Source organism: Gracilinanus agilis, chromosome 2 (assembly GCF_016433145.1).
Source record: "Gracilinanus agilis isolate LMUSP501 chromosome 2, AgileGrace, whole genome shotgun sequence".
Taxonomy (NCBI): Eukaryota; Metazoa; Chordata; class Mammalia; order Didelphimorphia; family Didelphidae; genus Gracilinanus; species Gracilinanus agilis.
In genome coordinates, this window is record NC_058131.1 from 283,629,685 (window position 1) to 283,701,402 (window position 71,718).

The 71,718-nt window shown below is 41.6% G+C and overlaps 2 protein-coding genes across 3 annotated transcripts; both read right to left on the bottom strand.

Annotated features, from left to right (window-relative positions):
- Positions 1-8,223: 8,223 nt before the first annotated feature.
- DOLPP1 (dolichyldiphosphatase 1) lies at positions 8,224-18,174 on the bottom strand. 2 transcript variants are annotated; one of them, XM_044661339.1, is made up of 8 exons: positions 18,094-18,174; positions 14,198-14,298; positions 13,467-13,551; positions 13,233-13,332; positions 12,625-12,723; positions 11,812-11,940; positions 10,988-11,077; positions 8,224-10,012 (listed from the first exon to the last, which is right to left on the bottom strand). In XM_044661339.1, the coding sequence occupies exons 1-8, from the start codon at positions 18,167-18,169 to the stop codon at positions 9,976-9,978; spliced, it is 717 nt and encodes a 238-aa protein (XP_044517274.1). In that variant the 5' UTR covers positions 18,170-18,174; the 3' UTR covers positions 8,224-9,975. The 2 variants fall into 2 exon arrangements, with proteins under 2 accessions (XP_044517274.1, XP_044517275.1); XM_044661340.1 differs by lacking the exon at positions 11,812-11,940.
- Positions 18,175-27,717: 9,543 nt separating this feature from the next.
- Positions 27,718-51,030, bottom strand: MIGA2 (mitoguardin 2). The gene is made up of 15 exons (XM_044664004.1): positions 50,903-51,030; positions 49,576-49,786; positions 48,679-48,791; positions 47,637-47,754; positions 45,607-45,743; positions 43,743-43,860; positions 42,649-42,749; positions 42,002-42,117; positions 36,703-36,775; positions 36,043-36,129; positions 35,574-35,672; positions 33,834-33,968; positions 33,244-33,297; positions 32,376-32,492; positions 27,718-31,112 (listed from the first exon to the last, which is right to left on the bottom strand). The coding sequence occupies exons 1-15, from the start codon at positions 50,996-50,998 to the stop codon at positions 30,912-30,914; spliced, it is 1,776 nt and encodes a 591-aa protein (XP_044519939.1). The 5' UTR covers positions 50,999-51,030; the 3' UTR covers positions 27,718-30,911.
- Positions 51,031-71,718: the final 20,688 nt, after the last annotated feature.

Here is a 71,718-nt window from a genome sequence, read left to right on the forward strand (position 1 = left end):
CCATGGAAAACAAGGTATGATTGGAGAAGAACTTAAAAATCACTTTCCTACAACCCTGCCTGTAATTCTCATAAAGTAGATGCATTGCAATATCTCTTAAAAGTTATCAGGCAGCTGGGTGGCTCAGTGAATTAAGAACCAGGCCTAGAGATGGAAGGTCCTGGGTTTAAATCTGATATGTCCTAGCTGTGTGATCCTGGGCAAGTTACTTAACCCCATTGCCTAACCCTTACCACTCTTCTGCCTTGGAACCAATACATAAGACTGATTCTAAGACAGAAGATAAAGGTTTTGAAGAAGAAAAAAAAGTTGTTGGGCTTCAAGAAAACCTCCTTAGGCTGTTGTTACTTGCTATAACTTAACTTGGCAGCTGGCCCTATAGGAACAGGACCCAAGACAAGGCCTGGGAGGCAAAGGTAGTCCTGAACCAGACAAGACAAACCTCAGAGGTTTCAGTTTTGCTAAAAGCAAACCCTAAAGGGAATTAAACTTGAACAAATGTATTTAGTGTCCAGCACATACAAAATGTCACTATCACATCCCATTGCTTTTGAGAGGGGCTTTAGTTTCACAACAAAATGACGACGGCGACCAAAAAAAACCTTCCTGATGCATGGATCCCTTGGTATGTTCTGGTGTTTAAGCATAGTAAAGCACATGTATAGCACTTCACATTTACAAAAGTGCTTTCAGAGTCATCATCTCAGTAATAAATCTGTGAAGCTGGCAAAATAGTTACAATATTCCCATTTTGCAGATGAGGAAATGGAGGCATACAGCTTTTAAGTGACTCATCCAAGGTCTCATGGATATAAGCAGCTTAGGACTCCAAGTCCTGTGCCCTTCTAAGGTTAGAACACTAAAGGACATATCAAGGGGTAGCTAGGTAACACAGTGGATAGAGTGCCAGGTCTGGAGTCAGGAAGACCTAGGTATCTATCTGTGTGACCCTGGGCAAGTCACTTAACCCCCATTGCCCTTCTTCTGCCATAGAATCCATACTATGTATCAATTCTAAGACAGATAGCAAGGGTTGTTGTTTTTTTTTTTTAATTAAACAAATAGAGGGCATATCAATGGGGCTTTGGTTTTTCCATCTATAAAATGAGGGTATAGGACTGAAGGGTCTCTAAAATACCTTTCAGCTTTGATTGTCCATGGTTTTATGTGAGAGAAAGCATTCCCCCTATTCTTGAGATGGGAAGGAGAGGAAAGAGGGAGACCCTATATACTCCAGGAACATATCAAAAGACCTAATTTTATTCCAAACTTCTATGCCACACTATTTCTCATGATGTTCTATTGCATGCAAGAAAATCTGCCAAAGTACAGTATTTGATGAGCAGAAATTTAAAAAAAAAAATACCATCCCTAGCCAAGAGATTAAGACTGCTAATGCTTATTGTACAAGATTCCAGTCAGGACAGAACTAGGCCAGTTCTCAACATATGAAGGATTCTGGTTAGGGAGAAGTAGCAATAACTCTGACACTCTAAGATAGAGCTACCCTTCCCCATCCTGACTTGTTATCCCAGAGCAAAGCCCCTTGAGAGTTTGAAGTCCTCCCACTATACCTTACAACCTCAAACCTATCCAGTCTCATCTGATCATGAAGACAAAACAGGGTCCATCCAACATGGCAGACAGTGAGATAAAATGGTACATGGAATTTGCAATCTAAAGGACCTGGGTTCAAATCCCAGTTCTTTCCATGTGGCTTTGACTGAATCACCCTCTGTGCCTCATTTCCCTCATCTATAAAATAAGTGTTGGTCTAGATGGACCTAAAGTCTCTTCCAGTTTTAAATCTATGATCCTGTAAACCTCCACTGTCCCTAGTGAAAACTGGGTAATAGGCTTAGCAATAAAGAAATCACATATGCTTAGTGTTTCCTTTCCATTCACATAGTCCTTTAGTCTAACAGGTGAGAATTTCCAATGCCAAATCAATGAATGTTGACCATCAGCACTTAGTATGTACTCAGTTCTATGCCTGTAGATGACATATAATGGAAAGTTTTCTGCCCAAAATAACTAAAAGAGACAAAATTCAATGTTAGCCAAGTTGTAGAGAAACAAATATGCTCATATTGATGATAGAACTGCAAATTAGTAGAATCTTTATAGAGGACAATCTAACAGTTAATAAGAGTCCAAAAATAATAGTCTTAACTTTAAACTCAGCAATCCATTGAAAATATATCCTAAAAGTATCCTCAGGAACATTTTGTTAGAAATATGTAAAACATGATTATATGTCATTTCATTAGAAGCAAATCAAATTATGTCCAACAGTGAAAATAACTGAATATAAACTAAGGGATAACATTGTCATTAAATACTACAATGCCATTAGGGATAAGAATTAGACCTGTGATTTCAATGGTATAGAAACTCCCGAAAATGCCCTCCCAATGCAGGTTGGCATTCTTCTCAGGAACTTTAGGAGTTATCCATTGTCTGAGTGTCAAACACAAATAAAATTGGAGCCACTAAATCATGCTGAGGGCAACTAGAAAGTATAGTGGAGAGAGTACAGGACCTGTAGTTAGGAAGATGAGTTCAAGTCCAGCCTCAGATACTTACTAGCTATGTGATCATGGGCAAGTCACTTCATTCTGTTTGCCTCAGTTTCTTCATCTGTCAAATGAGCTGGAGAAGGAAATGTCAAACCACTCCAATATCTTTGTCAAGAAAACCCAAGTGTAGGGCACAACTAAACAACAAACAACAACAAACCATCCATAAGGATCCCTTATCGGATATCCCAATATGGGACACATATTGCCTTAGTTTTCAAATGTACTGTATTTTATTGCATCTTTACTTATTTTGTTAAATAGTTCCCAATGACATTTTAACCTAGTTCAGGCAGTCTTTGTGGGTCACATGGGGCCCACAGGCCTTGTATTTGATACCTCTGGCCTAGAGTGCAGTGCAAGATTAGGTGACACACCCAGGGTGTGTCAGAGGTGTAACCCAAACCCATCTTCCAATTTTCAGACCAGCTTTCTATCTGACATACTTGAATGCCATTATAACTGATAAATATGAGGAATATAAAAAAATTTGGAAAGGTCTATAGAAAGTAACATGAAAAGAAATAAGAACCAAAAACAGTATTCATACTATGTATTTACACAAATACAGAGATGAACAAATAAAGGGATTAACTAAACTAGGCTAAATGTACACAGAAATTGGTTTTAAAGTATTGTTAGCACCTGTTTCACTAAACTCTCCCACCGAGACTATATATACTGTTATGGTATCTCTTAAAAGCCAAATGTAATGTTGCAGAAAAGGCATTGGGAACTAGCAGTTTGGAGTTACTATGTTACTGTCTGGCAAGAAGGTACTTTTCCCTGTGAGAGAGAGATAAGAGATGATGAAATATGCAATTTACCACTATTGCCTGACAGAGGTGATAGACTCAGGGATTGAGAAATCCATTTTTTTAGTCATGCCTACAAAGGGATTAGTTTTGCCTGACTTTGCATATTTTCCCAAGGGTTTTATTATTGGTTTGTTTTGTTCTTTCAATGGGTGGGGAGAGATGGGAGGGAGAGAAAATAGATTTTCATTCATTAAAAATTTTAATTTTTTAAAAGGTGAGAAGAAATTTATTTCTCCTTGAGAACTGTTATGTTATGAAGAAGCATTATAAAGGGACAGCTATCTCTTCGTGGTGGCAAAACATTGGAAAATCAAGTCCTTCGACTGGGGAATGGCTGAACGAATTGTTGGTGATGAAATACTATTGTGCTATAAGAATAATGAACTGGAGGAATTCCATGTGAACTGGAAAGACCTCCAGGAATTGATGCAGAGTGAAAGGAGCAGAACCAGGAGAACATTGTACACAGAGACTGATACACCATGGTACAATCCAATGTAATAGACTTCTCTACTAGCAGCAATGCAATGATCCAAAACAGTTATGAGGGATTTAAGAGAAAGAACATTATCCACATTCGAGAAAGAACTGTGAGAGTAGAAACACGGAAGAAAAACAACTGCTTGATCACATGGGTTGATGGGAACATGATTGGGGATGTGGGCTCTAAGTGATCACCCTAATGCAAATATTAATAATATGGAGATGGGTCTTGATCAATGACATGTGTAAAACCCAGTGGAATTATTCATTCGCTGGGGGGGAGAGGGGAGAGGAAAGGAGGGAGGGAACATGAATCATGCAACCATGGAAAAACATTCTAAGTCAACTGAATAAAATTTTTCAATTCAAAAAAATAAATAAATAAAATAAAGGGGCAGCTAAGTGGCTCAATGGATAAAGAGTTCCACCAAGAAACAGGAAACCAAGGATTCAAACCTGGCCTTAGACATTTCTTAGCTGTGTGACCCTGGACAAATCACTTAACCTCAATTACCAACCCATACCATTCTTCTGCCTTGGAACCAATTCATAGTATTTCTAAGATTGAGGGTAAGAGGAAAGAAAGAGGAAGGGAAGGAGGGAGGGAGGGAGGGAAGGAGGGAGGAAGGGAGGAAGGAAGGAAGGAAGGAAGGAAGGAAGGAAGGAAGGAAGGAAGGAAGGAAGGAAGGAAGGAAGGAAGGAAGGAAGGAAGGAAGGAAGGAAGGAAGGATCATAAAGAGAATTCTATGAAAGGATTATGAGGAATTTTCGGTTACTGTGTATTCTAGAAAGATTGTTTCCTGTGATGACTAGAAAAAGGTCTAACATAACTCATTTCCTGAGACTGAATTTAACTCTTAGGAAGAATTAAGAGGATCTTGAGAGATATTAACTTGTATTTGGGAAGAAATTAATGGTGAAATTGTATTTCTGAAAGTAAAGAGAAGTTATTTGCTTTGGAGGTTATTCTGGATATGATCTTTTTCACAGCCTAAACATGTTGTAATTAAATATCTGTCTTCATTTTATTAAGGATTTCATTTGCTAATAAATTGTTTATTTGGTAGTTTTAATAGTTACTTAATCACATGAAATTAAAAGATTTACTACAGAGAAAGATATGATTAACTATGATTAGGAAAGGAAATGCTTCTCCAGTTTATTTAATAAATAATATTTAATAAACTGGGGAAGGGAATTGAGTCTACTGATTACTAAGAAAGAGATTACAAATTTATTTATACCAGGTTTGCACCCCAAAGAGATAATAAAAGAGTTGTACAAAAATATTCATAGCTGTGCTCTTCAAAAAATTGGAAAATGAGGGGGTGTCCCTGTAAAAGTGAAATTTGGGAAATGTATCAAACTACATTTCCCGTGGTCCAACGGGTTTCCGTTTCCGGTTTTTGGGCTTGGGAAGGCTTACGTCTTGACGCAGGGAAGAGCTTAAATCTCCTGGGTTAGGAGGGAGTGGTTTCTCTTTTGCCAGCAGGGTCTTGGCCAGCAGATTTGGGAGGTAGAGACAGGAAACAAAATGGAGGCGGCAGTTTTGAATGCTTACAAGCGCGTGGTCTGATAACTTTATCTATCAACATGGCTTTAATTAAAATACTAATTTATATATTTATACAAGCCTTTATCATTTTTCATACTTATATCCCTCACTTGGGGAATGGCTGAACAAACTGTGGTATATGATGGTGATGGAATACTATTGTGCTATAAGGAATGATGAACTGCTTGATTTCTATATGAATTGGAAAAGACTTCCAGGAACTGATGTGGAGTGAAATGAGCAGAACCAGGAGAATATCATATAGAGAAACTGAAACATTGTGAAATGATCAAATGTAATTGACTGTGCTACTAGTAGCAATGCAATGATCCAGGATAATCCCGAGGGACTCAGGAAAAAGAATGTGTTAACCACATTGAGAGAAAAATTGTGGGAGTAGAAATGCAAAAGAAAAATATTATTTATCACTTGTTTATATGGGTATATGATTTGGGGTTTTGGTTTTGAAAGATTACTGTATTACAAAAATGAATAATATGAGAATAGGTATCAAGTGATAACACATATATAACCCAGGGGAATTGCTTGTCAGCTCTGGCAGGAGGGAAGGAAGAGGGGAGAGAAAATGAATCATTGTAACCCTGGAAAAATATTTTAAAATAAAAATAAATACATTTTAAAATAAATAAAAATTTTAAAACCAGGAAGAAAGAACATGATAGACTATGAGCTTCTTGGTAGCAGGGATTGGGTATCACTACTGCTTAGCACAATGCCTGGTGCCAACTAAATGCTAATTGACTGGTTAACTGACAGTCTGGCAGGATAGAGCAGAGCCCCCAGGAGACAGGAAAACAAATGATGAGGCCGTTGCAATTATCTAGGAATGAGGTGATAAGGACCTGAATTAGGGCTACAGTAGAAATGGAAAGAGGGTGACACATGGTTCTATAAAAGGACGAAATTTATAGAACTCATGACAGACTTGAAGGGGATGGGTCAAGATGACTTCAAAATTTATATTCAGCATCTTGTCAACTGCCTCAGTTATTTCTCCCCTGATTGAAGACCTGAAGGGTACAGTAGTAAACTACTTACTCTTAAAGCTTTTCTTTACAAAGGGCTCAACCTCCAGAACTTTACAAGTAACTTGATTCTCCGTCAGAAGCTCTAAGTTTCAACTCAATGGCACATCATGCCCCCACATAATGCAAAGCATTTCTGAACAAAGATGGAGAAAACTACTCAGCTAATCAAACTGGGTCCACTATGAGTGGGACTTCATCGCTGTCAGACAATCATTCTAAACTTCCCTATCAACTCACTATTCCCCACTTCAAACCTTTTCATCCCTCCCATGGCTCCCCTTCTCCCTTTCTCAATTAAAAACCTTGCCTCATGGGGCAGCTGGGTAGCTCAGTGGATTGAGAGTCAGGCCTAGAGACAGGAGGTCCTAGGTTCAAATCCGGCCTCAGACACTTCCCAGCTGTGTGACCCTGGGCAAGTCACTTGACCCCCATTGCCCACCTCTACCACTCTTCCACCTATGAGACAATACACCGAAAGTTAAGGGTTTAAAAAAAAATGTAATGCCCAAATTGGAGCATAGAGTGGTATCTCTTTCTGTGGATGTGAATACAAAAAGATTCCAGCTTCTGAAACCAACAATCACCATGGACTTGACTTTCCCTCTCTATATAAAGTTCCCAACCTTCATTGGACACACACACACACACACACACACACACACACACACACACACACACACACACACACACAGTCTGAAACAAAAACTTCTACCTATTTATTTCAGAAGACTGGCTTGTCAGAAATCCCACCCAAAACTGAAGGGAGAATTATGGTTGATAGGCAGGCTAATTTGGCAAAGGTGGACAGAGAATTAGATTTAGTATCTGAGAAGCCTAGCTTTGAGTGTCATTCTACCGCTTCCTAATCTGGGCATGTTATTTCCCCTCTCTGATCTATAAAATGGGGATAATACCATTTGCACTACTTGGCTCAAAATGGGACTGAGATCTAAAGTGCTGTGTAAACTGTGAGTCAGCCATCATTATTATTTTATATTAATCTAGTTTTGAAATTCTGACTTTCCTGGCAAGGAAGTAGAACAATGACTTTCAGAGATTGTTCCTGTACTTCTTGGGAAATAACAATCCCCAAAGTTGAGCACCATCTCACCACTCCTTTTAATTCAATGTTCTTTATGGGGGTTTTTTCCCTCCAACTACATTGCCTCTGCCTCTATCTCCCTGAATTTCACCAGTAACAATATATGTGGGCTAGCAAGGCAGCTGTCCCTGGAGACACAGCTCTTCCCATCCATGCCTCTTCCAAGTGGTAAGAACAATAGCCAGCAGCATGAACAGTGGTGCAATGAATGACTCAGCCTGCTGTGGCTTTGCATGGAGGAGGCAGGTGTCAGTTTCCTGTCCTATCTCCCCAGTGTCCTCCTGTCATCCACTGGCCTGAGGCAGAGGGTTTCTTCATGACTTTCAAGGATGGACTTTGAGAGGTCATTGGAATTAAATCAGAAAGGTAAGGACTGCTATCACCTTATTTTACAGAAGAGAACACTGGGGCCCAAAGAGGGCAAAGGACATACCTGCAGTTAAATAGGTATCAAAGAGCTCCTGCTGCTAGAGAAGTCTCACTCTTAGTAAGAAATTCTCTGAGCTAATTTGCTAGGTGGTTTATCCCTGAATCTCTTCATCCTCAGTGGGGACCACTATAAGATATACATCCCATAGAGAGCTCCACTACTCCAGCCACCTTGGAGATCACACACTGAAGTCATTCATTTTCCATATTTTATTTTAAAACAATAGTAAACAATTTTATTTATCGTCTTAATCCAAACCACCTGACATCTGGCTTATCTCTGGCCAAAAAATAAAATGGGAAGGAGAGAGGAATATGGGGACTGACCTAACTTCCCTGGAAATAAGCCCATTTTCCTGACATCTGGAATGGTTTGGGGATACTGTCTTTGCAAAAGAGAAAAGAAAAGCACCACCAAGGCGTGCTTCAGCAGCAGCAGCTCAGGAAACCAATTTTTTTTCTTCAGTGATTTGAAAATGTCCCAAACTGTCCAGTTCAATTCTAGATATTTCTTGGGGTTTAGACATATCTTCCCCTCAATGATTCCATTTAAAAGCAACTTTAAAACAAGAGACCCACATACAAGTAAAATAACCCTTATGACAACTTCCTCAAGACATCCAAGTTCTTCTGTCCAGCATGAGACCTGGTCTGATCAAACATATTGCCAGCTAACATATTTCCAGTCTGTAGTAGCCCCCCGTGAACGGGCTGAGACTTCACTCACTCCTTTGGAGTGAAGCCTCAAGGAAAGACAAGTATCTGAGCCCAGCAGGGGAAGAAGAGTGGTTGCAGGCACACACGCCTAGCTCAATTCAAGGTTCTTTCCTTTTTGTTTTGAGTGGGTGGGTGGGTGGGTAGGTAGGGGATCTGAAGTGTCTGGGACACTAGAAGTGGGAAGAGGTGAAAGGAATTAAAAAGCAATTGCTACCTGATGGCAAGACAAAAAGACAACTGTAAAACAGCTCAGGTTTCCCATCTACAATGTAAATAACATTTTTAAAAAGTTCTTTCATTATAGAAGGTACAACCCATTGCACGGCCAGGGATCAGAGAAGGCTCTTGGATGAGATCACTGCTGTCAAGAAATGTCATAACCAGACCAATGAAGCACTGTTTCTCTAAGTTATCATTCTCCCAAACATGGAAATAGCTGTGTTACAGGGAACAATACTCAGAAACAGCATCCACCATAATAGGCTATTATCAGCAGAGAGAAGATAGGAATCAGAAAGGGATGATTTCCCCAGATGTTCTGCCATAAGCCCCCATGTTCCACAACCATGCTAAGAGGAGAGGTAGGCTGCTTCCTAGTGTTCAAAGCAAAATGTCCATCAAGCTTTGTTTCTTCCATACAAAGTGCAGATAGATGGAACTGATGTCATCCAAATGGTCTGGAGTTTAAGACTCTTCCTGTGCCACTGAGAAACCAACTCTCCTCAATGGTTTCCTCTTCAGAAAGGCATTTCTCCAGCCCTAGCTCCCACCTCAAAAATCAAATTAATCTTAGAAAAAAATAATAAATAGCATGTATATTTCATACCACCTAAACTCCACGCAAATAATTGGCTGTTCGATTTTTCCCCACTCACTCTGTCTCAAGCTCTCAGATGAAAGCTTTCTTCTTTCTCCTCTATCATCCCACCCTCAACCCCTTCCTCTGGCCTCCAATGTTAGAGTACATTCTGTCTCTCAGTGTGCAGTGGTAGTATGGGCAAGGTCCATTTGCATCCTGGTCCCATAGGCAGTGGGGACACCTGGCAAGCCACCCAAGCCAACACCCAGGCCTCTGGATCCCTGCTGAAGGCCCCAGTCTGGCCTTTGGTCCCTCTTGTTGATTAAAAAAAAAGAAAAAGAAAAAGAAAAAGGCTTCATGTGGTGACTTGGGTCTGTCGAGGTCTCCGTGGCAGCATCCTACCAGTCAGATCTGTGGGGCTGGCCCAGCCACGCCCAAGCACTCTCACTGCAGCTTTGTACCCAACTTTCGCTGTCTGTTTCTGCAAGGTGGCATTGAACAGGTGACCGGAGAATGGTAAAAAAGAAACAAAAAGTAAGGTCTTCCTCTATGAGGGTAAACAATTCACTTCCCTTTCCTCTAAAGTTGTGTTGGCAATCTAACTATCAATAATATGGAATTAGGTCTTGATCAATGATACGTGTAAAACCCAGTGGAATTGTGCGTTGGCTAAGAGGGGTTGGGGGTTGGGATTGGGGGAGAGGGAAAGAACATGAAATATGTAACTAGGAGAAAATATTCAAAATAAAAAATAATTTCAAAAAAAAAAGTTGTGTTGCCTATGCCACATGTACTAGAGAGATATGGCACACAATGTGAGAATAGCAGTTTGGGCACTCTGTCTCTAAAGGTTTGCCATCACTGTTCTAAAGTCTTTCTCTGCTCTCTATAAAAGTATTTTTATTAACACTTCTCAGTTTAGAAAGAAATTGTTCATGCCCTCTGTCTCATTTGATTTTCATGACAGCCTTGTGAAGCAGGGATGTCAGCCAAGAAATATTATTCCTACTTTACAGATAAGCAAACTGAAACTCAGAGAGAAGGGCAGTTATTTGCTCAAGGTCACACACCTAAAAGAGGTAGACTTCAATCACCATTTAATATAGTCTTCACTATGTCATAATCCCCAGGCAGGCAGAAAGGCAGGCAACTCTCTCCACCCCTGGCCAGCTGTGTCCTTTTTGCCATTAATGAGATTGCCTTGCCCCAAAGCCCTCAAATCCTCTTTCCTAACACATGTGGGACTTTACCAATTCAGCTTGTTATTCTAATTTAGCCCAGGATGCACATCTCTAAAGTGGCCTACCAGTCCACACACCACTAGGATTTTCTTTCTTTTTCAGGAACCCTGGTAACTCTCTCATTTGGATGGTTATTAATCCTCTGGATTGGAAAACTATATACTTGGCCAGAGGGATAGGCTCTTGATTCAAGGCCAGTCTCCTATCGTACTCACCTGGCCTCTGCTCTGGTGACTGTGTATTCAAACCACAGGACATTGGGGATGAGGCTTGTATCTCGAATTAAGAAGAACTCAGAGATGGGCCTAGGGAAAAAGAGCAGCAACACACTCAGATAGCTCATCTTCTGCAAAGCCAGCCCAGAACCCTCCCAAACTATCAAGTCCTGAGGAAAGAGTCCAACTGTCCTGAAAGAGAGCCAGGGGAATAAGGGAGGGAGTCCTCAAGTCCTGATGATGAGACTGAGTCAAACAGCAGCCAGTTCTCATTGTAAGGGCATGGAAGGTGCTGAAAGAGATAGTGTTGGCTTGCCACATCTGACTGGGACCAAAGCTCCAGGGACTATATTCTCATATAGTTCTAGACACAGAGTCTGGTGCATGTAAGTCTGAGACCTGAGGATTCTGAACTGTGCCTACACAGGGAGAAGATATTGTCCTAGAGCTCAGAAGTTCTAAGCCAGAGGAATGCCCAGAGTCTAAGCCACAAATTCCTAAGCACGTAGATAGAGTAAAGGTGATAACTGGGTCTTCCACATTTCCTGAGGCTCATTCAGAATCTTAAAACACCTTCCTACTTGGGATTTTGTAAAGGAAGAGTCTGGAGAGCCTTGACAATGGAGACCTGAGCTAGCAATCAGGATGCATGGATTCTCTTCCTAACTTTGCCACAGGTCAGTCCTGACAGTATGCAAACCATCCCTGGAAGAAGAGCTCCCAATGGACCCAGGGAAGAATGAGAACATGGGGTGGGGAGGAAAAGGTCCCTGAACACCCTGGAAGAGAAGAAGTTGGGGAAAAGGGATTTGGGAGGGAATTACCAGGCTGCTATCCTGGGGAACAGTGGAGTGAGGATCTCCTGTGTGAAGGCAAACCACGCAACAGCCATGATGCTTCCTGCAACACCTCCATAGAGAACCTGGCTCCAGGTGTGGTACAACAAATACACTCTTCAGCAGAAAGCAATGGGAAGGAACCAATGAGAGAGATAGACATACATCAGACAGACAGTTCCTAGAAGCCCAGGATGCCAGGTCAGAGCTAAGGCTAAGAGGCAAAGATGGTCAAGTGCCTAGCACCTGAGACGCGATCCGTGCTTCCCATGGGTTCAGTTGGACAACTCCTTTCTTGAAGGTTCAGCAAGGTTCTGACCTCAAGCCCAGGAACCCTAAACTCCAAATCCATGGAGGACCTCAAGAACAGTAAGGCTAAGTCTTATTTATGGGGGAGTTTCTTGAATCTAACCAAAATGTGGTGAGCTAAGTAGGGACCAGGAATGGTGAACAGATAAAAGCAGTAATTAGGACTTCCTCTTCAGTATGTTAAGCGGAATCCTAAAAAACAACTCCATCATATATACTCCTGCTCTGTAGATTACTATCCTTCAGTTTTAATAATTTGGTGGCCCCCATGGCTGAGTTATCTTCAGTATCCATGGGAGGGAGAGAGGCCTAGGGTTATGCTTACAGGCCAAAAATGAGCCAGAAAGGGGAGAAGCTAAGCTTAGGGTTAAGTAAAGGAACCCAGGGACAATTAAGAGGCCCTGAGGGGAGGGACCAGTCCCTGAAGGAGCTGTGAACAGAGGAGGTAAGAAAGATGGATGAGCAAGAAGGAGGGCAAATACCACTGCATACCTACTATATGAGACGAGAAAGGCTACTGTCACAAGGCCCAGAGAGAGCACGTGTCTCCATAACAAGTCCAAAAACCTGGCGTTGTTTGTTTGATGCATTCTGGAAAAGGGGGGAAGAAATAGGGGCTGGTCAGGAGATTGGTAAAACAGGTCCTTGGCCTTTCATTCCTCAGTGCTGAAGTAACAATCTTCACTGCTTAGGCCTCAGCATCCTTGACCTCTCCTTTCTGCAGCTTTTGACCCCAATAACAATTAACACCTTCTGAAAACATGGCTTCTAGAACACCCCATTTGCCTGGTTCTCCTTCAATATCTTACTACTTTACCTAAGTCACTTTCCATAGATCTACTTCTCTATCTTGCTTCCTAACCATGGCTATCCCAACCAAGTGACCCAGGGACAAGGCAAGGATTCAAGTGGAGAGGAATGTCTTTGACCATTCTAGGAGATGGGTACAGGAGATGCCAGTACTTAGACAAAGTTCTCAGCCAGAGCCAGTGGGTGGCTTGGAGTGGATGAGGGCACAGAAAAAATGACTACCAAATCTGAGATGTCCATAACCACAGTAGTAACCGCCCCCCTCAAACTTTCCCAGGAAAGTACTTTACCTTAAATAAAGGAAAAGGAAGGAGTAGACTGAGAAGAACCACATAAACTGGGAATGGCTGGAAGGCATCCCATATTTGGTATTCACCATGGAGTGGGTATCTAAGAACAAGCAGACAACGTCCATCAGGCAGCGTCTGGGGCACAGAGATGTTGTCCCCCTGGATATCCAGTTCCCCCAAATCTTCATCAAGCTTCAGGTCTCCCACTGCACCCCTCCAAAGGTCCCACCATACCTCCACAGGGCCGGGGCTCCTGGATAATGTGCTTTATTAGCCAGTTGACCCCCTCGTTGAGTACCAGGCCCCCCAGGAAAGAAATCTGTAAAAGAAGGAGTGGAATCAACTCTGCCTTTGGAACCCATAACCAAATCCCTCCCTCCCCACCCAGATGCTGACCCGAGCCACTATTCCTAGATGAGAGGATTAATCTGGGGCCATCAGGATAGTAAAAAACACTGATGTATGGATACATATGTGTGCACACACATATACACACACACTGCTAGCTTGCCTAGGTGTGAGTGCTATCCTGGTACAATCGAGCAAGGCAAACACAGTGTAGTGGGAAAGAGTACTGGATTAGGAATCAGAGGACTTGGGTTCAAATCTTGCCTCTTCCATCTACTACCTATGTGTCCTTGGGCAAGTAACATCAGGTCTCTTGACTCCCGAATTCCTCCGTAGTAAACTGAGGCAGTTGTACTAGATGAGACCTGAGGTTCCTTCCAGCTCTAATTTCTATGATCATCTGCAGCAGGAGTCCTGGGTCTGGGAAACTCCCTGGCTTGCCTTAAGTCACCTAGAACAACTGCCTACAACATGGAAGAGGGCCACAGGTGTTTCCCCACTGCTTCTTACCAGTCTTATAGAGATAAGCCTCCCCACAAATCAAGAAGAGGTAATGTACAGAGTCACAGTAAGGGGGAAAAAGGGCTGGTGGGAGAGGGGGGTGTGGATGGACTCACAGTGTGAAGTTCTCGCTTGAATATGATGAGTGTCACAAAGCCAACAATAACGAAGATGGGGCTGAGGCTCAGGTATGCAAGGAGGTGGCCAGAAAGATCACCTGGGGATGGTGGGAGGCAAGGAAATGGAGAACCAATCAGAAACCATCTGTTTCAGTAAGAAACCCAGCAGAAAGCCACCAAAAAGCCAGTGCAAGGGCTCAGAAAGCCCAGGAGAAACCTTCAAGTCTGACCCAGGACAGCAGTTCTGATGGTGAAGGCTGACTCCACACCATGAGAAGGGAGCAGGAATCGCAAAGCAGAAGCTCCAGTTAACCAGCCTTTGCAATGGGAGAAAGCAGGTTCCAAGAGAAAGCCACATCTCCTTGGCTCCTCCCCAAAGAAAGTACAGAGGAAAGCCGAGGAAATGAAGAGAAGAGGCTCAGGGTCTTTCCCTGCAGTGACCAAAAACGAGGATACAAGTGACTCAACACAACTTATGCTTCTTGTATGGAAACTCAGCTTGAGGTACAGACCACCCCCTAGACAGTGTGGCTGCCTCTCCCCACCCAATACAGCCCTCCCAGGTTGCAGGCTCCTGTGGCTTCAGAACATTTTCTCCTTCTTTTAGAAATACACTCTAAAACCAACTGAGGCTCTTGATTCTTACCCTAGGGCTTAACCAATCTCTGGGGAAAAGAGAGGAGAGGGAGAGGTAGTGGTGATGGAGAGTTGCAATTTGCCACCAGTTTTACCTTATCTATACTCTCTCTATGTCAAACAATACTTGCCCCATCTCAAACCTCTTCCTAAGGCCAATACCTGGTACATTTCCTAGAAAACAGCCCAGGCCAAAGGCCAGATCCATACTGAAATAATTCTAACATAGGAAATGATCCCAAACAAACCTAACTGGGCTTCAGCCAGTTTGCACAGAGATCCAGAAAACACCAAGTCAAGCTCCAACCCCAGGTAGAAAAACTGGGGGGGGGGGGGGAGAGAAGAACAGAGATCTTTGAGGCCCAGGTAACCCTGGGACTCCCAATGAATGACTCAAGGAATCCAGGCTGAGAGGGAAGCATTTGCCAGGGTGATTTCATTCCAAACTTCCTTCAGCAGAATCATAGCAAAGAGTTAGTCTAGGAGATGTTAAAAACCCCAGTCAAGAAATGAAGAGACCAGAGTTTGGGTCTGATTCTGTAATTAAATGTGGGACTTGGGCAAGTCATATTGCTTCTCTGAGCCTCAGTTTCCTTATTTGTAAGTCAAAAGACTAAACTACGTAGTCTCTAATACTATAAAATTCTATAGCAATAAAAAATATTCGTAGAATTTAAGGACTTATATCTTCTTTCTCTATCTCAAAATTCTGGAGAGCATTTGTTCAGCTCTCTTTGTTCCCATAATTCCTTACCTTACGTTAAACTCATCTATACACATGTAATATCCTATAGAATGGAAGCTCCTTGAAGGCAGGGTTTACTTCTTTTTCATCTTTATGTCCAGCATCTAGCAGAATACCTGGCACCTAGCAGCCACAGAAATTTCAACTGAATTTGAATAAGTACAATAGCATCTCTACTGAAACTTCCTGAGGCTCAGGAAGCTTAGGTAGACCAAATAATGACAGAGTTGGGATGCTAAACAAGCTGTCTGATTGTAAGAAAAGTGTTCTGTGAAGACCAGCAAGCTGCATCCTTCAAGTCTATATTCTTGGGGGTATCTAGCAGAGTCAGACACAAAAAGGTTCCTGATCAAGGCCTCTAATGCCTTTAGCCATTTCTCTGAGGGTCGTGGCTGAGTCTCTTGTCCGCTTCCACTGTCTACAGAAGGTCTAAATAATATTTTTTTTTTGGCAGCAGCAAAGGGGAGATATAAATGGGACAGAACAGTGAACACACAATGATGACATGTGACAAGAGATATCCTTTTGCTGATTCCTCTCCTCTTTCCAGAGCCCAAAAGCAAGGATACTTGAAGGAGCCAAATCTGCCAAACAACAGACTCTGTGTTCCCCTTAATGCAAGCGGAGGCAGGAAAGATAGGGATATTCCCACTGACTTCAGCAAGAAATCACTTTTGATTCATGTGGTTTCTTTGTTTTGTTTTGTTTTTTCATTTTGGGAGCTGGGGGGGGGGGGTGATAATCATTATTGCCCAAAAATCCATCTCATTGAGGCAGCTAGGTGACACAATGATTAGAGCACCAGATTTGGAGTCCAGAAGACCTGAATTCAAATGTGGCCTCAGATACTTTCTATATGTGTGACCCTATGCAAGTCACTTGACCCCAATCACTTAACCCTTGCCCTTCCCTCTTAAAATTGTTACTAAGATATAAAGTAAATGTTTTAAAAAAAAACTATTTTGTTGGTTATGCAAATAGCTTAGGAAAATCTGTATACCTTCACCCTTGGAGGGGGCTAAGTGAGCTAAGGACCAAACTTTCTGTCAAACTTCTGTTGTTCAGTGAGATAGAAAACAAAACTATTCAGCTATATATTTCCCTCTAGACTGGGCCTTGGATTAGTTGGAATATTGTGTGCTATATATACATTGTAGAATTTAAAATCCAATTAGGTGTCCTTTTTCTGCATAGGAATGGGTCTTGGCTATGTAACCCTGGAACTTCAATATACCCCAACTTAAGTCTAAGAGGACTCTTTCCCATAATGACATTATTTCATCCTCAGGATGGATTTGGCCTTTGTTTGGCTGTTTCAAAAGCAATACTGTACCAGGTATTGTTCCCAAATAGCTGTGAGATGTAGGGCAACTCACTTCATCTGAGTCTCAGTTTCCTCATCTGTAAAATGGGAATAACATACAGCTATTAAAACTTAAAACTGCACCAGAATTTGTGGTATGACCTGTATTTTCTTTGTATTACTACCCAACCTCACAGGATGGTATTGAGAAAAGTACTTTGTAAACTTGAAAAAAAAAAAAAAGAAGAAAGAAAGAAAGAAAGAAAGAAAGAAAGAAAGAAAGAAAGAAAGAAAGAAAGAAGGAAAGAAAGAAAGAAAGAAAAAGAAAGAAAAGCTGTAAAAACATAAGTTCTGAATCCTGTGTCAGACTTGGAAGCATATGCAGACAAAGGGCAGGACCAAGCTTTCCAGGTCAGCATCCTTCCCACCCTCCTCCCCCAAACACACACACACCCCTTTTTAACAGATCACAAAAAGCAGGCGGAAACTCATTCCTTCACATCCCGTCCTTTCCCCAGACAGCCTGGGCTCAGTCCAGCCTTTGGAGCCACACCACAGAGTCCAAAGGGTCCCAGGATCCACATCCTGCAGCAGGAGAGTAGGGGTCAAGGGAGGGGGAGGGGGAAGATTTGACCCGGGGCGCCAGAGGAAAGAGTCTCCCGGCTGTAATCAGAGGCAGCTTCAGTGGGGACTTCTCCAGCTCCTGAATGCGACAAGGCGGTCAAGCGGCGTCTACAGGGGGCAAGGAGGATGGGCGGCTGGCCCGAGACAAGGAAACTCCCAAGTGCTCACGCACCGTCCCCTCCCAAGCCGAGGGGGCAACACTCCCTCGGCATCTCTGATTCTCTAGTCTTCAGGGGGCAGTGGCGGGGGAAGAGAGAGTCCTGAGACCCAAACCATTCCATGCACCTAACAACTCTGCACCCCACAAGCCCACTTCACGGGTCCGTGCCACTGAGCCCAGGTAACTAGCCGCGCAGGCGCAGAGTGAGTGAGCCAGCGGCTCACAATTTAGCACAGCTCATCGCCACCTCACTGCGCTTGCGCATTATGCTCAGCGCCGGGACCCTTCAATGGCTCACTATTTGACAGCTGCCACCCCAGCCCCCGGCTGCCCCCTCCCCTGGCTCACCAAGGAAGGTAGAGGCCGGGTGAGGAGGGGCGAAACACAGGGGAGATTTCTCTTGAGAGCCTGGGGCTGAGTTTTACCTGCAGGATATTCGACGTGGGTGAGGGTCACCGGCCGCCATGAAGCGGGGAGCGAGCACTGTCCGTCCGCTGCCATCTTACCCGGAGACCGGGCTTTGCCTATTAGCCAATCAGGAGAAAGAGGGGAGATGGTTCTGCCCTATCACGCTTAGACGACTCTTCACACCCAATCGTCGGCCGCTACAGGTAGTGGCGCAGCCCATCAGCGCGCAAGCCATCGGCCTAGCCAGAGCAACGAATCAGAGAGTGGGGTTCGTGGAGCCTTCGAGCTTCCCCCACTGGGGTTCAATCCATTGCAAGCACAGGTACAGTCCTGGCCAATCAGAGCAAGGTAAGGTTACAGCCCATAAACTGGAGCAGTGTGACCAATCAGAAAAAGAGACTGACGCCAAAGGGGCGGGCAGAATGAACCAATCAGTCTTTAGCTTGGGGGGCGTGTTGGACTTTGGTGGGAGCTTTGGTTTGGGGGCCTGTCTCAAGACTTATTCGTGCTCTAGAGTAGTTGGGGTTCCGCTCTGACCTTGGGTCTGCGCTTTTTAGTACCGCCTAGTCCTAGATTGTTCTCAGCGGCAGGGTCCCAGGGCATTTATAGCTCCTTAGTCGGTCTACCTAAGAACTGAGGAATTAAGAGCTACTGTTGTCTGGGATTGCTCAAATCAGTCTCTTTGGACGAATAAAAAATCCGAAGGAAAAAAACCTATTTTTTAAAAAATTATTTCTCTCCTTTTTGCTCTTACCCCGTCCTTGAGAAGGCAAGCATATCAATTATACATGTGAAGCCCGGTAAAACATATTTCCTTATTAGCCACACGCGAAAGCAAGGATAATGAAGTTTTTAAAAGATGCTTCCGTCTGCATTCAGAGTTCATCAGTTCTCTCTCTTTCTCCTTCTTTTAGAAATAAGCATGGATAGAATTTTTCATCAACTATATTCTTGTTAAAAGAACAATTTATTATCCTTCAGACTAAGCCCCTACACCTACATCCATAGTCCTCCTGTCTGGGAGAATTGATCCCTTAGGAGGGCTGGCACAGTAGGACCTGGAGTCAGGAAGAGGTATTATAAATCTAGCCTTAGAAAATAGCTGTGACCTGGGAAATCTTATTATCCCACAAGATTGAATCTGCTCCAGGGGATTTCTGGCACCCATCCCAGTCTTCTCATTTCCCACCAGCTATACTACTTTTATGTCTCTTTGGATTTCTCCATGATACTCCAGAGTGCAGGGTATCTTCCCATACTCCTTCCCCCAGCCACTGGAACTCAGCTTTAGTCTTCCCCTTTTAGATTATAAACTCCTTGAGGGCAGGACCTGTCTTTATTTGTATTTGCACATGGAAGGTGCTTAATAAATGTTTATTGACTATGCCTGTAAACTGGGTAAGTCCCTGCCAAATGAGGCAGTCACCTTTGTCTACATCAATTTTCTCATCTGTAAAATGAGGATAATAATATCGCCAACCTAGAAAGGTTGTGAAATTAAAATGAGATATCTGTAAGGTGCTTTTAAATAAAATGCTTTAAATACTATATAAATGGTAGCTGTTATTATCTGTAAGATAGGGATAATAATATTTGTCCTACTTACTTTGCAGGATTTGGGGAAGAACGCATTTTATAAACTTTAAAACACTATATAAAAAGTGGCTTATAATGACTCTTTTTTTTTTTTTTAACCCTTAACTTTTGTATATTGGCTCCTAGGTGGAAGCGTGGTAAGGGTGGGCAATGGGGATCAAGTGACTTGCCCAGGGTCATACAACTGGGAAGTGTCTGAGGCTGGATTTGAACCTAGGACCTCCTGTCTCTAGGCCTGACTCTCAATCCACTGAGCTACCCAGCTGCCCCTGGCTTATAATGACTCTTGTTTTCTCTCATTTCAAAAAATTCTGTTTGCCCTTCTTATGTGAAAGGTACAAAGATGTGAAAAATTCTGGTCCTTCCCTCCAGGCAACTTACAGTCTTTCCAGGATCACATACCTTTTTTTTTCACATAAGTAGGCAAAAACATTTCTTCGGAATTAGTCCTCAGACACTTTCCTTTACACTCTTCAGACAGCTCTGACTCAGTTTGAGCTTTGAAACACATCCCATTACTCAATACACAGCAATAAATGTTCATAGTAACCTAGTGTTTTATAAACCTTAAGATCCAAGCTTTTGGGAGAACTCACTATTTGACAAAAACTGCCAGGAAAACTGGAAAACAATGTGGCAGAAACTAGGTATAGACTAGCGTCTCACACCATATACCAAGATAAAGTCAAAATGGATACATGATTTAGAAATAAAGGGTGATACTATAAATAAATTAGAGGACCATGGGATAATTTGCCTGTCAGACATATGAATAAGAGAAGAATTTATGACCAAACAAGACATAGAGAATATTATGAGATGTAAAATGGATAATTTTAATGTGTTAAATTAAATACAATAAGTTAAAAAACCAAATGCAACTAAGATTAGAAGAGAAACAAAAAACTGGGGGAAAATGTTTATAGTAAATGTCTGACAAAGACCTCATTTCTCCATATATAAAGAACTGAGTCAAATTTATAAACATTTAAGTCATTCTCCAATTGACAAACAGACCAAGAATATGAACACCTATCAGATTGGTTGTGGAAGACCAAGAGCTTAAAACAGCACCCCCCCCCCATTCTCTCTCCTCTGTTCTATAAGTTTACAAAGAGGACATAGGTGCAGAGAAGAGAGCAAAGTAACCTTGAAAAAGATATGGAAAGAGAGAAAGCAGAGAGAAATCTCCCTGGCTCCAGAGGCTAGGATCTAGTCAAAATTATTTTTGTTGACCATTTGTTTCCCTTAATGAGCTACCTTGATAGAGAGTAGATAAATATGCACATTGCTTCTGGCTGAGAGGCTAGAACTGCAGAAGTCTGAGAGAGCTAGCAGTAGCCTAAAGCCTGTTGATAGAGTAACATGGTAGATTAAAACTAAATTGTTAGTTAGGGGCAGCTGGGTAGCTCAGTGGATTGAGAGCCAGGCCTAGAGATGGGAGGTCCTAGGTTCAAATACGGCCTCAGACACTTCCCAGCTGTGTGACCCTGGGCAAGTCACTTGACCGCCATTGCCCACCCTTACCACTCTTCCACCTATAAGTCAATACACAGAACTTAAGGGTTAAAAAAAAAAAACTAAATTGTTAGGAGTATGCTGGTAACAAGTGCCATCCTATTAGCTCTTCAGTAACCCTCACCCCTGTCTCTTCCTGAGACCCAGTGCAACACTCTGGCCCATGAGACATCATAGTAAATCGTTATAATTGGTCAATGTGACAAAGATGGAAAATAAGAGATTTTGGAAGGGATGTTGGAAAATGGAAACACTAATGCACTGTTGGTGGAGCTGTGAACTGATACAACCATTCTGGAGAACAATTTGGAACCCCACTCCCACAGGCCATAAACATGTGATCACTTTTTTACCCAACAATATCACCACTAGGTCTATATTCCAAAGAGATCAAAGAAAGGGGAAAGGACCCACTTGTACAAAAATATTTATTGCAGCTCTTTTTGTAGGAGCAATGAATTGGAAACTTAGGGAATGTCCATCAATTGGGGAATGACTGATCAGGTAATATGATACTATTGTGCCACTGTAAAAGGAACTGATAAGAGTCTGAATGCAGATAGATGCATACCATTTTCACTTTATATCCTTCATGAGCATTTTCTTGTATGTGTGATGTGTCTTCTTTCACAACATGACAAATATGGAAATATGTATTGCATTAAAAAATCTATATCATGTTGTTTGCCACCTCAGGAAAGGGAGGAGGGGGAGGAGAGGAGGGAGGAAAAAAATTTAGATGGCAAAATGTCAGAAAATTATATATGTTTCTATAAATGTTTAAAAATTGGAAACAATATATAATAAAGCCTTAGGGGAAAAAAGGAAGAAAGAAACACAATCCCAAAAGCTTGGAATATGTTGTCTGGTAGATCTGTGGGTAAGGGAAGAATTTATGATCAAACCAAATTTGTGACCAGAGATAGCGCTATGGAATGTAAAGTGGATAATTTTGATTATATTAAATTTAAGAAAATTTTTGCACAGGCAAAGCCAATGCAACCAAGATTAGAAGGAAAATAGAGAAGTGGGGGAGGGTGGGGGAATTTTAATAGCAAATTTCTTTGTTACAGGCTTCATTTCTCAAATAGGTAGAGAACTGAGTAAAATTTATAGGAATACAAGTCATTCCCCAATTGATAAATGTCAAAGGATATAAACAGGAAGTTTTCAGAAAAAGAAATCAAAGCTATCCATAGCCATATGAAGAAATGCTCCAAATCACTATTGATGAGAGAAATGAAAAGTAAAACTATTCTGAGGTGCCACCTCACACCTATCGGATTGGCTAATATAACAGAAAAGGAAAATGACAAATGTTGAAGAGGATGTAGGAAAATTGAAATACTAATGCACTGTTGGTGGAATTGTGAACTACTCCAACCATTTTGGAGAATAATTTGGAACTATGCACAAAGACCTATAAAAACTGTACGTACCTTTGACCCAGTAATATTACTACTTGGTCTATTACCCAAAGAGATTTTTAAAAGAGTGGGGGACCTATATGTATAAAAACATTTACAACAGCTCTTTTTGTGGTGGCAAAAAACTGGAAATTGAGGGGAAATATTATTCGGAGGATGGTTCAACAAGTGGTAGTATATGATTGTGCTATAAATTGTAGTATACTATTGTGCTCTAAGAAATGATGAACACAGACTGATATAAAGTGAAGTGAGCAGAACCAGGAGAACACTGTACACAGTAACAGTGTATTACTGTTACTTATGTTTTTTATTTAATGATCAACTGTGAATGACTCATCTATTTTCAACAATACAATGATCTAAGATGATTTCAAAGGACTTGTGAAGAATGCTAACCATCTTCAGAGAAAGAACTGATGGAGTCTGAATGCAGATTAAAGCATACTTTTTTTAACTTTATTTTTCCTCTTGAGTTTTGTTTTTGTTTTTTTTTTTTGGTCTGTCCTTTATTTTGCAACATGGCTAATAAGGAAATATGTTTTGCACGACTGCACATGTATAATCTGTATCAAATTGTTTGCTTTCTCAAGGAGGAGTGAGATGAGGAAGGGAAGGGGAAATGTATTTGGAACTTGCAAGTTTTTTAAATGCATGTTAAAAATGGTTTTAACATAACTGGAAATATATATTTAAAAAATAAAAAGAAAGAAATACACTCCAAGGTCCAAAGGATCTCAAGACTCACACTCTGTCAGAGAAAGCAAAGGATCTAAGATAGAGGGCTCTTCTGAGGGTCAGAGAGAAGGTCTTATTTGGCACCAAGGAAGACATCACATATGTCATGTTCATTATATTTACTAAGAGAATAAAATCAGCTTGAGTTTTAAGGAAGTTTTTTGGGTTTGCCTTTCTTTAATAAGAATTGAAATGTAAATAGAAGAAAATTAAGATAAACTCTATATAATTATAATGATCTGGAAAGTTGACACTAGACAAGAGTTTTAAAAAGGTCCATCCTTCCTCTTTTTTGCCAAGGTGAGAGAAAATGGCTATTTAATACTGCACATACCATAATCAGTCTAAGTTGATATGTTGCCTTGTTTTACTCAACTTTTTTTTTCTTTTTATTCTTTGTTGCAAGGGATAGCCCAAGGGATTCGGGAAGGAGGAAAGATATATTCAAATGAATATGGTATAAAAATACTAAAGAAGCACCATGGCATTGGAAGCTGAGTTGACCTCAGAATCAGGAAACCTTGTGTTCGAGCCACTCCAGTATCTTTGCCAAGAAAACCCCAGAAGGGGTTGTGAAGAGTAAGATACAATTAAACAACAAATATTTGTTGTTGTTTTTTTCTCCTGAAAGGGAGCTAACATTTGTACTGCCCACCTCATAAGTCAGTTCTTAATGTTCTAGTACCTACAACTCTTCATACAGCTGCCCCTTCTTAAAGTTTCTGCTGTCTTTTAGGCATATCTAAATCCTCTATATCATTTAAGTTTCCAATCCTAGTCCTACCTTCTCTCTGAAATCTTCTCTGACCTCTCCAAAGATCAGGAAGCTTTATCTCCTTCCTCTGACTTCCTCTCCGGCCTAGGATTGGTACCAATCCCGTAGTACTTAGTTCTATAGCCTTTATCTTATTTCACCAACCAGTCAAGGGCTTTATTCACCCAGCAGATGGGTGTATGAGGAATGGCCAAACGAATTGTGGTATATGAATGTAATTGGATATTATTCATAAGAAACAGACTATGAATGCAGAGGAACAAGGAAAGGTTTATATGAAATGAATGCAAAGTAACACAAGAACAGGAAAACAATATACACAATGACATAATGATAAAAATGGGGGGGGGGGGAACAGCAAAGCAATTGAAACTGAAAGTTGGGAAATTATAATGGCCACGCTTGGTCCTAAAGAAGAGAAATGAGAAGGTGCTTCCCTTGCTTCTTTGCAGAGGTGGGGGACTAGTTATTGGACCATGTATATGTTAGACTTTCTCAATGTTGGTTTTGCTTCACTTTTTTTGTCCTTTTTTTCCCCTTGTTTAAAAAGATGACTCTCTGGAAGGAAAGGTTTTTCAGCTGTGTCCAACTCTTCATGGCTCCATTTCGGGTTTTCTCAGCAAAGATACTAGAGCGGTTTGCCATTTCCTCCTCCAGCTCATTTATAGATGGGAAAACTGAGACAAACATGATTAAATGATTTGCCCATGGTCACACAGCCAGTAAGTGTCTGAGACCTGACACTATCTATTGTGCCACCTAGCTGCCCCACTAGGAAAGGTAGGGAATAGAAAAATAAAAAGTATCAATAATTTTTTTAAATGGAAAAGTTCCTGAAGACTCTTGTCCCTACTAGAGCAAAGGACAACCTTTTACCTTTGGCACTGCAGGAGTAAAATGGTGTGGGCTCATTCATGTAAAGGGTCAATCAGGGCCTCAAACAAGTACCAACCTGCACACATCTAGAGTACTTCTTTATGTTGTAAATGGGTGACAGCAGAAGCTTTAAGAACAAGGGCAGTTGAACTTGGTGGTAATGTGAGAAAACTGAGACATTAAAGCACTGTTGGGGGAGTTGTGAACTGATTCACCCATTCTGGAGAGCAATTTGGATTTATGCCCAAAAGACTATAAAACCATACATCATACCCTTTTACACAGCAATATCATTTCTAGGTTTGTATCCCAAAGAGATAAGAAACAAAAAGGAGAAGGACCCATATGTTAAAAAATATTTAAAGTAGCTCTTTTTGTGGCAGAAAAGAATTGGCAAGTGAGGAGATACCCATCAGTTGGGGAATACCTGAGTAAGTTATGGCATATGATCGTAATGGAATATAATGACAAGCAGGAGAAGCTCAGAAAAACCTGGAAGGACTTAAACAAACTGATGTAGATTGATGTGACCAAACCAGAACATTGTACATAGTGACAACAATACTATACGATGAACAACTGTGAATAACAACAATCCCAAAGGACTCATGATAAAAAATGTCAGCTGCTTCCAGAGAAAGAACTGATGGTTTGAATCCAGACCAAAGCAAAACTTTTTTCACTTTCTTTTTTTTTGGTCCAGTTTCCTTTCACAAAAGGATTCATATGGGGAAATGTTTTATGTGATTGCATGTGTAAAATCTATGTCAAATCTGGGAGGGGAGGGAGAGGGATAGAATTTGAGACTCAAAATTTTTTTTAAAAATTGTTTTTTTACATATAATTGGGGGGGAAATGTCAAAATGAAAAGAAACAAACCAAACCCTAGGGCAGTCATTAGACAGAGCCATGGCTCTTGTTCTTTTTTGTTTGTTGTTTTTTAACCCTTACCTCCTGACATAGAATGGATATTAAGTATTAATTCCAAGGCAGAACAACACTAAGGGCTAGGCGATTGTAGTTAAGATTAGCCCAGGAAGTGCGGAGGTTGGATTTGAACCTGGGACCTCCCATCTCCAAGCCTAGCTTTCTATTCATTGAGCCACTTCATTTGCCCCTCCTGACTCCCATTCTTATCCCATTTCTGCCAATCTATGAATTTACCTTATGTTCCCCATGTACTCCTGAATCTACCACTGAATGGCTATGACCCTTTACAAGATGTCTAAGCTCCATTCCAGCCAAACAATTATCTGGGTCTATAATCTTTGAAAAGTAGGGAATGAAATACACCCCCCACTGCTATCAGCACAGTTCAGAATTCCTGGGCCAAAAGATGATAAATTAAATTGTCTAGAAAGGAGTACTCTTTAACTTGGTGAAATACCTCATCTATGCTGGCAGCTGCTTGGCTTTTAGAGGTTTCTCCTGCCCAGGGACTGGAGTTTACCAGTGTATGCTTAGATGTGCACTAAAATATATGCACTTTTCATCTGAATCCTTTTGTCACATCTTTATTATATTCCAAGCTGCATAATAGACCTAGTTTTTGTTGGCTGGGAATAAAAAAAAAACCTATTTGCCTAGATCCCCTAAGATCCAATGCATACAATAACTTTTTTTTTAATGTAAAAGAATTCCAAAGAACAAAGGACTGGGAACTGAGGTTCTAGTTCCAATTCTGTTATTAAATCAGCTGTGGGATTTTAAATAAGACATTGTCCCTCTAAAGGCCTCAGTTTCCCCATCTGCATAATGAAAGGGTCGTTTTAGAGCCAGGGTCCTTGATTTTTTTTTTTTTGTCTTAAACCCATTTGGCAGTCTGGTGAAGGCTTTGCACCTTTTAGAATATTGTTTTGGGGTGAGGCATCTGGGTGGCTCACTGGATTGAGAGTCAGGCCTAAAGATGGGAGGTCCTAGGTTCAAATCTGGCTTCAGACACTTCCCAGCTGTGTGACCCTGGGCAAGTCACTTGACCCCCATTGCCCAGCCCTTTCCACTCTTCTGCCTTGGAACCAATAAACAATATTGACTCCAAGACGGAAGGTAAGCATTTAAAAAAAAAAAAGTGTTGTTTTGGGTTTGATTTTAACTGAAGGCTTTTAACTGTTCAGTTAAGTTAGTGAAAATAAAGATGTAAATTTTTTTTCCATCCAAGTTTACAGGTCCTCTGAAATCTATTGAGGTTAAGAACTTATGGTTCCAATGACCTCTATTCCATGTTCTATGATTCTAAGGCAAAGAATAATTAGAAACATAGTGCCCTCATGATATAAAGGCTAAGACATAGGTCAATAATCCCAAATGTAGACTCAGATCAGATTTTTGAGGGCTACCAGATATCACTCAAATCAAAGACATGCCCATGGCCTTCTTGCCAGCTGCTAAGAGAACAAAGAATGCAATTTCTGAGTGAATTAGTAACTCGTGTCTCCCTTCAGAAACAAACTCCCCCCTTTTTTAATAAAATCCTTACTTTCTGTCTTAGAACCGATACTAAGTATTGGTTCCAAAGCAGAAGCGCGATAAGGACTAGGCAAATGAGGTTAAGTGACTTGTCCAGCATCACATAGCTAGGAAGTGTCTGAGACCAAATCTGAATCCAGGTCCTCCTGTCTTTAGCTCTGACTCTTTATCTACTGAGCCACCTTACTGCCCCCAATCCCCTCTTCTACCAAAAAGACCTCACACAGGCCCACATAGTTCCAGGATGAGAGTTTAAGAAAAAATTTTTTAATTATTTTTTATTTGACTCCAGTCAACACACTCCACCTACCATACAAAAGATAAAAGCTGCAAATCAGTCAGAGGCAGTTCATGGATAGGTAAACAAACAAAATCAAGTGAAATTATACCTTTATGAGATCAGAGCAGAAGACAAAGAGAGAAGGAATCAAGCACAAGGTTACATTCATAGATTGGGTGTGAGTGACAATGGAGTGTTGGAGGAATGGAGATTAGGAGAAGACCATTTCTATCTAGAAAGCACATTGCCCTCTTGGGGGACCAGTTCTTTATTGTCTATAGAGGCACATTTAGTACCAAAGGGAGCTATGAATGACTGGAATGATCAGGATTTATATCTTCTAGAAGTTTGGGGCAAGATGGTTTAGAGAAGGAGCGAGCAAACAATAAAATCTAGCAGGAAGGCAAATGTGTATATTTTATAAAATTTCATTCCAATCTTTTTATTCCCCTTAAAATTTGACTCGGGACCCTGCCCCAAAAAGCCAATTCTTGAGACTTTAAGAAGCCTAAAACATCCAAAACCCAACTTTTTGGGGGACAACCCAACTTTTCTGCCCCATTAAGGCAATTTTTAAAAAGTTCTACTCAAGTTCAATGCTGTATGTAATCACTATGAGTAAAGTGAGTCTGCAGGGCTAAGATAGAAACTCTTGAAAACGAGGATAGTTTAGAGAAATGTTAACATAACTTATCTATAGTGGCCAACTGTGTTAGAATACCAAATACGGCTCTCTAAACTTAGACTACATTGATAGAGTATTTGTTTTGCTCCCTAGCTAAATAAAAAGTTCTGGGAGATACATCTGTGAGAAAACAGGGTAAGGGGAAACGTCATCTACCCATCACTATTCTGCCCCAACCCCAGTACCTGACCAATCATAATGAAAGTGCTAGTTTGGATATAGTGCTAAGGGATGAGACACACACATATAGAGCAAGGACTGGGGCACAAAGGCTCTAGGTTTGGGAGTAATGGTTTCCTGGGAGGAAATCAACTGTCAGATACTGGGAAAGGAGCTCCTAGATGTTGAAAATGCTGCCCTCACAGCACTGGCTTCTAGAGCAATTCAAGACACCAGAAGGCTTTGGTCAGCTCTTTCCCAAGAGCACTGCCAGGAGTCTTTGGTGGTGGAGATGGAATATCATCCCAGTCTTTAGAAGGGGGAAACGATGGCCAAATAAGTCTCCTGAAATAGTGTTTTTGAATTCTTCAGAGCAGTTTAGTTGGCAGGTAAAGGAGAAGTGGCTGATTTTTTGTGCTGGTTAGACTCTACCCACTGGCCAACAATAAAAATATCACCTAAACAACAGGCCTCCCTGCCCATGCTTGGCAGACATTCATCTAGCCTCAGCACAGAGTGGCAGCATCAAGGATAATGGGCTGGCTTTAGTAGCAAGGAGGAACTGGAACACTTGGGCCAGAGCAATGAGTCCAAGTGGGTTTGTACATTTTGTAAGGAAATAAAACTCTGCAGATCATGGTCCATCGTCATCAGCTCAGGAATCATTCTAAGCAACATTAAATATGTAAGTGATCTTTCCAGGTAGAGGCTAGGAGGCAATAGATGCTCAACTCAACACTTACACAATATAAATAAAGGTTTAAAAAAAGATGGTCCTCAGGGCTGCTTCCTTCTTGCTGGAAGGAGAGGATTAGGAAGGGGCATTGATACATATTTGGCAAACTCTAAATGACCTTCTTTGCTCTGGTCAGCAGACTGGAGATTTGTGGTATAATAGAAACTGTTGTATCTAGAATCGGAAAATCTAAGTGGAAGTCTCGGCTCTCCCAATGACTAGTTGTGTGACTGAGCCAAGGTTCTTCACTTCCCTTGTTTCCTTGTTTGTTTCCTTAGCTATAAAGTGAAAGAGCTGGACTCAATGTTCTCATCTCTTTCCCACTCTTAACTTTCTGGAATCCTCCTCATCTCACTCCATTCTCTTCTCCCAGGTTCCCAGTACTTAGCTTTTGTCATCTACTTGGCCATTTGTGTTCCCACTCTACTGAGATATCCAAGCTATTCTTAAGCTCTTCACTGTAGATGAAATAGGAAAGGTGCCCATAGGCCAGAGGAAGAAAAACCAGCCAGTCAGATTTCTGACATTCATTTCCACTAGGAATCGTGGCCCTCACTCCTTTGGCTACCCCTTCCCTTTTGTGGACATCCTCCCCTGATATTCCCTTATCACAGACCAGCCCTGGCCCAAATTTCACAGGTGCCTCTGTACTAAGCTCCCAGCACTCTTATACTCTCTCTCTCCCTCTCTCATCCTTGGCAGTAGCAAAGAGTACCCTTTAATCCCATGGCCCCACATCCCTACTGAAAATGAGGTTCTTGACTCAACAAACCTACCCTAGGTCTCAAAGGCTCACAGCCAGTGATTCCATATCAGATGGTGTCTCTGGAGCAATCCTAAGGGCCTGCTAAATGTTAAGAGTTCCACCCCTATTCCCCTACCCCTCCCACTAGGTCTTTTCCTTTCTTTTCCTTGTTACATGTGACTCTCCTTCCTGTTCTTGCCCCTCAATCTACTTCATAGTCTTCCTTCCTCCATCATCACACCCTACAGCACATTCCAAGCACTGGATCTTCTCAGATTTGACTAATGACCCAACCAGCCTGAAGGGGACAGGACAAAGAAGCTTCACATTCTCAGCCTTCCAAGAAATTCACTAGTCCCTCCCCTCACCAAAGCACATCATCCCAGCTGCACTTCTAAGCCCACCTAGTGAGACACAGACATCTGTGCTGACCTGACTGCCAGTCTCACAAAAAGGCATTGCCAGCTGATTCCCCAGGAGAAAGAAGCCAAGGTAAGACATGTTAGCTTCCTGACCATGGCAAGGAAACTGCTACTGTATGACATATATGGACAAAAAGGAGTCGAGGAGGAGAAGGGCATCATGAATTGGTCCTTCTGAGCTGAGATCTGGGGCCTAGAATTCCAACCTAAAGGAAAAGAAGAAGCAATCGACTGGTCCAAGATACTGGCAGATTCCTGCATGGAGGGTAAGCAGATGGATCCTGAGGTCAGTGAAGGCAGGGGCTAGGCTGAGCCAATGCCACTCATGTAATTCAGAAGAGAGCAAGCCCCCATTGCCATAGGTGAGAATAACAGAGGAGAGGAGTCAGCCCTCCTCAGGATAGCATGGGGGTTAATGAAGTTCCTCCAGGGGTCCGTTTTCATGGGGCAACATCCCGTTCATCTCACGGATAGGTTCTGTTCCCAGGTAACCTAGTAGGATCTCACTGCGTCTGCGGGACAGCTGAAGGATGTCCTCTGAGAGTGACTGCACTGTGGTATAGCGCACATTGTCCAAGTCAAACATGTCCTTCAGGTAGTACAGAATCTGATGCTGGGGATGGAAGGAAAGAAGCTGGGTTTGAATTCTTCTAGGCTCCCCACATTTGACTCCCACCAACAGAGACCCACTTCTCCAACAATAACAATATATTTATTTAATATTTTGAAGGATTGCAAAATATTTATCCTGCAATAACCCAGTAAAGCAGGAACTACAGGTATTATCATCCCTATTTTACAATGAGGAAACTAGGCTCTAGGAGGTTTGGGGACTGCACACAACCACATAACTGGCAGAGATCTGAGGTAGCCTTTGGAACAGTCTCCCTGCTCCAGGCACAGCACTCTCCATGCTAGGCCGCACCTCTTTTTGGTAAAGTTGGCCACCTTGCTGTCCTGGCACCCTATCATGCTCATTCCTGTCCCTGGGCTACTGCTAATGTCCCCTAGTCTGGTCAGAATACTAGTGGTCATCCTGCCTTTGCTGTCTATTACTAATCTGACACTGGGCCATTCCTTCATTTCTTGGGCTTTCAGTTTCTTCATCTACAAAATGTGGGAATTGGACAGATTGTTTCTAAAATGTCTTTCTAACTATAAAATATCTGATTCCTCCTGGCTCTGTTTGTCCTATCCTACCCAGCCTTCAAGGCCTAGCTCAAGTCCCATTTCTTCCATGAAACCTTCCCTGAATTCCAGCCTACAGTGATCTCTCCCACTTCTGTCTGTTTGTCCCACCCAGTTTAGCCCTTGATCGTATTTCATTTCATATGGTTTGCTAATGTTTTAGGTCAATTAGGGTATAAGCTCCGAAGAGGCAGGGGCTATATCAAGTTTCTTTTGCACCCCTTGCAAAGTTTAGCACAATGCTAGATGTGTGAGAAGGTTTTCATCAAATATTAATTATTTCTCTATTCCTTAAGCTAGAGTGGAAGAGTAAGGGAGAAAGATCCTATCTCCAACTTTTAGAGCTACAGGGAGCCTCTCTATTGGCACAATAAACCCTGAAAGCAGCAAAGCAATCAAGACACATTACTTTGGAAAGAGGGGCAAAAGATCAGCACATTTCCTCCTTGGAAGCTTTCTGAGGCAGCTGAGCTACCATCCCACCATCAGCCCTGCTTACCTGGTCCATCTGGGTTATGGAAGTATCACCAAAGGAAAAAGAAAATTTGATTTCTTGATGGGGAACCCTTGACAGACTGGGGGGGGGAGGGAGAAGGAAATGAAGTCCAGAGCCCTCTCATCTACTGATAATCTGCAATAAGGCCAAAGCTCCCTATGCAACAGAAAGAAACCAGTAAACTTATCTTACCTTGAAAAAAGTGCAGACTTCAGCCAGCTGTGGCTTGGGCCCTAAGAAGCCAAAGGCAAGAACTGGGCTAACATGCTCCGATACGGAGTAGAAATGAGAGATGAAGCCATCAGGCACCTACAGTTAGAGAAGGGAGCCTACATCAGCTGGGCTACTCAGAGCACCAATCAGAAGGGTATTCAGTGCTCTGGGGCCAGCTCCTTCCTGGTTCCAAACAAATAAGAACACCATCTAAGAACCAAGTGCATAGCCCATAAGGGTTAAGGTGGTACTGCTTTCTTTGGAAAAGGAAGCAATGACCCATGAATTATCATATATTATGTATCCACCCCACCCCCAACCTCTTTGAGTTTAGTATCCCCCAGTAGAATGCAAGCTCCTAAAGAACAGGGATCACTTTGTTTTGTCTGCATTGCTAGCACTTGATACAAAGGGAATGGCCTCAATGTTCACACATCACCACTTACACCCAAATAGAGAGCCTTTACTCACATCTGGAATGCCCCAATTCACTCATCCAAATGCTAATCATCCTTCAAGGCCCAGCTCAAGCCTTATTCCTAAAGCTTCCCTGACTACTCCTGCCCTCAATAATCTCCCCTTTCTCTCAGCTCCTACAGCATTTACTGTTTACACTACACACATGATTACATACTGCCCTCTACTGCTCTTGAATTATCATGTATATCTGTGTCATCTCTATTAGACTGTAAACATCTTGAAGGCAAAGACTAGTTCTCCTATTTCTCTTACAGAGGCACTCATCACAATTAATATTTGTGCACAGATGCATGTTTGTAGTCTAATTTGAGTGTCCTGGGAAGAAAGGGAATTTCTGGGCCAATGGGCCCCACTGGACCTTACTCACCATTAGGAGCCTCCTCTTGGCTTTCAGGACCGACCAGCAAGCAGTGGCCAGAGCCTGGACAAGAGAAACATGGTCACACCTCAGTCCATCCCACCCTACCCCACCCCTACCAAGAAATCGACTACCTCTGCTAGCACCACTGACCTAAAAGCTGGAAAGGACCTCAGAAGCCATGCAGAATTCAATCTCCTCTTTTTACAGAAAAGAACATTAAATAACAGGCCCACAATCACACAAGTAGTAGAACCTCTGAGCCCATGCCAGGACCCTTTCTATTATACCAAACTTTCTCCTTAATAAGTCAAAGGCTCAGGAGTTTTATGAGCTCACCTTCAGCTCTCTCGATTTCCTCTAGCCAGCTAGCTTTTCACCCTCTCCCTGTCTTCTTCCTTTCCCATGCCCCAAGTCCTTATCTATTACTTCTAACTAGCACCACTCCAGAACTCCAGCTATGATGAAGGAATTAGTAAAGGACATGTTCTAAGCCTCTAGGATCCAAATAGCAGGTTCAGTCTGAAGAAGTGGAGAAGCTAGCTGAGACTAGAAGAAAGAGAAAGAAGAATTTAGATAAGGGCTGGAGGGAAACCTACCGTTTCCTTGAAGCTATCAGAGAGCCAGCGATTGCGCAGGACAGCAAGCACAGAGGAGGGGGGGTTCTCTAGGTCCTCAAAGGCATCCATGAGGATGAAGTCCAGCACGATGTCAAAGAAACTCATGCATACCACCTGGCAGGAAGGAGCCAGGCAATGAGGGGGCTGGGACTGCCTAAGGACCCTCTTGGTCCTTTCTCCCCTGGAGAAAGTGACATTTCAGTTCAGGAGAGTTAATAGAAATAATATTATAGATTTAAGGGAGCTCAGAGTTCACTGAGCCCAAACTCCCTCATTTTACAGATGGAGAAACTGAGGCTAGTTAATGGGAGAACCAGAACCAGAACCAGTTCTCCTAACTCCTGGTACAGCATCACACTACTTTTCATAAAGGGATCCTTCCTGCCAGCACTGGTCAGCTTCAGTGGCAGGGCTACTTTGTTTTTAAAAAGTCAAGATGATCTTCTATAAGTGTCATCTGATTTCTCCTGACTGATACTTTTTTTTTTTTAAACCCTTACCTTCCGTCTTGGAGTCAATACTGTGTATTGGTTCCAAGGCAGAAGAGTGGTAAGGGCCAGGCAATGGGGGTCAAGTGACTTGCCCAGGGTCACACAGCTAGGAAGTGTCTGAGGCCAGATTTGAACCTAGAACCTCCTGTCTCTAGGCCTGGTTATCAATTCACTGAGCTACCCAAATGCCCCCTGACTGATTCATTTTTTTTTTAAACCCTTGTACTTCGGTGTATTGTCTCATAGGTGGAAGAGTGGTAAGGGTGGGCAATGGGGGTCAAGTGACCTGCCCAGGGTCACACAGCTGGGAAGTGGCTGAGGCCGGGTTTGAACCTAGGACCTCCCGTCTCTAGGTCTGACTCTCACTCCACTGAGCTACCCAGCTTGCCCCTGATTCATTTTTTAAAAACCTTTGCCTTCTGTCTTAGCCATCAGTTCTAAGACAGAAGAACAGCAAGAGCTAGGCAATTAAGGTTAAGTGACTAGTCCACTACCACATAGCTAAGAAGTGTTTGAGGTCAGATTTGAACCCAGATCTTCCCTGGCTCTCTATCTACTGTGCTACCTAGCTGCCTCTTGATACAGACCTGGGACTATAAATATGTGGTTCTTTCTACAAACTACCACAGTTCCTACAGTATATACTTTTCTGGGGACAAGCCCTGAAAGAGTTGTCCACCCTGCCCTGGGCCCCTGCCAATGTGGAATGGTAAGAGGATACTTGAAAGAGCTCTCGAGAAAGGCCCCACCCCTACCTCTCAGGGTTACTGAGAGGTAACCTAACTATAATCCTATGATCCTACAAGTCACTGAGCCCAGCCCTAAGGGCTTGCCAACAAGCCATCAGCTTCATGTTTAGGACCCTGAATGGTGAAGGAATCCCAGGCATGCTGTGCCCCAATTTCTGGAGGCTCTTAGTGGTTGGGGCCATGGGAGCCTAGTCTCAGGAAATCCTTAGTTTCCATTCCTATAGCCAGAGACCTCATACTGGACCTTGGGGACAGAGACAGGTCTCCCTCTCTTCCCCTGCCATCTTATCTAATCCCACCCATTTTGGAGGCTTCTTCATCCCCTGGCAGCAGTGGGGGCTACAGGGAGCTCCTGAACGATGAAAGAAATACAGTATTACCCAACAGTCTCCTTCCCCACTAAATGTGACAAAGCCAACAATCCTCTAGGGCTTTGTCACAAGGTCACGAAAGTATCCCAGCATCTGGGGTTAACTCACCCCCCGCCCTTCCAGCTCCAGCTGTGTAGTGGGCCAGGTCTCTGGTCTCAGGGCATAACTCAACATCTCCTCATAGCTTTCCAAGAAGCCCTTTGGGTTCTAGAAAGGGAAAATGAGCATGAGTTCATCTAGATACCAGAAAAGACTTCTGGGTCCTCCCCTAGAGGAAAGAAGTAGCAAAAGGCAAATCCCTGGGTGGCATTTCCTAGAAGTAGACACAAGCAACCTCTTAGGAAAGAGCAATGAGAATAGAAGGAGCAGCAAGAGCCATGAGGACACAATAAGGCTATTAGTGGCATAGCTAGGACTAGGATTCAGGCTTTGTGACTCCCAGGAAAATACAGAAGAGTCAAGAATCTCAAAAGAGGCCTAAAAATGGGGGGGAGGGGAATGATAGCCAAGATGTTCAGAGCCCACTCAAATTCCCCTGCCCACCTACCACCCACCCACCGCCATATCAGTGTTCTACCTTTTCAGCTTTGGTCATCAGGCCTGTCACCATTTGTTTCCCAACCTCCCCAAAGAACAGCTGGTTACTTTCATCTTGCAGAAGTCCCTGAGGAGGGAAGAGTGGAATGATTCAATGGAGTGACATTATCCAAGAACTCCTAAGGCATTCTCCACTTCCTGCTCTACCCTAAGGTCAACTCAGTGACTGATGACTCTGCCTGGAACTGCCACATCAAAGAAAAGGTCATCGACACTGCTGCCCTCCAGCCTAGGTTATCTTTACACCGGCAGCCAGGCCCCCACCCCCTCCTCCATGTTTGGTCTTCCCCAAGAGAACATAAGCTTCTTACAAGGAGGGAGCATCTTTTCTTGTTGATATCCCCCAAACGAAGAGCAGCAGCATTGGTCTATAAACAGGGTATTCATTAAGTACTTCCTATCCAGGCATCTATTTGAACTATATACCAGGTGCTAGGTTCCTGGATCCATATGCTCCAAGAAATAGGCTCCCAGTAGAGAAATAAGCAAGTGGAAGGAAAAACCTGGGACCAAAGGAAATCCTGTAGGCTGCAAAGTTACCTATGCAATGTGACCCTATGCAGTGTGATAGGGGAAAAAGCACCTCATCCTGTCCCCCCACCTCAATGCCCATTTTCTAAGCCCCTAGGCCTCTACCTACCTGGAAGGCCTGCCGAACACAGTGCAATTTAGCCAAGAAGTCTTGATCACTGTAGCAACCCAAAAGTTCTGTCCTAGAGAAGAAAACAAATAATGTTAGGAGCCTTGGGGATTCTAGTGGGATTTTGATCATGGACAGCTTCCCCTCTGAAGTTTGGCTTCCTCAACTAAAAAGGAAAGCAAACAAGGAGGGGAACAAGCTCAAGATATCTGAGATTTCTTCCAGGATGTAGCAGTCCAGGCATGTATGAACCTTAGTTATATTTTAGGGGTACTCAAAAACCATGATTATGAGCTATGTGCTCAATTTTACCAGGCTAATCACCTTGTGTGATTGTGACCCACCCTGGGGCTACACTCTAGAAGACTGACCAGATATGTCAGTATCTATGTTTTACCAACAACAATCTATCAACATATCAGCAATCAGACAAACTCATATGCCTTAGGCCATATGTACTCCTGATTTGGGGCTTTAGCTACGTAGGTTGTTTTAGGATTGGGCAGTGTGCATCTTGTGATGATTACCTAACTTGTCAGACCATCTTTGTCCCTTCCCCACTTCCTTTTTGTAACCTCAAAAAATGAATATGCCTGAAAAGGAAAAAGCTCTTCACCACCAGAGCTCTATTCTACCTAGAGCCTACTCGCTGTCAGTACTATGCCTTTGCAGCAATTCTCTTATCTTTCTTTATTGTGTCCCCTCTCTCTCTCTTACCACCATCAGAGGAGGACACATGCTGGAGCCCAGGTTGTTGAGTCCTTAATCTCTGAGTCTTTCTTCCTTTATTGTTTTCCCTCTCTTCTTCCCTCATCACCCATTCTCTCTGTCTTCAACCTCCCTTCTGAGTGTTCACCCACAAATATATAATTTGTTGTGGCTACTGAACCCCAACACAGGGCAATGACCACAATTCTGATTCAACAAGGATAGGGCATCTACTTGGCCGTCTTTGTTCAATGGATGGACTGAAAAGAGGTATGAATTACTTGAGACTGGTCTAAATATAGGCTGCCCTAACCTAGGCTTCACCTCTAAAATGAGACCTCTTTAAAAGAAGAAAAAAAAAATAAGTGCAGGGAGAGGAACTAGACCTATGATTTCATTGGTATAATGAAAACTTGGTATAAAAGGAAACTTCTTCCAATGCAGGTCAGAGACCTCCCTGATCTACAGACTTCTAGAGGTGCCTAGAGGCCAAGTGACTTGTCAGGGTCATGAAGATTGAAATTTTAATCCAAGCCTTCCTTTCCTCTCTATCCACTAAGCCCATGTTGGTGAATCTATGGCATGCCAGAGGGGACTGCTCTCCTCCCTCTCTCCACTGCACCTGAGGACATTTCTCACATGATCTGACCCTCTGCCCAGCAGCCCAATGGGAGCGTTTCCTCCCTCCCATATCTGGGGTAAGGGGGGGGGGGCGCCTCAAATGCAACATGAGGACTGCCTTTTGGGCACTTTGTCTCTAAAAGTTTTGCCATCACTGCACTAAACCAAGTTGCCTGAAAAATCATTACTTAAAATTATAGTATTTTAAAATACTTTTTAAAAGCCCATTACCTTCCATCTTATAATCAATACTAAGAATTGGCTCCAAGGCAGAATAGTAAGGGCTAGGCAATGGGGATTAAGTGACTTGCCCAGGGTCACAACAGCTAGGAAGTGTCTGAGGTCAGATCTGAACCCAGGACCTCTCATCTCTAGGTCTGGCTCTTAATCCACTGAGTCACCTAGTTGCCCCCATCTCAAGGCTTTGACCAAATGTGGTATAATTGCTAAGCCAATGTCAGTGATATTTGAAAGATTGCGGAAAAGGGATATGGCATCGCAGACCTAGAGAAGGGCAAATATTGTCCTGATTTTTAAAAAATGAAAGAAAACAATCAGGAAATTCTAGATGAATCTTCAGTGTAATAGTTGGTGACCATCTGGAGAGGGAAGAGATGAATACAAAGAACCAACCTGGCTTCAGCAGTAACAGACAATTCTCAGTGGATTGGGATCCATTCCCAATCTTTCTTCTTTCCCCTGTAGCCTTTGCTTGGCTACTAAGCTAGTGGATAAGAAGAATGTTTATTGTAGGTATATTTTACTTAACTAGCAAAAGCCCTCTGTCCAGTGCCTCCTGCTATTCTTAAGACACCTAGACTAGGTGGGGAAGTAAGGACTACATAGTAACAAAGTTAGAAGGGTTTGGAAGTGGTCCAATTGCTAAATGCAAAGTAGTCATTTTCAAGTATGTGAAGGACTATCATGTGGAAAAGGGTTTAGATTTGTTTTTTTGAGTCCCAAAGTACAGGATCAGGAACAACAGATAGAAGTTGCCAAATGAGGCCAATTTAGGCTTGATATCAAGAACAACTTGCCCATAGTTGTACAGAAGTGCTGTCTCAGGAGGTCATGAGTTATCCCCCCATTAGAATTCTTTGAGCAAAAAGTAGAAGGCTACTTGTGTGGTATATTGTAGAATTCATTCCTTTCAGGTCCAAGTTGGGCTAGATGTCCATCAAGGCCCCTTCCAGCTCTAAAAGTGGTTCTGGGCCAGAAGGCCTCCTGGCTGCTTAGGGAAGGGCTGGCTTGAGCTTGTACCCTCAGTGGCCATGTCAGTAGACCTCAGGATTATATTCACTTGAAAAGGTATTGGAGAACTCAGTAGAGGTGTGGAGAAAAAATGTATTAAAAGGAGCAGCTGGATGGGAGAACCAGGCCTGGAGATGGGAGGTCTTGGATTAAAATCTGGCCTCAGATATTTCCTGTGTGACCCTGGGCAAGTCATTTAACCCCAACTGCCCAGTCCTTATTGCTCTTCTGCCTTGGAACTAATATACAGTACTGATTTTAAGACAGAAGGGAAGGGTTTTAAAAATAAAATAAAACAAAATACCTTGAGAAGTACTTCTCAAGTGAGTCAGGGACCTTGAACTCATCAAAGACAACTCCTGGTTGCTCCAGAGCCCCACTGATAGCCTGTCACCCAAGAATCTGTCTAGTAAAGTTCTGAGAGGTTTATCCTTAAATTGGCTGCCCAGGTAATGAATTTTTTAGCCAAGGAAACTCTCAAAGGTCATCTACTAAGTTAGTGATGGTGAACCTTTTTAGAGCTGGAGTGCCTGCCTAGCCCTCCCCAAGACCCTGTGCCTTGCTCCTCCCCCAACCAAGTGCTGGGGGGTGTCCTGCCTCCCCTTACTCCACATAGGGGAAGGAGAAAGCGCTCCAACTGGACTGTTGGGCAGAGGGGCGGGTAAAGTGAGGAATGTCCTCAGCAAATACAGAGGGGGAAAGGGAGTGGCCCAAGCACTCTGCTCCCCTCCAGCTTTTCCCCACTGTGGGCTACCCACCTTATCCTCGGTGGGTTCCCATGGGACTGCTGGGCAGAGGGATGGGGCCCCTCTGCCTTTCTAGTAACAAACTCTGGACAAGGAGGAGCAGGGCGGCAGCTACATGCCCACAGAGAATGTTCTGCCTGCCATCTTTGGCACCCATGCCATAGGTTCGCTATCACTGTACTAAGTCAGAACGATTGTGACCTGCATTGACTAAAAGATCATCCATATCATATTGATTTTTTTAAAATGTATTTGGGGGCAGCTGGGTAGCTCAGTGGAGTGAGAGTCAGGCCTAGAGACAGCAGGTCCTAGGTTCAAACCCGGCCTCAGACACTTCCTAGCTGTGTGACCCTGGGCAAGTCACTTGACCCCCATTGCCCACCCTTACCACTCTTCCACCTATGAGACAATACACCGAAGTACAAGGGTTTAAAAAAAAATGTATTTGTGGTGAATATTTTAAAAACTTTTTAAATTCAAATTTGTTTTATTTAATTATGGTGCTACCAAAAAATAATGACATTTGGCCTCAGACACTTCCTAGTTATGTGACCCCTGGCAAGTCACTTATCCCCAATTGCTAACCCTTACCACTCTTCTGCCTTGGAACCAATACACTGTATTGATTCTAAGACAGAAGGTAAGGGTTTAAAAAAAAAAAAAAAAGGAAGAAAGAATGTAATGGACTCATGCAACACCTTATGAGAGCCTCTGCCTCAAGCCTCCAGAAAGACTATTTTTGTCCCATCCACTGGCAAGAATTCTTAATTAAAAAAAAAAAAAAGGTTTTACCTAGCATATATTTTCACAATTCTTTTCCCAAATTAAAACCTTCCATACATACTCAGTTCATCATCACTTAGTTTTTATGGATTCAACTAAATCAGATTTTTCCCCTTCTCTTTTGTTCTTTTCTTTCTCTCCTTTTTTCTCACCATATGCTTTAAAAAAAACAAAACAAACAACAAAAAAACCCCTTACCTTCTTTCTTAGAATCAATACAAAGTATCAGTTCCAAGGCAGAAGAGCAATTGGGGCAAGGCACTTGGGGTTAAGTGGCTTGCCCAGAGTCACACAGCTAGAAAAAAATCTACGGCCAGATTTGACCAAATGTTTTTTCATCAGTCTTGTTAGCTTCATAGACTCCACACCTTGACCCTTTCAGTCAATCCATTCCAGTCTATTATTTCAATTGATCAGAGGGGTAGTATAGTACCTGGGAAAACCACTTAATTTTTCTTACCCTCAGTTTCTAGTTTATAAAATGAGGGAGGAGTTTGACTAGATGATAGATCTAAGTATACTCTGAATCCTATGACCCTGTGAAATTGGAGAGGCAGAAGCAGAATGATACAGTGGATAGAGTAAGAGGCTTGTAGTCAAGAAGACCTGAGTTTGAATCCCAAATCTGATACTTCCTATATGACCATGGGCAAGTTCCTTAGCCTCTGAGGCTCAGTTTCCTTATCTGTAAAATGAGTGCCTAACCTCACAAGGTTGTTGGTCAGTTGTTAGGCTCAAATGGAATAATGCATGTAAAGTGTTCAGTCTTCTAGTCACTCTGATGTTTGTGAGACTATTAGGCTCCTGGAGGGCAAAGATGGCTCCAAACTTCCTTTTGCTAATGTCTAGTAGCATACCATCAACCCTGAAGGTACTGAAGACAAATGCTTGAACTAAATTCCCAAACCTAAACTCTAAAGAGTGAGGGGCCAGAGGGGCAGTGAGGTGGCTTGGTAGATAGAGTCAGGCCTAGAGATGAGAAGATCTGGGTACAAATCTGTACAGACACATCCCAGATCTGTGATCTTGGACAAGTCAACTAACCTCAATTACCTAGCCTTTATCACTCTTCCACCTGGGAATCAATACTTAGTATTGGTTCTAAGACAGAAAGTAAAGGTTTTTTTTTTAATTAAATTAATTTAAAAATTAAAAAAAAAGTGAGGGGATAGGCTTTTTAGGCCCCTCACCTTAGTGTCCGACAGAGAACTTTTCCTTCTTTCACCAGTTGCAAGGCTTCCTCATATGCTGCAGCTGGCCTGGAGAGTTGGAAAGGGAGATCCCCTATCTGTAGAGAGTCAAACAGCTTCAGGAAATAGAAAGATAAAGGAGAAAAATTCAGGATTAATAAGGCCCTGCCAAAAGTAATTATTTACACCTATTATATGACTAGACCTAAGCTAAGTAGGGTGAGAAATACAAAAGACCCCTGCTCAGGTGACTGGTCTTACATTTGTTATAAGTTGTTTTCTTTTTAAAATAAAACCAGTTATTCTTGTTAACATAAATCTATATATATAAACAATTAGAGAAAGGAATCACTTAATCTACCCTATCAATATGTCAAGTGAGCACTTATCTGCCAATTCCCAAGCTCTTTCCCATAGTAGAAGGTGCACAAGCCTGAGAGTCAGGAGGTATAAGCTGATTCACTGTATGATCACTTCCCTGTCTGGGCCTCAGTTTCCTCATCTATAAAATAATGGAGCTAGATATACCAGAAGATGCCCCAGTCACCATTCTCAGCCCAGTTCCAATTGAAAAGGATCAGCAGTGGGAAAAGATACCCCCAGCCCATCCCCTGTTCCTCCTCTCCTGGGCAATGCCCTCAAGTTACCTCTGCAGCTGAGAAGAAAGAGTCCTCTGAGGAAAGACTGTCCTCATCATCTTCCTGAAGCCTCAGTGAACCTTCTGTGAGAGGCAGCATGAGAGTCCTCTCTAGGGAGAAGAGTGAGAGATGAAAGCAGCCAAAGCTTCTTGGAACTTGGATTTTTTTCTTGATGATTACTTAAAGAACCACTATAATATACATATTTTATCTTGTCTTAATTTCATACAAGTTTCCTAGGACAATGGATGGGGGAGAGGAGGCAGTTGTATTTCTGTCTGTGTGTTCTTGCCTTGTACAGAGTAGTTGTTTAATAAATACAACAATGCAAATATAATGTATGTAAAATAGTTTATAACATTTAAGGCTCTCTATAAAAGTAGGCTACTATCACTCACTCCATTAGATCAAGAAGATAATATAATTCAGCACAGGCTCCAGTGCCAAACAGTCTGGCTGCCAAAGAACAAGGAGAAGAAAGAAAGAAAAGGAAAGAAAGAGAGAGGAAAAAAGGGAGGGAAGGAAAGAGCAAGGAGGGAAGGAAAGGAGGGAGGGAAGAGGAAAGGGAAGAATGGAAGGAGGGAGGAAGAGGGAGAGAGAAAGGAAGGGAGGGAGGGAGGGAGGAAGGGAGGAAGGAAAGAAAGAAGGAAGGAAGGAAGGACAGATGGAAGGAAGGAAGGAAATGGCCACAATACTTCCAACAACAGATCTCTTTAGCCCTATAAAGGTGCTCGGTATGTTCGTATAAGCCTCCAGGTAAGAGAGTAGAAAGATGAGTGTAATAAAAAGATCACTTGGTTCAAGATTTTCAATGGTTTAAAGAATAAGAGTTAGCTTCTAGTTCTGGTTCTCTTATTAGCTACCTGTGGAACTTCTACCCCTGTAAAATGAGCATCTTAGCTTAACTTCTTAAAGTTCCTTCCAGTACTGACATTTTTTGCTACTTCCTAAAAGGACAGTTTGGAGATTAGAGAGGAAGAATGATTATGAGGGTGATATGCCTGGAGGTTGGAGTTGGAAAAGATCAAGGACACAAAGTCTATTCACAAATCATCAAACTTTGCCCAACTACCCTTTATCCAAAGACCTCTGCTCCAGCTCACCTAGATCCAAGAGCATACTATCTGATGGGAATGTAGAGCCAAACTCCTCCTGCAGGTGGTATGCCCGATGTAGAAGGGATTCTAGCTTCTCAGCAAACTCCTTTTTCTGGGACTCTGGCTTTAAATGAAAACAGCCCAACATTAACTTCTTCTCCACCAGGCTCCCAGAGCCAGGGTCCAATGGACAGGAAGGCCCTCTTAAGTTTCCTCACCCACCTAAAGCTCCAGAAATACCAAAGGGAAGCTAGAGGAAGCAAAATCTCAAGATGTCCAGGGCTTTTGACAATAGACTTTAAGGATTTGGGGAGGGGTGATTTTCACTACTGAATTCAGATAGCCCATTTGAAACAAGCCTCCTTGGCATGTTGCATCAAGGGGAACCTATCTAAAAATTCAGTCTAATGCTTCCTCTGTAGAAATAGCTCATCTGTCTTACAGTCAGGAATGGGTTAATCATAAAGCTCTTGGTTGCAGCCAGAGCTTCTCAGATTTAAGCCAAGTAATTTGACAACCTTTCTAGTTCAAAGTGGAATTTAGAAGAAATAAGAAGAGTTCACTAGATCTCACTGGAACTTCTATAAGTTATAGCCATAGAGGGGTTGCAGAGGCTGGGCAATCCTGGCCACAGTTTTCTGTATCCATAAATGACCAGGATATATAGATTACTGGCCTCATAATGGATATTGTCTGGGAAAAGGGGAAAGAAATGGGAGACAACAAACAAGCCTCTAATAAATATAGAACACCTACAGTACAGCTGCTTAAAGCAAAGTATTTCAAACTGATTTGCAGAGGAATAGAATTCTGTAGAAGTTTGCTAGTTTGCTAGAAGTGTTTCGGAGAAATCACTTAATTTTTCATATTTGAAATTCCTAAATTTAATACCTTTCTTTCCTTGTCTCCCAATTACACTCTTACTCTCTTTTTGTTCTAAACCTTTGCTTTCCATCTTAGAATCAATACTAAGTATCGGTTCTAAGGCAGAAGAGCAGTAAGGGCTAGGCCAGTGATGGGCAAACTACTGCCCAAGGGCCAGATGGGGCCCCCTGAAATGTTCTATCGGCCAGGCCACCCGCATTATTCCTAATATGACAAATACAATGAGTAGGATACAATACAATGAAACTTCAAAAGAGTTGCCTGAGAAACAGACTGACAGATGAGTATTTCCTTTCCTTTGGCCCCCTCTTTAAAAAGTTTGCCCATCACTGGGCTAGGCAATTGGGGTTAAGTGACCTGCCCAGGGTCACACAGCTTGGAAGTGTCAGAGGCCATATTTGAACACAGGACCTTATGCTTCTAGGTGGGAATCTAAATCTACTCAGTCACTTGGCTACCCCTTACACTCTTACTCTTAATGCAAATCTTATAACATTGCATTTACTCCCCAATATTATGAAGAGTAATACTGGAAAGTAAACAGCAACACTCTGACTTGTACAAAGTTCTACAAATTTCTCCATTATAAAAATAAAGATTCTGGGGCTTTAAAAACTCCCAGCTTAGGACATCATGCTGATGAGGCCAAGGTCATGAATTCTCTCTCACAGGGATCAGATATTTTGTTCTGTTCCACAGACACAGACTGACCCCAAAGCAGCTGCCTCACAGATGTGTCCTTGACCACAAAGTAGACCCATAAAAGAACACAGATGGACAAGCACCAAGTCAGTTGTAGTCCAGAAGTAGAAAAATAAAGTACAAACACAGAGGCTACCGAGTCAGTCACATCTTCATCACACACAAAATCATGTCTACCTGCTGCCGCTCAAGATTTGAGAGAGAGAAAATGCCTTTCCTAGACCTATCCCCTGTCCCCATCACCACAGGACCCCCTCCCTGAGGGGGAAAAACAAGCACCTACCTCTGAGAGTACCTCAGAGATGGTCTCTGGACTCTTGAGATTGTCCCAGGGTGTAGGAGTGCTGGTACTGTCTCTCCTCTGTCCGATACTCAAGGCCTGCTCCCACTTCTGCAATGCTTCTTCAAACAGCTCCATTCCTTCTGGAACAGGTTGGAGAAGTAGTTAGTTTACGCTCCACCTACAGACCAAGTGAACTGAAGAAAACTCTACCCACTTCTACAATTCCATCAAGGGGCAAGGTGAATTGTCCCCCACTTTGGTCTTCAACAAGCTGATCTCCATCTTAGGGATGATAAATCTGGATTCATGTTTCCAAAAGACAACATTATAGATGGTCTCTGGCTTTGCATCTAATATGTTCCTTGAAACTACATTTTTAGGTAGAACATAATCTTAAAAATAATTTTTTATTAATAATTATTTCAGTCCCTCCTTCTCCTCCACAAATATGTATATGTAGATTATGTCTTTCCTGTTTCCATTTTTCATTTCATTCTCTGGAGGTGACATTCACAAGTTATTCTTCAAGTATTAGCTCTATAGCTGCATATAATGTTCTCTTGATTCTACTCATTTCACTGTTCATTATTCCATGTAGTTTTTTCCAAGTTTTTTTTTAATTAGCCTGCTTATCATTTCTTATGGCAAAGTAGTATTTCCTCACAATCATATACCACAACTTGTTTAGCCATTCCCCAATTGATAGGCATTGCTTCAATTTCCAGTTCTTTGTCACCACAAAAAGAAAGCTGCTCTAAACTGTTTTGGAACATAGAGATTCTTTTCCTTTTTCCCTCATCTCCCTGGAACAGATCCAGAAATGATATTGTTGGGTCTAAGGGTATACACAGTTTTATAACTCTCTGTTTACAATTCCAAATTGCTCTCCAAAATGGTTGGCTCAGTACACAGTTCCACCAACAGTATATTAATTAGTTTTGATAATTACTGCTTTTTAATACAATTTACAATCTGGTACTGCTAGACCATTCCTTTCTTTTTTTTAATTTAATTTATTTATTTAGAGTCCTTTACTTTTTTTATTAATTCTCTTAATATTCTTGATCTTTTGTTCTTCCATATGAATTGTTATTTTTTCTAGCTCAATAAAATAATTTTTTGGTAATTTGATTGAGATGGCATTGAGTAAATAGGTTAATTTAGGTAGGATTTCATTTTAATTATATTAGCTATGCCCATCCATGAACAATTACTATTTCTTCAATTATTTAGATCTGATTTTTTTGTGTAAAAAAATAGTTTATAATTATGTTTGTGTAGTTCCTGGGTTTGTTTTGGCAGGTTTACTCCCAGGAATTTTATTCTATCTGTGATTATTTTAAATGGAATATCTTTTTCTACCTCTTCCTATGGGATTTTGTTAGTAATATAGAAAAATGCTAATGATTTATGTGAGTTTATTTTATATCCTACTACTTTGCCAAAATTATTGACAGTTTCAACGAACTTTTTAGCTGAATTTTCCACATATACTATCATATAGTCTGCAAACAGATGAAACTTTTTAACAAACTGTTTTAGTATAGAAATGCTAGCTAGCTATAGCAATAAAAGAAGGAAAAGAAATCCAAGGATTCAGAATGGGCAAAGAGGTGAAACCATTTCTGTTACAGATAACATAATGGTATATGTGGAAAATTCTAGAGATTAAAAATCAATTTCTAAGTATATAGCCATTGATGCCTTATTCCCTTCTATACTGACACTGAAAGAAAATATAGGATGAAAGTTACGGATTCAGGTCTGCATACTAAGTTACTGAATGATCACAGCAACAAAAAGTGAAGCACTACTAGGGAAAGGAGAGCCTATTGGTTTGGAGATTGACTTCAATTCTCTTTCCAAAAAGGGAATGAGAAAGTCTCCAAGTCAAAGGGAAGTAGCACCAAAAAAATCACCAAACCCAAGTAAGGGAGAGGAGCTATCAACTACAGGATATAGCAGGACCTCAAAAGATGGGAGGTGGAGAAGAGCCTGGTGAAGACTGGGTAGGAAAGCTTGCCCCATACCTTGAATGTAGAGATTCTCTGCATTTGCATCACCAGCAGCCCCCGACTCTTCAGTTACTCTAGGATCCCAGGGCCCAGATGATGCAGCTGTTGGGCTAGAGGAGTTCACTGCCACCATCTGGTCTCCAAGAAGGGGAAGAAAACCCAAAAATAGAACATTCAGTCTAAAGGTATAAAACCCTCTAGACTTTTTAAAGTAAGGAACTGACCCAGAACCATGACTTCCACAACAAGAAGAGATTTACCTTTACTGTCCCCAACAAGTACTTGGGTCCAAAGCATAGTAGTGTTTTTGTTTTATGACATTTTCGACTGTTGTAGAACAAATGCCAGTGCATTTTAAAAGCTTCCAAACAAGGAATTAGTGCCATCCAACATATACACAACTAGCTCATGGCTCATCTTCAATATAACCTGGCTCACCAGAACACAACTTCCTCTCACCTGATTTCCAAATGCTATTAGAGAAATAAAAAAGGCACTCTACCTGGTGCTGGTAAATTCTTCATTCTGGCATTTAAGGTCCTCTAAAATCTGGCCCAACACTACTTATCCATGGACACTGCTACTGTCATGCTGGTCTTTGCTATCTGTTTTTTGTTTATGCTTTTTCCTCCAAATAGTTTAGCCTTCTCTTCTCCTCTCTCAACAGCTCCATTCAACAATCCCTTAGAGATCTAGCTCAAGTCTCAAGTGCTTTACAAAATCTTCCCTACCAGTCACAGCCCACCCTGTTCTCTGTAATTCTGAATTTTAACTATGCTGACAGAATCCAGTTTAACATTTGTCTTCTCTCTACTTTCCCTATCTAGATAGTACACTATAAGGAATTTTCCCTGTCCTTCTAGTCTTAGACTAGCATGAGTCTAAACAAATATATTTGTTTTAATAAAAATGCCAGAGATTGTCAGTATTGTTTAGCTACCATCTATGGTCAGCCTGACTCAGTCCAAAGCCAAGGCAAGTACCCTACACCAAATCCCAATCTAAAATGCCTGTGTACTCTTGAAATGTAGTTAGGATATTCAGGACAGGTCCTCACCGAGGCCAGACTGTGAGAAGAGCCCGAGTGTTTGCTGGGTTCGATAGAGGAAATGCCACTCAGGGTATCATTGCTCTTGCTGCTGGGACTCTGGACCCTTCGGCTGGAATAACCTGTGTAACACAAAAGGGCAAGGAATAGGGCAGGGAAAGCTGACACCAGAAACTAAAATTCTTCCTCTTCTCCCTATCTTCCTCACTACCTCTAACCCTTTCTATCTTCCTTATCCATTGGTCAAGCCATGCTACTTCTCTGCTCCAAAACCTTCAATGTATCCCTACTGCCTACTAAGTTTAAACTCCTGTGCCTGACATTTGAGCCCCTACAATTTACCTTACTAGTAGTCTATTATTGTAGTACTATATGCTCTAACCAAACAGGATTACTCACTGTCCCCTTAACTATAACTGTACTTTCTCATCCTGTGCCTTTGCTCATGTTGCTCCCTATACCTGGAAGGTTTCTCTTTCCCTTACCTTTTCAATGTCCCCTACTCATCCCTTAAAGTCCAACTCAAGGGCTAACTTTCTCCATAAAACCTCCTCTTCAATTATAAGACTGCATATGAGAGATATGTGTATCTAAAAGAGGGATTATAAGTTCCATGAGGGCAGGAACCTTGTTGTTTTTTTTAATAACTTATTGAGAGAGAGGAGTATGGGTGTGCATAGGCTATAGGCCTAGGATAAACCTAGTCCTGAAAAACAGCTGCTCTCTCCACCCAGTGCTTTATTTTTAACCAGGTCTTTCTGTTATCTCCAGGCAGCCTGGATATCTGGAAACGCAGTAATGGCATTTCTTATAGGCCCCGCCTCAACCCAGCTGGACATTTCCAACACAGACCACAGCCCTTCTTGGAGTGCCAAGGTGCCCATGCTTCCAACATCCAGAACCTACCCTTCTTCACCGATGGAACTTTTCTAGCCATGAAGATGGGGATAGGAACAGTTCCAGGCTTCCCACTTCCTTTCTCAGGGCCAATCTGTTTCTTCCGTCGACGACGACGCTTCAGTTGATGGGCAGCCAAAGCCAAGGCCACTGTTCCCAGCGCTGTAGCAAAGAGTACCTTCCGCAGGCCTGGAGATAGTCGTAGCTGAGAAAATGCCGACTGCCCCCAGAAGTAGGGAGGAAAGAGATCAGTGAATAAATTCTCACCAAAACTACAGCTCCCCAGGAAGGGATCTGAGCTACCAGAGGAATTATCTCCAGTTCTACTACTAAGTGGCATTCGCCTCTAGGGAGGAACTTAACCTCCATGGAAGTGAAAACTATTCAAATTAGACTTAGGCTGAAGGTTCTTATAAATGTTAATTAATGCAAGAAGAAGAATTTGGGAAGTTTAAATGATACTAGAAGGGATCTCATTCAAAGGGTCCAGTTGGAATATTTTCAACTTTAGTAGGTAATACTAAAAAATACACCAATTCACATTTGGCAAGCAATGCACACTTTTTATAGGCCTTTCATAAGTCATCTGATCCTCACTATACTGTAATATAGTTGGCAGGGCAAGTTTTATTCCCATTTAATTAATGGGGAAACTGAGGCTTAAAATGACCTTCTCCAAGTCACACAGATACTTAGTAGAGAAGCTAAAAATTTTATCTGAGTTTCTCATGTCTTTTTTTTTTAATCCTTACCTTCAGTCTTGAAATCAATATTGTATATTAGTTCCAAGGCAAAAGCATGGTAAAGGCTAGGCAATGGGGGATAAGTGACTTGCCCAGGGTCACACAGCAAGAAGGTGTCTGAGGCCACATTTGAACCCAGGACCAACCCCAATCCCCCAACTCTAGGCCTGGCTCTCACTCCACTGAGTTACCTAGCTTTGGGTCTCTCAAATCTTAATCTATTGTTCTTTCCACTGAATTGTTGGGAAGGAGTTATCGAGAGTTAGTACTGAGGTGGCAAAGTGGATGGAGTGCTAGACTTAAAAGTCAGAAAACCCAGAATTGGTATCCTGCCTCAGATACTTACTAGCTGTGTGGCCCTGGGAAAATCACTTCACGACTCCATGCCTCAGTATTCCTTATCTGTAAAATGAAAGGGTCTAAGGTCCCTTTTCTCCCAATTCTTTATGATCCTATTTGCTGTAACCAGGTTAAGATGGAGTCAGAGGAGAAGAAAATGCCTCTCATCATCAGTGACTACTACTCAGGGAATACTGACGGCTAAACATTGTAATAAACAAACAAAAAAAAAACACAGAAATCCTGTTTCTCACCTGTCCAAAGGTTGTGTAGAGAAACACAGGTATCTCTGCCACCGTCATGGCCAAAGCTTGGATCACGGACATGCCTTCGGTTCTTCGGAAAGCCATCCCGGGTTAGAGCTGCAGCTGTGAGAACCCCAAAGCGGGAACCCAAAGTCCCACGATGGGAATGGCTTGGAGAAATGTTTCAACTCGCTGCCCATGGGGCCACAGTCACATTCTCATTCCTAAAGGGAGACTCCAATGCCAAAGTCCCTTTGGAGCACTACAAGAACAACTAAGAGTCAGTGAAAACTTCGAAAATCTCATCTATTCTATAGTCAAGAAAAGTCACTCTACAAATGAAGTAGAATTTTCCTTTTTGGGGCCAAACATTAAATAGCCTTGGCACCAATGCCACAAGCACAGGGGCTACATGTACAGTACTTTGTGCCAAGGAGAAAACTAAGGAAGCAATTCCCCTAGACAGGAAGTTCTCTTCTTCAGGAAGTATACTTTGAGGCACCCATCTGAGACAAAACACTAGGATGGATGGCCCATGGGGCTAAGGAAAAGAGATCATTCTTAAGTCTCCAAACTGTGCTTCATGGGAGAAAAGGGAGAGTGTTTGTCCTAGATGGAGAAGGTTTCTGGAAGGGAGGAAATGATGTAGGAGGAAGGCCCTAAGCCAGATGAGAACAGACCAAGGAGATCTGTGTTCTGCATACCTAAAAGCCAACTTCATGTTAAGGCCTACTAAGATTCAGGGCCTTCTAAGACACTGGCCTACAAGCTATCCCATGGTGCTTCTTTAGCATCAGACCTTCAATATACCAGGTCTGGATTCACAGAGATCTTATACCACATCTTACAAAACTGCTCATGTCAACCTTGAGAATTTCTTTTTTTTTTTTTTTTTTTAATTTAAGTGGAGGTTGGGTAACCATTTATTGAAGTTGTACAAAAGATTCATATAGGAGTTGGATGGACTACACTATCTCTGATGCCCTTTCCAACTTTGAGTTTTGAGAATTTCTTAAATGTATACAGAGACCTTAGATCACAAGGAATAACCTCACAGGGCAGCAAAGTAGGCATAATAAATACAAGAAGAGAGGCCTCTGGGTCCTGGCCAATAATCAAATGTTACTCGTCAAGGACAAATACTGACTTATCTCAGGTGAATGAGAGAAAAAGAACGGATGGTAGCAATTTGGCTCTTGGAACTGATGACATGGTCATTTTGTCAGTTAGTCAACCACATTTATTAGGTGCTTCTTATGTTCAAGGCACTGGGCCATAAGCACTAAAAAATCGCTGGTATTTTATCACATTACTATTTTAGGAAACAACCCAACTCCAAGGCAATCATTCCCATTTATAGGCACCTTAAGGTACAAAAGGACTTTCCTTACAAAGAACAAACTTGCTGTTTATTATTCAGATGAGAAAGCTGAAGCCCCAAGAGGCTTAGTGACTTGCCCAGGGCCACATAGCTAGTTAGTGTCAGGGTCAAGATTCAAGCTAAGTTCTCTCCTGACTTGAAGTCTGCCATTCTATCAGAGGGCTCAGACTAAGGATAGAATCAGAGTGTAATGGATCAACTAATGGGTTTGGTGTCAGGAAAACTGGGATTCAGATCCCATTTTTGATACTTACTAGCTGAGTGACCATGGGCAAGTCATTTAATCTGAGTTTCAGTTTCCACATCTGTAAAATGGGGATAAAAATACTTGTCAATATCTACCTTGTAGGCTTACTGTGATTCTCAATTCAAGGAGAGAAAGCATAAATAATGTAGCAAGAAAGTTCAAATTTTATCTCTGAAGCTTACTACTTATGTGACCTTGGGCAAATTAAAAATCATTGGACCTCAGTTTCTTTATCTGTAAAATGAAAGGTTTGGATCAGGTAGCCTCTTGGGTCTCTTTCAGCTCTAGATCTACTCCCATGACACCTTATAAAATGTCAGGTTTTATTCTTTCCACCATTTGACACTGGCTCTCAAAGTTGAAGGAAACAGATAACCAACTAAGTCTGGCTTCTGTAGAGACAATGTGAAAATGAATTTAAAAACAGCTCAGAGAAAAGTATTTAACCTGAATTATCTAGAAAATTGCTTCATAGGATTTAAAGTTAGAAAGCATTATAGGAATCTAATTCAGTCCCCTCATGCTTTTTTTTTTTTTTTTTTAAATTTTAAACCCTTACCTTCTGTCTTGGAGTCAATATTGTGTATTGGCTCCAAGGCATAAGGGTGGTAAGGGCTAGGCAATGGGAGTCAAGTGATTTGCCCAGGATCACACAGCTGTGAAGTGTCTGAAGCCAGATTTGAACCTAGGACCTCCCATCTCTAGGCCTGGATCTTAATCCACTGAGTCACCCAGCTACCCCCGGTCCCTTTATTCTACAAATGAGAAAACTGAGACCAAGAACAGTTAAGTGATTTGTCAAAGTCAAAAGTTTAGAAAGTAATATCCAGGATTTGAACCCCTTACTCCATCTAAATCCAGTGCTTTTCCAAAACACCATGCTGCCTAGAGGCCATAGTCAGAAATGAGTAACCTCTAGAAGGCCCTTCCTTATCTGACTACAGAATTATAAAAACAAGGTACTTCAGGCCTAAGTTGTCATTCCTTCACTGCTATGACAAACTAGACTGAAAGATCCACTTAAAGCCTTTTCAGGTCAGGACCAGAAGAAGAGGTCACTAAATTCCCATAAGAAGCTCCAGGTCCTTTTCCCAAAAGCCCAGCCTCTCCCACCCTCCCCTCGACTTCCCCCTACACCAAACAAAAAACATCACAGCTCTAAACTCTTGGAGAACTACTGCATTCTGAGCAGTCATCGACTTATACCATCTGTTGACTGACATGGGTCAAGCTAAAGAGAGTGTAAAAGGGTAAAGCTAGACAAGTAAAGAGAAACTGCTGGCTATTTCCCCTGAACATCCACTGGCAGGATCAGATGGCAAAAACAAGGAGACTGGGAAAAGAGAAGGATATCTTATCACTTACCAAAAGGAAATCTAGGAGCTGAACATAACTGATAAGATTTGGAGCTAGATGTTACTCTAGAGCCCAACCACTAAATTGCACAGATAAAGAAAGTGAGGCTCAGGGCTCGGAGTGTCTTGGTCAAGGTCACACAATGAAAATAGGTCTTCTAAATTCAAATCCAAAGTATTTCCCACTAGACCAGTGATAGAGGACATTTTAGAGACCTAGTGCCCAAACTGCAACCCTAACCCACATGTGAGTCCCATACCCACCCCATACCCCAGACTAGGGAAGGAGAAAGCACTCCCATTAGGCAGCTGGGCAGATGGGTGGGTTATGTGAGAAATGCCCACAGGTGCTAGAGGAAAGGGGGAAGGGAGCAGCCCCCTCTGGCACATGTACCATAGTTTCACCAACATGACACTAGATGGTTCTTTCACTCTCTGAGTGCTTCTGATTCTCTCAGAATGCCTCATATCAAAGCAAGTACTCAGAATCACAAGTTCTGTACCCCAAGACTAGTATCTATGGGCCTCCAGTGCTAGAGATTGTTCTCCACTGACTAAATTCAGGAATAGCACAACCAAAGTTGAAGAAGTGGGGTACCAGGTTCCAAATCCTGATGCAGGATATATTAGCAGATAAGCCTACAATACCCAGGCCAGGCACCTCTCTCCTCAGGCATCTATCACCTGAGTACCTCCTTTGCCATGGCAGCTGCCTGGTCAGGGTGTCATTCTTCAGTGTCAACCCCTTCCTAGGTGACTTTTTTACTCATGCCCTGTGCCCTACCCCATTCCGGGGTACCTCTCTCCTAATATACTCCTAAGCTCACATATCATTCTTCCATTTCATACCACTCCATTTCGGATAGCTCTTTCCCAGATCCCTACCCCATACTTTCCTTGGCCCCATTGCTTAATTTCCCCCCACAACTCAATCCTCCTCCCAAGAACTTTTTTTGTAACCTCTTCCCACCCCCAACTCTCCAATTAGAGCCATATCCCTCCACCCACCTCCCAGAAAGTCTGCCCCGCCCCCTACTACAAACTACCTCCCGCTTCGATCTTGGGCCACGCCCCTCCCCAGAGTCTCCCTAGTCTACCCCCCCAAATCTACGTCCCAACAATTTGTCGATTGACAGATGTAGTACCACCACTTTCTGTGAGACTCTACCGCATTCCTCCCTCACCTTGAGTCAACCCCCACCCAAAACCGTTTCCCTTGACCATCCTCAACAATCTACCTCCTGTGAGCCTTTTGCCCCAGCCACCTCAGCAAGCCTCCCAACCTCCTGAGTACCTCTTCTTCAGCTCCCTGACCCCCACTTTGAGCTATCGCCACCCCCTCATTTAGATTCTCCCCCATTATCTCCCCACTTGCAAGCCTCCCCACCTGAAGCAATCGTCCTCGACCTCGTAAGGTTCTCCCACCAATATCCCCCACAACCCAGCAAGCTTTCCCACCTAGAGCAATCGTCCCCCCACCCCCCCCGACCATAAAGCTCTCCCCTAGCCCTCCACACCCTCCTCCCTGGTGCAAGCTTTCTTACCTCCCGTGAACCCCTTCCTCAGAGCCCAAACCCTCACCTTGAGTCGGCCACCCACTGCCCCCTAGGAATAGGGCAGGCAAGGCTCTTCCTAAATCCCATCTCAGCCCTCCCACCCCGACCCCTGGTTCCTCATAACCTCCCGCCGACAGGCCCGGGCCCAGTCGTCCCCTCTCACCCGGACCCATGCGCGCGGCAGCTGGGTGGTTGCATCCTGCCCGGCCAGCCCCGCAGCATCCAGCCGCTACCACAGCTCAAAATGACAGTGACTGCGGGGGATGGATGAGCGCCCCAGAGCCGAGCTCCCCAGGCCCTTACCCGCAGCTCCATCGCTTCGGAAGGGCAGCGTCTCCTTCTCCGGCGGCGCAGCCGAACCCTGATGCCCAGCCGAAGGGGCGGGACCTTCGACCTTAATGGACATCGACTGAAACCAATGAGAGTAGCGATTTCTCCGGTCTCGGGCTAATGAAAAGGAAGAGATTAACCGGCATCTCGGTCCCCTCCTTTCTTCCACCCGCCTCTTACCCGCACTCCATAGTGTGGTTGAGCTGTAAGATTCCTCCTCTAAGATTGAGAGGCGGGAAGTATTGCTATTCTCGTTTTCTATTGGCTAGAAGGTGTTGATTGATGAGATGGGCGGGGAAGAGGCGGTGCTTCTCTTAAAGGGGCTGTGATAGAGCTGGAGATAAACTAAATTGTAGAAATATGTGAAAATAGGGAATTCCCTATCTTGGCGGTACTGGCATGCAGCTGAGGATGGGACTCTCATGAATAAGCCTAGGGACTGCATAGTGGAAACGAATCACAAAAAATAAATGGAGAATAAAAAACAGGAAACCTTGGTTTTCTTATGTCTTTTTTTTCCTTTCTCAGCTATGCCATAATTTTCCGCTGTGGCCTCAGGCTGTCTTCCCTCTCTGGGTCTCAGTTTATTCCTCTGTAAAAAACACCCATCCTCTTTTGCCTCCTTCAAAGGACTGCTGCGAGGATCAAATAAAACAATTGTATGAAAGGATTTTAGAAATATAAAGCTAGTAAAAATGAATAACAGCCTGTTTATCATTCCTATATTTAAGCCCATAAGCATATATGACGAAACAGAGCCCAGAGTTCGAGTGATTTGCCCGACGACATCGTTGGCTAGAGGCTGATCTGGAATTGGAATCAAGGTTCCCCTGACTGCCAGTAGAGGGTTCTTCCCACAAATGAGGGGTTATTACTGGAAGCTCAGCTCCCAAAGTCTAGGGAAGACCAAAAATAAGGATAATACTTGATATTCACATAACAACACTAGCCAGAAATTTCATTTAATTCCCCTCCACAAACTTGTGTTACCGGCAGTGCAAGATTTATTATGCCCCTAACCAAGGGAAGTCAGAAAAAAATGAATGGATTTTTAAAAGACTCCTAAAATGACTCTCATCTCACCTTGCCCTTATCATTGTCCTCAACATAGCACCAACCTAGCCCCAGACCAAGAGCTGAAGAGCTTCCTGGACTGGAGAAAAGAAAAGGAGTAGGACAGCTAGGGAAAGGCAATGGATTCTCATTCTCCAAATATCTATATTTTTGTATACATATCCACATATTGCTTTGCTTTTAATTTGTTATTATTCAGAAAATAATATTACAATATAGTGTTTTAAGTAGCTTTCACTCAGTAGCAGAGTAGAAGACATACTTTGCATACAAATACAGGCAGAAAAACAATTAATACATAACCTCTCAAAATAATAACAAGAAAGACACCAAACCTAAAACTGAATTGCAATATTCAGGGATATTTATTTTTCTTTCATTAAAAAGGGATGCTTTAGGGGCAGCTGGGTAGCTCAGTGGAGTGAGAGTCAGGCCTAGAGACAGGAGGTCCTAGGTTCAAACCCAGCCTCAGCCACTTCCCAGCTGTGTGACCCTGGGCAAGTCACTTGACCCCCATTGCCCACCCTTACCAATCTTCCACCTATGAGACAATACACCGAAGTACAAGGGTTTAAAAAAAAAAAGGGGGATGCTTTAAAAAAGGGGGGGATACTTTTCTTTTTCTTGGCTATAGTATGGTACGGAAAAAGCTATAGACTTTCCAAAATATAGTAACATAAAGCTATTTTCAATTCTACGAATGAAGATGGGTTTGAGGTAGAAAAGTGGCTATGCCTTTCCTCTTATATTAAACAATTTTTCTTTCCAAAATATTCAGCAAACAGGCTCCAAACCCACCCCACCCAACTTCTTTCAAAAGAACAAATTTTGCTAACTTTTAATCTCCTCCTGAATCTTTGAATCTCCACACATATATACATACATATATGTGCATATCAGGAAATGAATATATTTATGAAAACAGAGAAGGCAGGAAACAGAGTTAACAACTTGGTGAGCTGCTTGGATAAGACCTATAGAACTCTCACAAAGTAGCAGCCCCAAAGGGACCCCATAAGAATAATCAATAATTCTCCTAGAATTAAAAAAAAACAGAAGAGTATGGTTTATCTCAAATTCTTTCAGGAATTCTTTTCATATTGAAACAGATCTAGAAAGTGCTTTTGAAATTATCTAATCCAGTAATGGGCAAACTTTTTAAAGAGGGGGCCAAAGGAAAGGAAATGCTCATCTGTCAGCCTGTTTCTAAGGCAACTGTTTTGAAGTTTCATTGTATTGTATCCTACTCATTGTATTCATCAGATTAGGAATAATGTCCAATGTAGAACATTTCAGCGCCCCCCCCCCAATCTGGCCCCCTGGCCATAGTTTGCCCATCACTGATCTAATCAATTTCACTAAAGTGGAGGGGGAAGTTGAATAGGAGTCTTGATAAATGAATGGGCCCCTCTACTCCAGGACCCTACACCCCATAGAATCACAGAAGGATCAAGAAATTGCATCCAATAAGGTGTGTTATTAGGTTAAAGGAATCAAAAGACCTGGACTGCATTGTTTGTGAACTGTGACAGTTTTCTACTAAATAACTGGAGAATAGCTTACTATTAATTGGCTATGCCCCGGCAGCTTTTAAAAAGATTTTTGGTTTGGCAATTTGGAGATAGTTGAAGCAAGAGATAGTTTCAAGGTCAGGCAGTCTAAATAAGAATAGCACTGGAGGAAGAACCTAGCCCTTCAGAGGAGATTATTACTTTTACTAGGTCTGTATCCCAAGGAGATTAAAAAAGGGGGGAAAGGACCCACTTGTATAAAAATATTTATCAGAGCTCTTTTTGTAATGACAAAGAATTGAAAATTGAGGGGATGTCCATCAACTGGGGAAGGGCTGAACAAATTATGGTAAATGCTGGTGATAGAATACTGTTGTGCTATAAGGAATGATGAACAGAATGATTTCAGAAAAAGCTGGAAAGACCTACATGAACTGCTACAGAATGAAATAAGCAGAACCAAGAAAACATTGTATACAGTAACAGCAATATTATACAGTGATCAGCTGTGATATACTTAACTATTCTCAGTAAAATAATGATCTAGTACAATTCTGAGGGACTTAAAACAAAGAATGTTCTTCACTGTTGGAGTCAGAATGGAGCTCAAAGCATGTGAAATTTTTATTTTAGTTTATTTGGGTTTTATTTTGGGGCTTTGGTTTCATATAAAATTTTTCTTACAAAATGAACAATATAAAAATATATGTTGAATAATAATATATGTATAACCCAGACCAAATTGCTTATCATCTCTGGGAGAAGGGAGGGAGGGGAAGGAGGGAAATAGTTTGGATCTTATAACTTTGGAAAACTTATGTGGAAATTTGTTATTACATGTAATTAGTAAAATAAAATATCTTTATAATTAAGGGGAGATTATTGTTTGCTCTTCTCCTAACACCTCTTCCAGGGAGAGTGGGAACTTAAGAGTTTAAGTTCAAAATGAAAATAAATTATAAAAAAAAATAAAATCCAAGAGTTTAACTAGATAGTCTTCTACTGTGCCTTGCATATAGTCATGATTAGTTCCCATTTGTCTAGCTAAATTGGCATTTGTATATTCCTGGGTTCATTATATAGTCAAAATCTAAAACAATACAATTGCTCTATGAAGAAATCCTTACATCAATTCATTAGTTGCTAGGAAAGCAGAATTCAAATGGCTTTATTACAAAGGAGCTAAATCTCTTAGCTATAGAAAAATCAATCTTTAGTTCTTTCCAAGATCCTCTAGCTTTTCCCCAACCTTTCTATAAAGAGAGGTAACATGGTATTGTGCAAAGAGCACAATACTAAGGAGTTAAAAAAAAAAAAAGATATTAGAAAGACACTAGAGCAAGCTCTTGCTCTGACACTTATGAGCTCTGTAGGATTGAATGGGGTGTTCCAGGAGATTTAGCACTTCTGGTGTGAGGGTGTGCCCAACTCTTTTTGGAACTACTCATCCACTTTTGGTATTGACATGGGCATTGTGCAGAGATGGCAGGGACCCTGTACCCCTTGACTCTGGCAGGCTGTGAGCAGGGGAATTCCCTTCCCCCTTCCTGCCCTTGAGACCCCCAAGGCAAGGACCATTGTCCTTGGAATTCCTTTGAGTTGAAATAGGCAAAGAGATACACCTCCTGGACACACCCGGACAGTCTAGGCCCTGAGGGTCTAGGACGGACCCTGCACCAACTCCCTGCCTGAGTGCAGGGAGTCACGTAGACCCTACCAGAAAGGATACAAAAGGGAGAGAACTGGGGGACTCGGGGAGAGCCTCCCATGGCTGCTCCACTCATGCTGTCTTGCTGGCCATTAATCCTATCTTACTAATAAATCTTTCTTTTTTTACTTTTAAGCTAAGTTTGGAGTCCTCTCATTCTTGAGAATGGTTTCCTTCCCGAACCCAGGGGTTCACTAATTTGCTCCCCTATAACAGTATCTACCTTTAGTCCAACTCTCACCTGCAATAAATGGGTTTAACCAGCTTGAGGGTAACTGACAGGTCTCAAACCAATTGGCATGTTAGAATGTCTACCCAAGCATGTGAAGACTTCCCCCAGCAGAATGTATACATAAGAGAAAATATGGTTTAAAAATCACTGTGCCAGTTTCAATTGAAATTTTTAAAAGATCAGTTTTACATAAGAAATAAGTAAAGGAAATAGGATAACAGAATTCAGTGGGCAAGTATAAGGGATTCAGGGGAGTCCCAGTTTAAGTGAATGAATTCCCTAATCAATATGATGAAACTGAAGAGTCTGGATCTTTGGAGGTATCTGAAGAGCCCCTCTATGAAGACAGGAACATCTCACATTGGGCCCCTTATACTAATAGGTCATAGAACAGGGTCTCTGTTTGATGTAGAAAGCGTGGATAACATATACTTAATGTGGAAATACTCAGTAAATAGATTAATTGATCCTGCCTTTGAAAGCCTCTCCCTATGAAGGTTTGAGGTAGCTAGGTGACACAATCGATAGAGTGCCAGACCGTGAGTCAGGAAAACTTATCATCCTGAGTTAAAATCTGGGCTCTGCTACTTACTAGCTGTATGATTGCAAATAAGTCACTTAACCCTGTAAGCCATAATTTCTTTAAGTGGAAAGAGTGCTGGGAAAGGAAATGGTGAATCACGATAGTTTCTTTGCCAAGAAATCCCCCAAAATGGGGTCATGAATATCAGACACCGAATAATCACACTACTGGGCACATACATCTGTCAAGAAATAAAGGGCCTATGCTTGTAGCAAACTGATGTTCTCGTTATGTTGTTTTGTAGTAGCTCTCAATGGTTTTGTGTTAAAAGAATTTCTTATGTTAAATGGAAATTGTTTTTTAAAATGTAAATATTTGAGTTTATATAAGCATGTATGTGTGCTAATGTCACCTATGTTTAAGTTTTTGTGTATAAATATTAATATGCAATTTTTTGTTTACAAAAATTCTCCTAAATATTAGCTGCTTTACATTACATTAAAGAAAAGGAAGGAAGGAAGGAAGGAAGGAAGAAAGAAAGAAAGAAAGAAAGAAAGAAAGAAAGAAAGAAAGAAAGAAAGAAAGAAAGAAAGCGCCTGGTCGGGGATTTGTTGAACAAACTGTGGAATAAGAATATGTGACAATGGTGTGAGCTAGGCATGCACACTTAGTAGGTGCTATTATAGCAATACTACCCAACCTGGATGTTTTGCCTGCTTTCTGAAACCCATTTTTAATAATTAAACCATTAACCAAGAAAGAAATGTAATATATAATTTGGCCACTAGATGGTGAAACCCTCAAGCTACCAGCCAACCACTCCTTTAGAAGTTATTGAGTAGGCATAAGCTGGTTTGTGTTTTTTTTCAAGCTCCTGGGCTTCCCCCCCAGTCCATTAGCAAGCTCTCAGTTTGAACACTTGGGCTACTCTCCTTCCTCAGAGGGCTTGATGTGTGGATTAAAGTTTTAATTTAGAGAAAAGTAAATGGAATAGCTGCCTCTCCTTAGCTGCCATCTCTGGGATCAAGAGACTCTGCTATTGTTTCTCCATGCCTGCCATATTTGGGGCTAAGAATTTCACAGGGGGTGGAGGTAGAGGCTATGTGGATACACAGGTTTTACTCCTTAGATACCCAGGGCCACTCTTTGTGTAAATGTGTGCTCAGCTCAATTTTCTTTTGATTAATCATTTAGAGCCCTTTCTGATTTCTTTCAGTTTTATTATTATTATTTTAAGTACAGCAGGATCTACTCAACAAACTCCTGTAGTTCCCTATCAAAAATATAAAATCAAAATCATCTTTTTAGTATTCAAGCCCTTTATAGTTTGTTCTTCCCTTCTCCCTCCTCCCCCCATCTTTCTTCTAGAGTCTACTAGGTTTTACATGTGTCATTGATCAAGACCTATTTCCATATTATTAATATTTGCACTAGGGTGATTGTTTAGAGTCTACATCCCCAATTATATCTCCATCAAATCATGTGATCAAGCAGTTGTTTTTCTTCTATGTTTCTACTCCCACAGTTCTTTCTCTGGATATGGATAGCTTTCTTTTTCAAAAGCTTTCCTTTGTTTTGAGGTGATTTATTTTCTGTGGGGTGTGTGTGTGTGTGTGTGTGTGTGTGTGTGTGTGTGTGTGTGTGTGTCTTAGGTTTCAGCATGCATCACAATAATTCTAAAAATATGTACTGACCAAAGAATAGGAATAGAAGAGAGCAACAGCTATTAGGATCTTACCTTGGAGCCTGGTCTTGGATTCAACTTCTAGTCCAATCTGAGACCTGTAGTTCAGTAACCAGGACAGAGCTCAGGCCAAGAGGGAGTCTATGGCTATATCACTTTAAAGTGTTGTACCCAAATTTTAATACCTAGCCCAGGATCATGGCCAAAGGAAGAATCACACTGACAATGCAATATGCAAGAAGAGGCTCATTCTTTACTAGCAATAATAGCTAGGGTCCCTAGGCAGAGAGGCATGCCTGAAAGATCCCTTGGATTTCTCAGCCAAGAGTTTATATAGAAATGTTTGGGGAAGGGGGTTGGTACATACATAATTATCAAGGTAGTGTCAGGGACAGGTGGTAAGGAAGCATCTAGGGAGGGGGGTTTCAGGGTCAGGGGTCAGGAAGCATTTGGCAAACATACATTAAGTAGGCAAATATTGTTAAGCAGGCAAATATAGACAAACATTCCTCAAGAAGGTTAATATTCATAAGATAAGATAGCTTCAGTTTTAGGTTTATGATAGGGGGAGATAAGGAAGACTGTGCTGGGAAACCTTGGGGGCTGGGGGTAGCTTGTCCAGGCCAGTCAGTAGACTGCCAGACTGATTTTTAAATCCAACAAAAGCTACAGAGTCATGCAATTAACTAACTGGAGGTTTGAGATCGGTAGCAATCTACTAAAGCTCCAACCAGAAGCAAGCCTAAAATTATTTCATCCAGACCCAAATCAGGGTTAGGAACGTAGAAAACTCAAAACAAAAAGGAAGAGATTAGACTTTGCCTTAAGCCAGACTATTTTAGGTACACTGAGAGCCTACAGGTCTTTGGTCCAAATGGCCCCTGAGATCATTGAAGAACACAGAACTCAGTATCCAGAAGAAGTAGCAATAGGACCCAAAGAATACAAATCAAGACCAAACATGACCAATGAGCTCTCCAAGAGTGCTCAGAGCTTGGCATTAACACAAAATCCCAATTCAAGAAACTGGAAATCTGGCCTCTCACACTTTCTAGCTGGGAAGTCAGGTATCCCTATTTGCATAGAACCTACCCTTCTGTCTCAGAGTTGTTACTAAGACAGAAAGTAAGGCTTAAAAAAAAAAAGAGTTAGGGCAATAAGAATAAGTAAACAAAAGACCCTGCCATAAAAAGTAATGGGTGACTGGAACGCCCAAAACACAAACCTAAAAAAAGAGAGTGACTATAAAATGTTTACAAGCAAAGTCTGAAAAACAAAACAAAACAAATAGTTTGGGCACAAGTTCAACTAGAACTTAATCAGAATTTTCAAAGCAAGCATTACAAAAAGTTTAAAAATGAGTTCATGAACTCATCAGCTTATAAATTTACAAGTTTATAAATGAAATTAAAGCATTAAAGGAAAGAAATGAACAAAAAAAACCAAGTTTGGAGCAAAGATAGAAGGAGAAATGATAGATTAGTCCAGGACATACAAAACTTTACCTAAGCAACAGACCCTTTGAAAATTAGAATGGACTAAAAAGCAATTAATGTCTCCATGAAGTAATAAAAAATATTAAATCAATGTAAAAAAACTGAAAAAAATATAGAAGAAAATGTAAGCTATTAATAGCAAAACAACTGACCAGGAAAACAAATCAAAGAGAGATAACTGAAGAATCTGTGGACTACCTGAAAGCAATAACTAAACAAAGAGCCTAGATATCATATTTTAAGAAATAATGCAAGAAAAGTGTTCAGATCTATCAGAACAAGAGAGCAATGTGAAACTAGAATCTACCAGTTATCTCTTGAAAGAAACCCCAAATTGAAAACTCCCAGGAATGTTAGTTAGCCAAAATCTATACCTTCCAGTCGAATTTAAAATGCTGCCAGCAGTCAGAAAGAAATAGTTCAAGAAACAAGGAGCTATAGTCAAGTCCACATAGGATTAGCAGCTACCACTACAGTGGAATAGAGAACGTAGAATATGATATTCAAAAAGGCAAAAGCTACAGACTTACAATTTAGAACAACTCATCTAGTAAAATTGACTAAAATGCTCCGGGGGGGGGGGGGGGGGAGAATAGACGTTTAATGAAATAGAATACTTCTAAGTATTCTTAATGACAAGACCAGAACTGAGTAGAAACTCTGAAATACAAACCTAAAACTTGAGAGAAACAAGAAAAGACAAATATGACCTAGCAGTTAAAAGGGACTAATAAGGATATATTCGTGGGAAGGCATCTAACTTATCCCTATTGCAGATGATACTTGCTGATGGTTTTAAATAAATACTATTTATTATTTTGAAGAAAGGCCCTTCCCTTTTACCTATGCCCAAAGGGCTTTTAAAGACTATCTGCCTTTTGATCCAGCCATAGCACTGCTTGGTTTATACCCCAAAGAGATAATAAGGAAAAAGACTTGTACAAAAATATTTATAGCTGCACTCTTTGTGGTTGTGTTATAAAAATAATGTAGATGTTGTAGATAGAGAGGAGAGGGGAGCCTAAACTGGATACTACCACTGGTAATTGTGTGACAACAGTGATAGCCCAGATAGGTGGCTAGGGCAAGATCAACTGAGCTAGATGATATGATACCTCCCTCCTTTATAACAGTGCCCAGGCAGGATCCTTCAGGTCAATGGATGATATCCCTTCAGGTCCCACTTGGGGTTGATTGATAGTGTATAATGGGCTCTATTAGCTTGGTAATGGCTTGTCTCTGACTGCCCAGAGAAGCTAAAAATAACCACTTCAGGAAGTTACTTAAAAGGCTTTAACTGTATTTAGCAAAAATGGGATATTGGGACTGGATAGAGGAATTGGGAAACCCTATCTACTTTGATGATAACAAACCCTCAGATCTTTAGGCAAGTATTGAGTCAGGATGGTTAGCTCCTCTGGTCCAACCTGGCCACAGCCAAACCAGAGTAAGCAAACTGCTGCTTGATGTTTCAGTTTCTTCTTCTTTGCTAGATGATATGCCTAAACAGTCTTTGGGATATCCACCCCTTTCCACCCTCTTCTTCTTCTCCTGCCCATTTCCCAGATCCCTCCCGGGCCCTGGGAAACCTAGATAGCTATAGGTGATTGATTCCCTAATATCTAGGGGCAGTAGAATCAGAAGATGATGGTCTGGGTACAGGTTGATGATGTTATCAGGAACAAGACAGGAGGATGTTGCAAGGTTGAGCCCAGCAAGTCTCAATCCCAAAAGACCAGGATCCACAGATCTCAGGTCCAAGGGAAAGAAAGGAACCCTCAGCCAGGGCTGCCAGGGTGTTTTATACCCCCCTGGGCCAACCGCTCTCTCTCCCCTGTCCTCACGGCCCTCTGGGAACATTCCGGTATCCAATGGACCCACCTGTCAATCAAGTATGGACTCCTAGCTCCCAGAGCTTCAATATAACAGTTGCAAAAAATTGGAAAATGTGAGAATGTCCTTCGATTGGGGAATGGCTGAACAAATTGTGATATCTATTGGTGATGGTATACTATTGTGCTCAAAGGAATAAAGAACTAGAGGAATTCCATGTGACCTGGAATGACCTCGAGGAATTGATGCAGAGTGAAAGGAGAAAAACCAGGAGAACATTATACACAGAGGCTGATACACTGTGGTACAATCGAACATAACAGACTTCTATACTGGCAGCAATGTAAGAATCCAGAGCAAGGCTGAGGGTCTTATGAGAAAGAAAATTAGCCACATTCAGAGGAAGAACTGTGGGAGGAGAAACACAGAAAAAAACAACTGCTTGAACATATGGGCTGATGGGGATATTATTGGGGATGAAGACACTAAACAATAACTCTAGTCCAACTATCAATAGTATGGAATTAGGTCTTAATCAATGATACATGTAAAACTCAGTGGAATTATGCATCGGCTAAGGGTGGGTTAGGGCTGTTTGGGGAGAGGGAAAGAACATGAAACATGTAACTATGGGAAAATATTCAAAATGGAAATAAAAATATAATTAAAAAAAAGAAAGGCCCTTTTATTCCTATACTTTCTAGTGTTTTCTTTTTCTTTTCAAACCCTTACCTTCCATCTTGTATTGATTCTAAGGCAGAAGAGTGGTAAAAAGTAGGCAATAGGGGTCAGGGGTTTTTTTTTGTTTTGCCAGATTCATTGATTTGTTCTTTTTCTTTTTTATTAATATAAATATTTAGCAATATTAAATCTTTCCTCAGGCATGTTTTGGTTATATTCCAAAGGTTTTGGTAGATTGTTTTGTTGTAATTATATTTGGTGAAATTATCTAATATTAATATGATTTTATCCATTTACCTATCAAAAAGTAAACAAGTAGATAAAACAATATGGATTTGAGTACATGTAACTACTTCAGAGGATTCATTATTCTCACTACTTAGGACCTAGATGTATAAAAGAATAATATGGAGGGGCAACTAGGTGGTTCAGTGGATAGAGCACCAGACCTGGAGTTGGGAGAACTTTGGTTCAAATTTGGACTCAGATATTTCCTAACTATGTGACCCTGGGAAAGTCACTTAACCCAATTGTCTAGCCCTTATCACTTTGCTGTCTTGTCTTATCAATACTTAGTATCAATTCTAAGACAGAAAGTAAGGGTTTTTCCAAAAGAATAAAACTGAGAGAAGTACATAATTATTGATCCTAATTATGAAAATTTTTTAAATATTAACTCTATGGATTCCTTCTTTTTTTCTTTTTTTTATAGGCAATGAGGGTCTAGGGTCACACAGCTGGGAAGTGTCTGAGGCCAGATAATTATGAAATTTTTAAAAAGGATGCATTCATCCACTCACCCATAAAATGGGAGAAGATAGAGGAATGGCTTAGAAACAGAGTCCAAAACTATTTTGTTTATAAGAAGCACACTTGAAACATAAAGATTCATACACAGTTAAACTAAGAGGCTGAAGCAAAATCTGTTATGCTTTAGCTGAAATTTTAAGAAGGCTGGGATAACAATCATGATGTAGACAAGGTAAGAGCAAAAATAGATTTGAGACTTGATTAAAAGAGATAAACAAGAAGGTTATATTATGTTGAAAGCTACTGAAGGCAATGAATAAATGGTTAGCATCTATTCACCAAATGGAATAAGCATCTAAATACTTAAAGGAAAAGCTAATGAAGCTAATAGGGAGAAATAGTCAATAAAACTATAATAAGAGGAAATTCCCAATGTACCTTATTAAGGTCTACGCAAATCTAACCAAAAAGGAAATAAGAAAGTAGTTAAGAACCTGAATAGAATTTTTAAACAGTTGAATGGAAAAGTGAAGCCAACATGGCAGAATACAAGCAGCAACCTAGCTGAATTCTCCCAACATTCCCCTCCATAAAACTTTCAAAAAATGCCCTAAGTCAAATTTTGGTGCAGCAGAGCCAATACAAGGTGTAATGCAAGGATGCAACAGAGGCTTTTGCTCTGGCAAAAGTCAACTGTAAACAGCCCTGGCAGTTAAGTCTTAGAATATTCACAAAGAGTCAGTTGGAGTCTGAGGCTTGAAGAGAGCTGACATTCCAATTGAGGCTCTGCTTAGGCTTTGGGCTTTGCGTTGGCCTGTGCTTTTGTTTCTGGACAATTTGAACCTAGCTGATTTCTCTGGACCTCTCCCTGACCTCTCCATATTACACCCCTGTTATTTTCCCTGAATTTCACTTTGGGCTCTGGGAGGAAGGGTGGTTTTGGGTTTGGCTTTAGACATAATGGGTTTTAGTTTTCTGTAGGCAAGTAGAACATTCTTAAATCAAGCTATCCCTTATTTTATTGATCTAGTAAATACTTTACTTTAAGGCAACCAAATCTTCCTGACTGGGAGAGCAGGCTGTCTCTCAGTCTAACCCTCCTGTGACCCTTCCCCCACCTTTAGCTTTCTCCCTAGCGGCTATTACAAAACCCTAAACTCCTCTCTCCTTCTGATTAATTCTAATATTAATAAATCCCCCTTGTTACCTACTCAAACCCTCTGGTGAATCATTGTGTCGAAGATTGAGGCAAGGGCTGAAGGGGGAAGGAGTTATTTTCTTTTATTTCTTGAGGGTACTGCGGGCATCCATCTTGGCAGGAAGTCCTTACCCGAGACTTCCTCCTGCCATCAGTTTCACTGACAGGGAGGAGCCCTTCCACTCCTCCCTCAAGGGACTTTAGAAACTAACAAGAGAAGCTCTCAAGGCAGATTTACACATTTCTGACTGGCTCAACTCCTTTGTATCTATAGATACCTTTCCTCACCTTGAAGGATCCTGCTTATATCTTTCCAGTATCCCCTGTCTCTAGCCTCAGTGTCTAGCCTATTCCAGCTACTCTCCTGTATACTCCCATTCATTCCCTTGCCATCCAATATACCACCTCATTCATTCCTTCCCTACATTCAACCATTCCCCTTTCATTCCTTCCTCCTCCATGTCACCTCATCACCTTTATCCCTTCCTTTTAACCTAAAGATTCGAAGATTTACTTATTTCTTGATAACAAAGGTCAGAGTGAGACATTTTTCCCACTTAAGGCAAGAGATTGGCAGAAATGCTCTATGACCCTGGGGTGGGAGTCACCAAAGAGCACAACACCAAAGCCAACTGTGAGTTTTAGTGGTGCTCATGAAAGCAGCAACAGCAGCTTCTGGAGCTCTCAGCTCAGAGATGGTAAAAAGGTTAGACAACTGATTGGAAAAAGGTAACACTAGCACGAGACTGAGTTGGCTATTAATGGCAACTCTGTTGCCCATGAGCAGTTCTAGGTCACAGTTCCAAGGTGGAGAGGAGCACTTGTGATGGCACACAAGGGAACAGGGTCCCTGGTCATAGTTCAAAAATGGAGAGGAGCATTAGTACTTGTGGCTCCAGGGGACCGAGAGTCATTCTTGGATTATTAACAGAGCATATACCAGAAGAGCAGTGACCCTAACTCTCCTCTAATCTCACCATCCTGGAAGTACTTGAAATTTGCACACCCCCAGAACAAGCTCTGAAAACAGCAGCATGAAAAAGCCTGAGGCTTGGGACAGTACCTTCCCATTCCCAAGTGAGCAGCCTAACTTTAACGTGAAATTCAAAGTCAAGTGAAGCCAACCAGCAGCTCTATGAAAATTCCTAGTGGGTGGGACACTCAGAAAGGGGAACCAAGGCCTGAGAGAAAATGAGTTACAGGTTAAGGACTAATGGAAAGAGAACATAAGGTGAGAATAAAGACACACAGACATAGAAAGTTCTGGCTTAAGGTAGACAGATGGCGAGTAAGCTCTGGTGGTCAAGAGCTTAGATGGTTCAGAGCTTCCTCCTCAGCTGCCATATAGCTACTTTTATTGGGGTTACAACTGTATAGGGGGAAGGGGAGAGCCAAGAGGTCTGATACATTAACACTAAGAGGTAATCATCAGGAGATACAAACTGCCAGAACCTAAAACAATAGGTAGAGCTAACACCTGGATTAGGAACTGATATGGCCTAAGGCATCTACAGATGTTTGATGCATATGTTAATTGATCATTGTAGGTAAAGTAAGGAGACTGAGATAGCTGACTTGGCCTTAGGGAAGGGCTAGGAATTTGGCAAGGTTGAGGTTCAATTTAATTCAAGATTACTGAAATCAATCATTAGCAATACAAGAGTCAGTTTTTAAGCATTCTTAAAATAATATCACAATTAATGTATACCTGGATTGTTACATCAAGAAATAGGTTGGTGAAAATGAGCAAACAACAGAAAATGAGCTTGAACTTTAAAAGCTGCTGTAGTGGCAGGGAAGATCAAGACATAAACTTGGAAGAAGACAATAATGTAAAAATAGCTATAAGCAAAACCTCAAAAAATGTGAATTTGATCTAAACCCAAAAAGAATGCCTGAAAGAGTTAAGGAAAGAAATAAGTGAAAGAAGAAAAATTGGGAAAAGAAATGAAAGTGATACAAGCAAATTAGAAAAAGAGAATTAATGGCTTGGTAAAAGAGGCACAAAAAATACTGAAAAATATAATATCTTAAAAATAGAAATAATCTAATGGTAAAAGAGGTACAAAAATTCACTGAATATTTAAAAATAGATTATGCCAAATAGAAAAAGAGACACAAAAGCTCACTGAGGAAAGCAATTCCTTCAAAATTAGAACTGGGCAAGTAGAAGGTAATAACTCTATGAGACATCAAAAAACAATAAAATAAAGTTAAAAAAAGAAAATATAAATTATCTCATTGGAAAAAGAAATGATCTGGGAAATAGGTTAAAGAGAGATAATTTAAGAAATATTGGACTGCCAAAAAAATAATTTAAAAAAGCCCCTAAAGACCATATTTCAAGAAATTACTAAGAAAAACTACTCCAATATCTTACTTATATTCAGTGTAAAATAGAAATTGAAAGAATCCACCAATCAACTCCTGAAAAAGATCCAAAAATGAAAACTCCCAGGAATACTATAGCCAAATTCCAGAGCTCCCAGGTCAAGAAGAAAATATTGCAAGCAGGTAGAAAGACACAATTCAAATATCATGAAGTCATAGTCAGTATCACACAAGATTTAGTAGCTTCTATATTAAAGAAGCAGAGTGCTTAGAATATGATATTCTGGAAGGCAAAAGAGCTATGATTACCACTAAGAATAACCTTCCCAGAAAAATTAAGTATAATCCTTGGGGGAGGGAAGGGCAGGAGGCAGAAAATAGTAATTTAATGAAATAGAGAACTTTCAAGCATTCCTGTTGAAATAGGAATCATCCTTCCTGAATAGAAAATTTAACATGCAAACATAATACTCAAGAGAAATATAAACATCAAAGAGAAATCATAAGGAACTAAACAAGAATAGACTTTATATTCCTATATGGAAAGATAAAAATATAACTCCTAAGAACTTTATTATTATTATGACAAAAGGAGTTTCTATACAGACAGAGGATGTGAATATGAGTCAATTATGTTGGAATAAACACCAAAAAAAAGAGAGGGATGAGAAAGAGGGATGCCCAGAGAGAAGGGGAAAGGGAGAGGTAGAGTGGGAAAAAGTATCTGATATAAAAGAGGCTCACAAGGAAGAGCTTTTATTTTGAAAGGAAAAATAGTGGGGTGGCAGGAAATGTTTGAACCTCACTTTCATTGAAATTGGTTCAAAGAGGGAAGAATATATACATATATAGAAACTCAGTTGGATATAAAAATCTATTTTACCCCAAAGAGAAATATGAAGGGTAGGGGACAAGAGATGGGGGAAGAAGGGGGA

Bases quoted from the DNA above. Each gene is read 5' to 3' on its own strand.
- MIGA2 (XM_044664004.1), bottom strand. From the start codon at position 50,998: ATGGCTTTCCGAAGAACCGAAGGCATGTCCGTGATCCAAGCTTTGGCC. The intron at 45,744-47,636 runs GTATGGGGCAAG...CTGTTCCAGAAG, and splicing joins AGAGAATCTCTACATTCAAG to GAATGGAGCTGTTTGAAGAA. The intron at 42,750-43,742 runs GTGAGCTGGAGC...TCTTCTCCCTAG, and splicing joins TAGTATGCTCTTGGATCTAG to AGAGGACTCTCATGCTGCCT.
- DOLPP1 (XM_044661339.1), bottom strand. From the start codon at position 18,169: ATGGCAGCGGACGGACAGTGCTCGCTCCCCGCTTCATGGCGGCCGGTG. The intron at 12,724-13,232 runs GTAAAGTACTTT...CCCCTTTTCCAG, and splicing joins TTCCTTTTCCTTTATTTAAG to AATGCATCAAACAAACAACG. The intron at 11,078-11,811 runs GTAATTCCCTCC...CTTTTTCCCTAG, and splicing joins TTCCCCAGGATAGCAGCCTG to GCCCATCTCTGAGTTCTTCT.